This window comes from Terrapene carolina, unplaced genomic scaffold, assembly GCF_002925995.2.
Source record: "Terrapene carolina triunguis isolate 2854851 unplaced genomic scaffold, T_m_triunguis-2.0 Scaffold69, whole genome shotgun sequence".
NCBI lineage: Eukaryota > Metazoa > Chordata > Testudines > Emydidae > Terrapene > Terrapene triunguis.
Window position 1 is genome coordinate 39,792,205 of NW_020664420.1, and position 72,089 is coordinate 39,864,293.

The following is a 72,089-nucleotide window of genomic DNA, read 5'->3' on the forward strand; positions in this document are numbered from 1 at the left end:
TTAAGAAGTAAGACTTTTTATTTAGCACTGGCTAGGAAGCCTTGTGGAAAGGAGAAGGAAAACTGATGAGGTAGAAGAGAAAGAGGGAAGAAGGGAATTGGCTCATCAACTGTCCAATAGCATTTTTATCTGATGAGCTCTATCCACCACTCTTGCCTGTCGTAGTTTGAGAACCACTGGCTCGAAACCTCAGAGAACACTTTCACTTTTGTCATCCTGGAGCGAGACCCAAAGAAACAAATTTGCCTCCACTATTCCATAGCTTGCTATCTGCAGCTGCTGAAACCACTACTGTGCATCAGATTGTGCCATTACCTTTCAAATCCCTGATCACTGTTGTCTATCTTTATTGAGAGAAGTTATTTAGTTTCTCAAAAAATATATGGAAATATGAGGAAATTAAAGTTTTAAAATCAATTAAAAAGTGGCTTGCAAGAAGGATTTTAGAGAAGATTACTTATGTTAATAATTTTGTTGGCTGTAGTAATAATTGAGAGCAGTATTACTGTATTATTTATTCTTCTTTGAGTGCTTGCTCATGTACATTCCATATTAGGTGTGTGTGCTCGCCACATGCACTGGTGCCGGAAGTTTTTCCCTCAGCAGTATCCATAGAGGACTGTCTCTGACGCCCTTTGGAGTGGCTGCCGGCTCCCCCCACCCTCAGTTCCTTCTTGCCTCCAGTGACGGTGCTGGAACATCTGCTGCTTTGGCTAGCATTGATTCCTTCTCTGTTCTTGCTAACTTTGAAATCCTGTAAAATAATTATACATCGTTAGTAGTTTTCTTAGTTACCCTTAGTAGTAGTTCTCCGCCTGTCATGGAAGGTCGAGTTCCTGGTGGCGGTGATGTCAGCAAGACGGGTCTCTGAAATTAAAGCCTTGACCTCAGAACCTCCGTATACAGTCTTCTACAAAGATAAGATTCAGTTGTGGCCCCAGCCAGCCTTCTTGCTAAAGGTGGTCTTCATCTTCCATATTAACCAGGACATTTTCCTCCCGGTGTTCTGTCCCAAACCGCACAAGACCAGTGAGGAGAGGCGTCTTCACACCCTGGAAATCCGGCGGGTCTTGGCTTTCTACTTAGAATGTACCAATCCTTTCTGAAAATCGACTCAACTCTTCATCGCTACAGCGGATAGGGTCATCTGTTGTCCTTGCAGAGGATTTCCAATTGGATTATCTCATGCATAAGGACCTGTTACGACTTGGTGGGGGTTCTGCCGCCACCGATTGTCAGAGCCTACTCAACAAGAGATCAGGTGTCTTCGGCAGGCTTCCTGGCACACATCCCTATCCAGGACATCTGTAAAGCCGCAACGCGGTCCTCTGTTCACACGTTTACCGCTCATTATGCCATCACTCAGCAGGCCAGAGACGACGCTGGGTTCGGCAGAGCTGTGATGCAATCTTCACATCTGTGAACTCCTACTCACCTCCAGGGGTACTCCTTTGGAGTCACCTAATATGGAATGGACATGAACAAGCACTCAAAGAAGAAAAGACAGTTACCTTTTCCGTAACTGGTGTTCTTCGAGATGTGTTGTTCATGTCCATTCCACAACCTGCCCTCCTTCCCCACTGTTGGAGTTTCTGGCAAGAAGGAACTGAAGGTGGGGGGAGCCAGCAGTGCCCCTTGTGCCATGCTGTGTAGGCGCCACTCCAGAGGGCGCCAGAGCTGGTTCCGTACAGATACTGCTGAGGGAAAAACTTCCGGCACTAGTGTATGTGGTGAGCACAAACACCTAATATGGAATGGACATGAGCAACACATCTCAAAGAACACCAGTTACGGAAAAAGTAACTGTCTTCTACTACACCAACCAAGATGCAAGGAAGCAAGAAACTAAATCAGAGCCAGTATATAAATGCCTCCTTACTAACCTCTTCTCCAGTAAGAAACTATCCAAGCAACATAATACCTCAAATAGTGGGACTATAGGGAAGTCTACACTACAGTGCTGCATAAGTGCAGCTATAGCACGTCTGGGTGAAGATGCACTATGCCAAGTTTGTTTGTCTGGAGAAGACAAGACTGAGAGGGGATATGATAACAGTTTTCAAGTACATAAAAGGTTGTTACAAGGAGGAGAGAGAAAAATTGTTCTCCTTAGCTTCTGAGGATAGGAGAAGAAGCAATGGGCTTAATTTGCAGCAAGGGCAGTTTAGGTTGGACATTAGAAAAAACTTCCTAACTGTCAGGGTGGTTAAGCAGTGGAATAAATTGCCTAGGGAAGTTGTGGAATCTCCATCATTGGAGGTTTTTAAGAGCAGATTAGACAAACACCTGTCAGGGATGGTCTAGAGCAGAGGTGGGCAAAATACGGCCCGTGGGCCACATCCGGCCCACGGGACCCTCCTGCCCGGCCCCTGAGGTCCTGTCCCAGGAGGCTACCACCGGCCCCTCCCCTGCTGTTCCCCCTCCCCCGCAGCCTCAGCTCGCTCCACCGCTGGCGCAATGCTCTGGGTGGCGGGGCTGCGAGCCTCTGGGGCAGCGCAGCTGCAAAGCCCGGCCTGACCCGGTGCTCTGTGCTGCGCGATGGCGTGGCTGGCTCCAGCCACTGGTGCTCCAGGCAGCGCGGTAAGGGGGCAGGGAGCGGGAGGGTTGGGGATAGAGGGCAGGGGAGTTCGGGGGGCTGGTCAGGGGGCGGGGGGTGGATAGGGGTCGGGGCGGTCAGAGGGCGGGGAATGGGTTGAATGGGGGCAGGGGTAAGGAATGAGAGGAGGGGTTGGATGGGGTGGCAAGGGGCAGTCAGGGGCAGGGGTTCCGGGGGCAGTCAGGGGACAGGGAGAAGGGATGGTTGGATGGTGCAGTGGTCCCGGGGATGGCAGTCAGGAATGGGGGGGGGTTGGATGAGCCGGTGGGGGGCAGTAAGGGGCAGAGGTTCCGGGGGCGGTCCGGGAACAGGGAGCAGGGGGGTGGATGGGGCAGGGGTCCTGGGGGGGGAGCGTCAGGGAACAGGGGAGGTTGGATGGGGCAGGAGTCCTAGGGAGGGGGCAGATAGGGAGTGGGGGCCGGACCACAACTCCCTCCCCTAACCGGCCCTCCCTACAATTTCCGAAACCCAATGTGGCCCTCAGGCCAAAAAGTTTGCCCGCCCCTGGTCTAGATAATACTTAGTCCTGCTATGAGTGCAGAGGACTGGACTAGATGACCTTTCAAGGTCCTTTACAATCCTACGGTTCTGTGATTCCTGAGGGACTCCACCAACTGACACCTTTCACACCAGCTGGTTCCCCCTGCCTCACTTTCATCAGTGGGGACATGCAGGCAATATTCCCAGCAAATCAAAACCTGGCTTGATTTTGACTGAGAGAAGAGAAGACTAAGACAAACAGCAATACTGTAAGTAAGCTTCCTTTGTGTACATCCCTCTTTTCCTGTTGTACTTAGCAAGAACAATAACTGAAAGTGAATATGGTTAAGATGCAAACCTCAAGAGGAAGTGGCCTTACCTACTGTTTTACTTGGAGCACTTTCTGGCAAAGGAAGAATAAGACAGAACCATTTGGTAATGTCAAATGAAAGTGTGTGGGGATGACCTAATGACCATTTTACAAATTTCATTAGCAGTTGCCTGAGCATCTGTGCACAAGACATTTTTATTTTTATTGATGAATGTCTCTTTACAAATCTGGGACAAAGAGTCTTAGTCACAGCTCCTCTAGATCTTGTTGCATGACTATGAGCTGTTGGCTTTCCTTTCAAACAGTAGATTTATCTTGCACTTTAATTTAATTTATAGCCCATCTCTTCCCTATTCCTTCCAGTCTACTCATCAATCTGCCCTTAAAGCTGCAAGAACTTTAAAATTAAACAGTTTTTTGTTTTTATACATTTACCCCAGACCACCCCTTAAATCTTGTTTCTAATCCACTACCTTCCTTAATAAAATCCATACTAGTTTAAATTAAATATTTTAGAGAACTATGTTTTACCTTCATATGATTGTTTTATTACATTCCAGTATGTGTGTATACTACGTGTTTTACACACATGTGTATGCACTGGAGAATCAGGAATAAAATTATAATCCGAAATAAAATGTTTAATAACAATTTTAACATATGGTTGGAAACTGCAACCCACTGATGATACTGAACAAATACTCTACTGTGAATCCTTCAAAAGACAGCGTATTGCCTTTTTATAAAGAATACTAGGGGATACATTAGGTGATGGAGGATTAAATAATTTGATATCTGAATGGAATGAAGAACATAATCTGGATTTAGATCTGAGGGACTGGAAGGCCATCTGGACAGCTACACAAAAATATCTGTGTGCACTAAGAACATGTAATTGGGCATTATATATTTTTATTATCAAATTTAAATATATCTATTTTATTGTTGTCAATCTAGAATATAGTTCTTTATGTAGCCGGGTGTATGAATTCCCTGTTTGGCATATACGTTTATGGTTGTCATGCCTCCATTTCTTAAATCTTTTTAAGATCAGATTACATCTATACTTAAGGAAGATATTGGGTTTCAGATCTCAGTAGATCCTGTTTTTTGCCCATTAGGTCATTGTAATGTTGCTGGATTATCAACATAGATTTTGAAGTTCAAAAATAGGAGTGATCATATTGCTAAATAATAATTTAAATATCAGAATACATAATCAGTCCAAAGATCCTGAGGGACAATGGGTAATTCAGGAAGTATCGTTTAACATAGAGAAGATGTTAGTGGCTTCATTTATGTATCCAATGAAGATAGGAAAAGGCAGAAAACAAAGTTCAACAATTATTGCATATGATTGTAGTGTTGGTGAAGATTTTGAATGAAAGATTTTATACTGCATTTCTGTCAAATTAACAATCACTTAGGGAGTGTCCATAGGATATAGCTATCCATCATTAATGATCCACAATTTTCAGACATGCAGAGACAGAAAGAAAGATTTACTAGTAATTGTTGTTCTCCAAAAGTATAGCCACTGAAGATCCACACTATATTCCCTGCCCTGTGAGCCAATGAAACCTTTCAAAGTAGTGAATTGGTAAGGTGCACACACGTAACCCTTGAATCCAATATTATGTAACGGAGGACATACATTCCAGCCCCCTAAGCATCTGTTAGCTGCTCTCTACCTCCAGACACTTATTTTATATTTCCAAAGTAGACTGGATCTGCTGATGCAATATATTCAGAAAGGAACAGTTACTAGTAAATAAACTTTCTTTCTCCTTCATGACATTGCTTTTGCAGGTCCTCACTTTAGGGCAGGGGTTCTCAAACTGGGGGTCGGGACCCCTCAGGGGGTCACGAGGTTATTACATGGGGGGTCGCGAGCTGTCAGCCTCCACCCCAAACCCCACTATGCCTCTAGCATTTATAATGTTGTTAAATGTATGTAAAAGTGTTTTTAATTTATTAGGGTTGTCACACTCAGAGGCTTGCTATGTGAAAGGGGTCACCAGTACAAAAGTTTGAGAACCACTGTGTTAGGAGACCAGCAAACAGTGACAGGAATGGAGAGGAGTACTACTGTTTAAATAGGGCATGAAGTACTACTTTCTCAAATCAGGTGTCCTATCTGGCCTCATCAATCAAATAATGTTTTGCAAAAGTATGAATTGAATTCCAAGTTGTCACTGTACAAATGTCAGTTAAGGGCACGTGACAGACAAGCTGCAGAGGCTCTTATCCTTTGACATGTAGAGACTCTGGTGATCAGTGTCTTATAAATGAGAGAGAGAACCATTGATTGATGGTTTAAGTCTTTCTGGTACAACACTAGCTATGCATAACATGTCTGGAGTTTAATCTGGACTGAAATACCTTGACCTTTCTTTTCCCCTCCTCCCCCTCCAAAATGATACACAAAACTTTTTGGAATTCCTAAAGGCTTTGTCCTATGAAAGTAGTAATTAATAACTTTATTTTAACATCCAACATATGTAACCTGGTTTCATCTGGTAGATCACGAGATTTTGGAAAAGTACTTAGTACAGTGGATTCTTGGGAAGAGTCACAAGGCAATTGGGAAACAATCTCTGCAGGCCTGGACCTCTTAGAAGACAGACAGCTAGACATTAAGGAGGCCTGCTGTGTCCTTCCTCTAGAACAAGGTGTGACGGGTTCGTTCACAGAAACCCCCTTAAGACTGTCACTAGATGTGCTGGGATACCACTGAGAACAAACCCCCCTGCCAGAGAAGGCTTCCCTCCATTCCTGTCTTGCTGAGTAAGACACTCCAGTCAACTACAGCACAGATCAAGAGGTTGGGCCACGCCCTCCTGCAGTTCACTGAAACTGAGATCCGCTCAGCTCAGGGGCTTCTTAGTTAACAGAGACTTTCCCAGGACCCAATATTCCGTCTTTCTGGGAGCCTAAACCCCAAATAAATCCATTTTACTCTGAATAAAGCTTATACAGGGTAAACTCATAAATTGTCCGCCCTCTATAACACTGATAGAGAGAGCTGCACAGCTGTTCGCTCCCCCAGGTATTAATTACTTATTCTGGGTCAATTAATAAGCAAAATTGATTTTATTAAGTATAAAAAGTAGGATTTAAGTGGTTCCAAGTAATAACAGACAGAACAAAGTACGTTACCAAGCAAAATAAAACAAAAACACGCAAGTCTAAGCCTAATACATTAAGAAACATTACAGATGAAATCTCACTCCCAGAGGTGTTCCAATAAGCTTCTTTCACAGACTGGACTCCTTCCTAGTCTGGGTCCAGCAATCACTCACACCCCCGTAGTTACTGTCCTTTGTTCCAGTTTCTTTCAGGCATCTCTTGGGGGTGGAGAGGCCATCTCTTGAGCCAGCTGAAGACAAAATGGATGGGGTTTCCATGGCCTTTTATATTCTTTCTCTTGTGGGTGGAGACCCCTTTGTTCTCCTGTGCAAAATCACACCAAAAAGATGGAGTTTGTAGCCACCTGAGCATCACACGTTCATGAATGATTCAGCTTTTTGCAGACCGACACCATTGTTTACATGTTAGTTTGAACGTTCCCAGGAAAGCTCAGATGTGGATTGGCATCTCCCAAAGTCCATTGTCAGTTAATTGTTTCTTGATTGGGCAGTTACTGAGAATAGTCCTTTCTCAAGAAGCTGACCAAATGAGGCTACTTAGAATCAAACACATTGAGAAACAAGTACATAGCCAATATTCATAACTTCAAATACAAAAGTGATACACACATACAGACAGCATAATCATAACCAGCAAACTACAACCTTTCCATAGATACCCCACTTGACCTCCTCTGTACAAGACCTGGTGCAACCAGAGGACCCGGGTTGCAACAATGATCTATTGTCACAGTTCATGTCAATAACATCACACAAGGATCTTTCATTACTGATCTATCTGTATGTCAAGGTAGAGCCTTCAGACTGCAGAATCCATAGGGAGGAAAGTGCTGATGGAATGCAGATCCACAACAGGGTACAAACCATGCTGAGACAGATGGACGAAAAGATTTAGAACCAGATGATTTGTCAGGGCCAGGCTGTGGGAAGCGTTGCGGGCCGAGGGACGTGCTGGCCGCTCTTCCTGCAGCCCCCATTGGCCTGGAGAGGCGAACCGCTGCCAGTGGGAGCCGTGATCGGCCAAACCTGCGGACGCGGCAGGTAAACAAACAGGCCCGGCCCACCAGGGGCTTTCCCTGAACAAGCGGCGGCCCTACTTTGAGAACCACTGCTTTAGAGGATTCAACAGCACAACCTATTGAAGAAGAGGCCAAAGACTTGTAACTTAGACCCCGGGCATCTCCCACAGGAGATCCCCACTTAGGTCCAGGAGCACTCAAGTCTTCCGCCATAAAAAAGGTCTCACATCTATTACTCCTCTCAGGACTGTATTATTATAGATTGTTATTTTGTAATGCCAAAAGAATATCAGGTGCTTCAGAAAATGTAGAAGGATACAGGCTTTATCTAAAAGATCTTAGTCTAAATTTTAGATATGAGTGAATGTAGGCGGTGATATACAGTAGGAAGAAGGCAAAAGAACAAGTTTTTAGAGAAGAAGGATGGTCTTGTGGTTAGTGTACTGGACTAAAATGCAGGAGATCTGGGTTTTATCCCTGGCTTTGCCACAAATGTCCTGTGTGGCCTTGGGCATGTCACTTAAACTCTGTGTGCCTCCGTTTATCATCTGTAAAATGGGGATAATAATCCTTCCCTACCTTATGGAAATGTTAAGATTAGATTTTAATGTTTGTAAGCTGCTCAAATATTTAAGTGATAAACGTACAGGATAGTATAAAATCCTATTACAAATAAATTACAGAAGTACAAGAGTTGTATTTTGTTAGCTGTGTGCACAACTTGTTGGTTCAGTCAACTTTTAAATTAAATATATGAAGAAGATAAAAAATAAGAATAGATATTTTTGACTTGCAAGTTGTGGGCATCATGCAAAAGTTGAGATTTCAGTAGGGATTTAAATGAGCAGAGAATGGTGGCTCCGTTTACAGAAGAAAAGCCTTTTGAGTAACCCTCATTCAATTACTGGAGATACTGGTCTGAAATGGACATTTTTGTATTGCAAAACAAAAACAAAATGAAAATAAAACTTCAAACATACTAAGAATGGTTTAAACCCTATAAACTAATCATATATAAACTCATAGCTGTAGACAAAGATGGAAAAGATATTAGTGAGCAGGGCGGAAAAAAACTTGGGGGGGGGGAATGATTTTTCCCTGATTTATATAGAAGGGTCATTCTGATATTAGTGTGAACTACAATGAGTCTTTACAATATGAGTCATTAAAGTTGTGAATTACCTACAGTGGGAAGGTGGGGCCATGGGGCAGAAAACAGGACAGGATGAGTAGTGAATGCTGTAAAGCAGATACAGCCCCTACCCCCACCTCCACCATACCCTATATACACACCGCAAATGCACTGTGGTGTATACTTGACTGACAAACAGCAAGTTGCTCTTTGAAAGCCACCCATCTTCCCTCCCTGCTCCTATGTGGCCCCTAATGTAGATGGCAGAAGGCTCAGGCAGCAGCCCACCAATCCAAGCTTCTCCTTTCTGCTCCTGAGGCACTCAGCTTAGCTTTGGTTGGCACCAATGGAAACTCTTCAATCTCCAGCAGCCAGTATTCTAGTGAGTGGGAAGGGGAACTGGAGCTACTAAACTGGAAGAGGGAGGAGAAAAGTCAGCAAAAAAAAGTAAGAGTAAGCAAAGAAGTAAACAGAAAGAAAGGGTGAAGGGAGAGAGAACACAGACAGAAAACTGGGGAGATGGTGGTTAAATATTTGGTCATTAATTCATCCTGGGGGGCCAACTAGGTGACCAGACAGCAAATGTGAAAAATCAGGACAGGAGGTAGGGGGTAATAGAAGCCTATATAAGAAAAAGACCGAAAAATCGGGACTGTCCCTATAAAATGGGGACATCTGGTCACCCTAGCCAGCCAACCAAAAAAAAAAAGGGGGGGGGGCTGTGAACCACTGTGAAAATATGTCTGAGGCCTTGGCTACACTTGCGAGTTACAGATAAGGCCACCCACAGCGCCGTACCTCACTCCCCGTCCACACTGGTGTAAGCAGAGTCAGGATGAGCTCTAACCTGACATCTGGTGGTGAATTATGGCGAGTGTGGAAAAGAACTCCAGGGGCTGATCTTATTTGCATAGGCACACCCACCCGCCTGGCATGAGACAACAGCAACTGATAGTGGTTACTTTGTATGGGGTGGGATCCCCAGTTTCTCTGTTATTGGGGCAGGAGGAATAAAGTGTTGTTACCCTGATTATGTGAATCAAGGACAATGAAACTGTTTTATGACAGAGGATCTCACCATCACCTAAGTAGCACTCGCTAGACAAGGGACATGGGTTCCACAACCCAGTGAATTAAGAGAGGATGGGAATAGGTATTTGTCTTTGATGGTATGGACCCATTTTGAGGGCCTGAAACACCAATTGCACTACATCCTCTCTCCACTGTTGAATGTCAGAATTACTTTGATTCCATTAGGAGTCTAGTTATAGGCTGCTGAGCTGAATTCACTTTGGGCCAATAGTGCACCAGCACTGGGGCTCCCCTACTATGAACTGAAATCATTAAAAGCTGAAATCACAAAAGAGCTAAAGTTACTAAGAGCTGAGATCACTGAGTGCTGTGTTAACTAGTGGGGGAGCTTGAAGCTATATTGCTAAGCGGCTGGCGGAGCAGTTTGCGGAGACGGCTGGAGGAGCAGCGAGTGCCACGGAGCCTTGCGGGGATGGTTGGAGTGGCCCAAGGATTGGCAGGCGGAGCTGTTTGCGGGGACGGCTGGAGTGGCTCACAGGTCGGTGAGCGGAGCCATTTGCGGGGACGGCTGGACCGACTCACAGGTCGGTGAGCGGAGCGGAGCAGCTCGTAGAGCAGAGCAGTTTGTGGGATGGCAGGAAGTGGACTGGCTCATGGTGAAGGCTGCGGCGGAACCCCACGGAGAGACGGCCAGTCGGCCTCGGATCACGTAAGGTGCCCCTTACCACCCTGCGTGCCCCCCTTTTACTCTGGGGCTGCACTGACCAGGGACAGAGACTTTGGGGGTTGTTGGACTTTTGGGACTTTGGGTGGTTGCTGGACCCAAGAGACTTTGGGGGTGTTGGACTTTGGGGACTCTGGGTGATTTTTGGGTTGCTAGATTCAAGAACCAAAGGGAAAGGACACGGCCCAATTTGAGTCTTTTGCTCATGGTTTGTGTTAGGAATCCTGTTTGTGGTGTTTTTTCCAATTTAATGTTGATGTCATTTACCTCATGTTATTAAACATTTTCTGCTACACTCAGACTCTGTGCTTGCGAGAGGGGAAGTATTGCCTCTTAGAGGTGCCCAGGGGGTGGTATGTAATTGTCCCAGGTCACTGGGTGGGGGCTCGAGCCGGTTTTGCATTGCGTTATTGAAACAGAACCCCTAGATACAGAACCTGGCCCTTGTTGCTGCCAACTTAGATGGGCAGAAGGGTTACACTGGCAAGGCACGTACAGCGCTGTTTCTCCGCGGCTACGGCGCTGCTTGTACTCCACCTCCCCGAGAAGAATAAAGAGTATTGCGCTGCTGCTGCTGCACTGTGGCACCAGTGTGGCCGCCCAATGCGCTCTGATTGGCCTCCAGAAGTATTCGGCAGTATCCCACAATGCCTGTTCTAGCCACTCTGGTCATCAGTTCGAACTCTACTGCCCTGGCCTCTTGTGACCAACCATCAAACCCGCCCTTTATATTCCCCGGGAATTTTTAAAATCCCCTTCCTGTTTGCTCAGCCAGGTGTGGAGTGCTATCAGCGAATCTTTCCAGGTGACCATGCCTCCATGCGCCAAGCGAGCCCCAGCATGGAGCAATGGCAAGTTGCTGGACCTCATCAGTGTTTGGGGGAGGAAGCTGTCCAGTCCCAGTTGCGCTCCAGACGTAGGAATTACGATACCTTCGGGCAGATATCAAGGGCCATGATGGAAAGGGCCATGACCGGGACGCACTGCAGTGCAGGATTAAAGTGAAGGAGCTCTGGACTGCCTACCGCAAAGCCCGCGAGGCAAACGGCCGCTCGGGTGCCCCTTCCCCCCGCAACCTGCCGATTCTACAAAGAGCTGGATGCGATACTTGGGGGTGACCCCACCTCCACTCCGAGCACCACCATGGACACTTCGGAGCGGGGGGAGGAGGAGGAAAGCGGGAGTGAGGGTGATGGGGTGGGGGGAGACACCCCGGAATCCCTGGAGGCATGCAGCCAGGAGCTCTTCTCGAGCCAGGAGGAAGGTAGCCAGTCGCAACGGCCGGTACTTGGTGGAGGACAAACAGAAGAGCAGGTTCCCGGTAAGCGGCTTTTATTTTTGGGAAGGAAATTTTTCGGGAGAGGAGGGTTAGGGCTGCATGCATGCCTAGATGCGGAATAGCGCATTGATGTGGTCTATCACATCGCGGTAATCGGCCTCGGTAATCTCTTCGAAAGTCTCATCCAGGATGTGGGCAATGCGCTTGCGCAGGTTTCTTGGGAGAGCCACCATGGTCCTTGTCCCAGTCAGGCTAACGTGTCCACGCCACTGTGCCGTGAGGGGCAGGGGGACCATTGCTGCACACAGGCAAGCTGCATATGGGCCAGGGTGGAAGCTGCATTGCAGTAGAAGACCCTCCTTTGCTTCCCAGGTCACCCTCAGCAGCGAGATATCTTCCAGGATGAACTCCTGTGGAAAATGTTGGGACAGTGTTCAGTGTAGGTGCCCCCTGCAGATCTTTGCTCTCCCCAAGGCACAGAAACCCAGAGGACAGTACAGCCCTGAAACAATCAGTCCCCCTTATTCACCATTTTGGGGCTCTTTGGGATGGGAAAATTATGCTATTGTGTAGACTGTGTGTGCCCGCCTTAAGTGCGGGGGAATCATTACTCTGTCTGGTATAAATAATGCTGCCTCTGTTAAGTGTTGCATTTTGCCTTTACAGATGCAACTTTGAGATCTCAGCAGTCCGTGTTATCACCGGCTGAGAGACTGCAAAAACTCCGGAAGAGACCGTGAAAAAGCAAAGAAGATATGCTGCACGAAGTGATGCATCAATCTCTTACAGAGAATCAAAAAGCGCAGGGAGAGCAAAAGCAGGATCCGCAAGGAAAACGCAGCGCACCGGAAGCCAAGCACGGATTGGCTGATAAGCATCATGGAGTGCCAAGCGGACTCTATCCAGGCGCTCGTAGCCATGCAGGCGGAGCTCTCCCGCGCCCCCCCCCCACAGCCCTTATCCCAAAACTCTTTCCCTTGTGCCCCCATGTCACCTCCAACCCACTTTCCCCAACATCCGGGTTCTTACCGCCACCAGCTGCCTCCAACACCTGTATCTTCACCAACCAGCCCTGAGAACTACGACTCTTACCCTCTGCACTCAACCCCCATCACCAGGCAGTATAGCCATCCTGAAGTGCAGCACTCATTGCGCAGCACTCCAGACAGGACATACGCAAATCTGTGATTGTACCGTTCCCCACCCCACCCCCTTGCCCTTTCTAATTCCCAAACAGTTGTGTTTCTTTCAATAAATGAATTTTCTTTTCAATAAATGGATTTTTTGGCTTTGAAAACATTCTTTATCATTGCATAAAGTAAAAGATACCTTAGCCCAGGAAAGAAACAGGCACTGCAAATCAGCTTAGCAAACACAGATTCCTACTAACATTGTAACCACTGCACTTCACTCCCGTGCAGGGCACCAGACATTACTGCTGGTTTTCAGCCTCAAATTGCTCCCTCAAGCCATCCGTAATCCTTGCAGCCCTGTGCTGGGCCCCTCTAATAGCCCTGCTCTCTGGCTGTGCAAATTCAGCCTCCAGGTGTTGAACATCAGCGGTCCATGCCTGACTGAATCTTTCACCCTTCCCTTCACAAATATTATGGAGGGTACAGCACGTGGATATAACCGTGGGGATGCTGTTTTCGGCCAAGACCAGCTTCCCATACAGAGATCGCCAGCAGCCCTTTAAACGGCCAAAAGCACACTCCACAGTCATTCGGCACCGGCTCAGCCTGTAGTTGAACCGTTCCTTGCTGCTGTCAAGGCTCCCTGTATAGGGTTTCATGAGCCACGACATTAACGGGTAAGGGGGGTCTCCAAGGATCACGATGGGCATTTCGACTTCCCCTACCGTGATCTTCCGCTCTGGGAAAAAAGTCCCGGCCTGCAGCTTCCTGAACAGGCCAGTGTTCCGAAAGATGCGTGCGTCATGCACCTTTCCAGACCAGCCTGCGTTAATGTCAATGAAACACCCATGGTGATCCACAAGCGCCTGGAGAACCATAGAGAAATACCCCTTCCGATTAACGTACTCGGATGCTAGGTGGGGTGGTGCCAGAATAGGAATATGCGTCCCATCTATCGCCCCTCCATAGTTAGGGAAACCCATTTGTGCAAAGCCATTCCACAATGTCCTGCATGTTACCCAGAGTCACGGTTCTTCTGAGTAGGATGCGATTAATGGCCTTGCAAACTTGCATCAACACCATTCCAACGGTCAACTTTCCCACTCCAAACTGGTTCGCGACCGATCGGTAGCTGTCTGGAGTTGCCAGCTTCCAGATTGCAATAGCCACTCGCTTCTCCACCGGCAGGGCAGCTCTCAATCTCATGTCCTTGCGTCGCAGGGTGGGGGCGAGCTCCTCACACAGTCCCATGAAAGTGGCTTTTCTCATCCAAAAGTTCTGCAGTCACTGCTTGTCATCCCAGACTTGCATGACGATGTGATCCCACCACTCAGTGCTTGTTTCCCGAGCCCAAAAGCGGCGTTCCACGGTGCTGAGCATGTCCGTGAATGCCACAAGCAAGTTCGTGTCATATGCATTATGCAACTCGCTATCATCGTTGGACTCCTCACTGTCACTTTGGATCTTAAGGAATAGCTCGACTGCCAAACGTGACGTGCTGGCGAGACTCGTCAGCATACTCCTCAGCAGTTCGGGCTCCATTTCCCGCAGACCGAAACGGAACACAGATCGTGCTGCACAGAAACCGTTGAAAGATGGCGCCAAATGTGGACAGAAACACAGGGATTGCTGGGATGCGAAGCGATGCATCACGGGGCGTTGGGACAGGACCCAGAATGCCCTGCACCCCCCGCCCCCTTCCCACAACCCACGGCGCCAGAATGGGAAGAGGTGCTCTGTGGGATAGCTGCCCATAATGTACCGCTCCCAATGCCGCTGCAAGTGCTGCAAATGTGGCCATGACAATGCGCTGTCAGCTGTCAGTGTGGACAGACTGCAGCGCTTTCTCTACTCAGCTGTACGAAGGCAGGTTTAACTCACAGCGCTGTACATCTGCAAGTGTAGCCATACCCTGACATGAATCTCAGAATTGAGGAGCACTAGTTTGGAATGTGTATATTACAGGCTTACTTTTTTTTTGCTAATTGTTGACTGTAAATTAATTTCTAAAATGATTGCAATGAGACTAAAGAGAGTAGTGACTCAGCTCAATTATCCACTCAGCTCAAGTTGGATTTATTAAAGGGAGAATGGTGGCATTTAATTTACAAACTCTGTATCCGATAGTGTGGGACTGTAGTGTGAGTTTGACCACGAAGCACTCAAAGTCATTAACTGCTGAAGAAAATTCTTTCAATAGGGCCACTTAAATCTATCTTTATACTTTTAGAAGGTTTGACTTTAGAAATGCTTTTCTAAAAAGGGCTAGAACACTGTACTCAGTTTCTACAGTAGCTATTTCCTCATTTCCAAACATTTATATTTTAACCTTAAATGCACATTTTCTGATTTTCACACATTTGACTTTATAATTGTAACATTTTAATAATGCTGTTGCAAATTATTGATTTATAACTTTAGGTCTATCTTGAAATTTTCTCTAAAAATATCCTTAGCTTTTTCTTTTAAAAGAAAAACTCGCAAAGGGCCAGAGTATAATCTCTGAATGGATACGTTCCAGTTTTTTTATGCCACCAAACACAAAAGCAGCTACCAGTTCATCAGCAGTGGGTTTTGTTGTTGTTTTTATGTACCAATGGCTGGTCCCTCCTTCCATGACATACATGCTCTTGTGAGACAGTCACAGCAAACAGCTACCAGGGAGAGAAATCCTTCAAAAATTAATTAAAATAAATCAAAAACTGAGGAGCAAAGGGAATAAGGTGCTGAACTCTTCATAGCTAGTGTGGAGACAGCTGTTTGCCCTGAGGAAGAGTCAGGGGAACTTGTCTGACAAATTCATCTCCTTATCCAGTCTCTGGCCTAAAGGTATGGTTCTACAAACCAGTAAATCAAACAAGCTTAGGCAAGATTAAAGCCTCCTCACATGATTTCAGACCTACAAGTATGGCTTCAGAAACCAGCAGGCCAAGAACTTCTTATCAGGCCACCAGCAGAGATTCAGATGTTTTCCCCCCAAGGTAAACCTTCCCACCTTGGGACATGCTAAAATGTTTGGGTCCACCATCCTACAATCTTGCTAAAGCACTCAGTAATGTTTTTTTTGTTTGTTTTTTTTAGTGGCAATCACCTTGATAGCCTACGAACCCCTCAAAATGCATTCTGGTTTGCAGAGAAGGTGGAAGATAAATTATCTGAGTAGGAAAACTAACTTCTGTGAGCTAGTAAGAATAAAGGAAAACTGTGATTGAGTACATAGCCTGAGATATTTTGTCAATTGTATGTGAAGAATTATCCTCTAGAGAACGTAGAGCCGCATGAAACTACTAGACAATTTAAAGCAGAGAACCCGGCTTTTGGGGGAAGATTCTTAGATAAAGGGCTCAGAAAGGATGCTTTCTCTGACACTCTAAAAGGCCTAAAAATTAGGCTGCAGACCATGTCTACCTAAGATTCTCAGTTCCTTCATTAAGAGCTCTTTAGTTCCTAATGCTTAGAAGGTCTCCAGAGCTTCAGAGTTCCTTGAACCAGAGCTATTTGCTTTAGAGAGGTTACTGACTCCAATCCATACACTATGATCTTATAAGCTCTGTAAAACTTCTGAAGAACTTTATAACACTTACAAAAACCTCATAGAGTTCTCAGAACTCTAATTTTTCCGAGCAGCTACATTCAAAATATTAGCCCCAAACTTTTTTTAAAATAGCTATGTGTACTGGTAATTAATGTTGGTAATTAATGAATAAAACAAATGTGGAGATATTAATCTTGTATCTCAAAAATGCCTTGTCTAATTAGTTTCAAACTTTGAGAAGAAGTTTTTCTCTGGCTGGAAACTACATATGGAAATTTTATAGAGAAAGGAGTAATATTTCAACAAATTAGAAGAAGGGGTCAAAATCAGCCTTATAATGGGAAATTTCATACAATTTTAACTATGGAGATGCTACTGCTGGATCGATAATTCTGCTATAAACTGGGGGCCCATCAGCTAGAAACATACAGGAGGAGAAAGGCCTGGGTGTATTAGTCAATCAGAGGATGACTGTAAGCCACCAACATAATGCAGTCATAAAAAAGCAAAAGTGATCCTAGAATGTATCAGGTGAGATATTTACAGTAGAGAGGGAAGTATTAATGCCATTGTACAAGGCACAGGTAAGACTTCATCTGGAATGCTGTGTACAATTCTGGTCACCCATGTTCAAGAGAGAGGAATTCAAACTGGACCAGGTGCAGAAAAGGGCTGCTAGGGTGATCAGGGAAATGGGGAGGCTGTTTTACGAGAGGAGGATAAAAGAGCTGGCTTGTTTCACCTAGCAAAATGAAGGCTGAGAGGGGAGATGATTGCTCTCTATAAATACATCTGGGTGATAAACATTAGGGAGGGTGAAGTGCTATTTAAGCTAAAAGAAAACATTGGCGCAAGAACAAATGGATACAAACTGGCCATGAATAACTTTAGGCTGAAAATTAAAAGATGGTTTCTAACCATCAGAGGAAAGAGGTTCTTCCAACTGAAGTAGTGTGGGCAAACAATCTAACTAGTTTTAAAATAGAATTTGATAAATTCATGAACGGGGTTACCTGTTATATAGCAGGGAACTGTACAGAGTGACCCAGGAGATCCCTTCCAGTCCTATGTTTCTATAAAAATGATAGCCCTTAGCTCCAGATTGTTTTGCAGATTTTACGTTCCTATATATATAAAAAAATTATCTCTGCGGTTAACAGCTGTCTGTCTGTCTGAATATGATCTCTTTCAAACTACTTTGTGACTTTCACCCAATACCACTATTTCTATCAGTTATTTTTCTAACACATTATCTATAGTCAGGAAGGTGAGTGGCTCCCTCTGGAGCTACTGCCTACTGTTTTACAGATTGGTTGTAAAGGTCTTTGTGTGAACAGCACTGTAATAACCTCTTCAGAGATACACAAACAACTTATTTGATGCTGTCAGCCTTTGCTTGTCTGGGGTCCAGGGTATATGAATGTATGCTGGACATCAGATTGTAGATCCTTAATACTTTTTGTTCTTCTGTGTCTTGTGTTCTGAAATGAACATGTTGTGTAGAAAGACTGTGAGGTTTTGTGTCTGGGCTGTTTGTCGCTGTGGGTTCGAGACTGGTCCCTGGAATTCTTCTCTTCTGAAAGCACTGTTTATTGGTGGTTACTTCCCCCCACCCTTCATCTCAGGATGAGGGCCGCAGTGGCCTAATAGATAAGGCAATGGCTTTCTAAGTCAAAGATTGTGGGTTCAAGTCCCATCAGGGGTGGAAAGACTCCTTTTTGGGAGGGGAGGGATAGCTCAGTGATTTGAGCATTGGCTTGCTTAAACCCAGCATTGTGAGTTCAATCCTTAAGGGGGCCATTTAGGGATCGGGGGCAAAAATCTGTCTGGGGATTGGTCCTGCTTTGAGCAGGGGGTTGGACTAGATGACCTTCTGAGGTCCCTTCTAGCTCTGATATTCTATGAAGAATTGTATTCAGTGCTGTTATAGCCATGTTTGTCCCAGGATATTAGAAAGACAAGGTGGGGGAGGTAATATTTTTTATTGGACCAACTTCTGTTGGTGTGAGAAATAAGCTTTCGAGCTTTGAAGAAGAGTTCTATGTAAACTCAAAAGCTTGTCTCTCACACCAACAGAAGTTGGTCCAGTAAATGATATAACCCCACCCACCTTGTCTCCCTAATATTGAAGAATTATCTTTAAGGGACTGAGTGAAATCCTGGTCCCATTGCAGTCAAAAGGAGCTTTGCCATTTTTCACACCATGCAAGATCCTTCTTTCATTATTTTTTTCAGAGGGGGTGGGGTGGGGTTGTTTTTTGTCAGAAGTCATGTCTTGAAGGACAAAAAGGGTGTGTTTCATTTGTGTTAGCTCAATCAAGTTAGCTTAACACAATTGAAAAGCCCCATTAAGATGCAGGCTAACACATCTGAAGACATGTGGTTGCCTAGGGGGGAGGCTAGGCTACAACATGGCCAGCTAACATGCCTTCAGATATGTCAGTGCAGGGCTGCCGGGGGGGCAATTTGCCGCAGGCCCCCCACGAGAATATAGTATTCTATAGTATTGCAACTTTTTTTTATGGACGGGGCCCCCGAAATTGCTTTGCCCCAGGCCCCCTGAATCCTCTGGGCGGCCCTGTGTCAGTGTGCATCTTAATGGGGCTTTTTAATCATGTTAAGATATTGAGCTAAGAAGAGTCCAGCACACATCCTTTTTGTCTGTTAAGACAAGGCCAGAGAGCCCTGGACATTTGAATAGGGACTGAACACTGAGCTTTTCATTCTGGTGCCACTTTTATTCTTATTCTCATGCCAGCCCTCTTCCTCCTCCTAAGAGCAACTGCTAGCTGTAACAACTCTGCCATGGTTAGCAGCTGCTATGCTTGAGTGCAGCCCCTTTTCAATACTTCCAGCTGCGCTGTTATTGTAGACCTACTCCTTCAGTGATAGTTGTGTCCAGAAGCCCTGTCAAAAATATTCTGACATGCAGCTGTGATATTGCGGGCAAATGTATTTAACAAAGAAAGGCTAAATAAAACAGAAAATAAAAAAATACAGCTTTCCAAAGACCTCAGTTCACTGACTATTGGATTTGAACAGCAAATTCCATACTGCTGCTGAGCTGCTGCCTTGCTTCATCTTTCATGGTTGAATTTTTATAATGTGACATTGATACTGTTTTTAATAATGCAAACTAAACCTCATAGGGCCAAATTCTACCCACAGTTACCCAGTCTCCTTTACTTTATGCATTTTAAAGAAGGTTCCAATCCTGCACATACTCAGGTGACAAGTATTGGAGCCTTAGGCCTGATCCTGCAATTTACTGTGTACAGGTGCATTACTGCCTCCATGCACAGCCCCACTGAAGTCAATGGGTGCAGCAATGTGCTTTCACTATAAATTGCAGATCGGGGCCTAAGATTGTAAGATCCCAGGGCAGGGGATCTGTCGCAGTTTATATGTCTGTAAAGAGTCATTCACACCTATGATCCTATATAAATAATAGCAGGAATAATTGGACCTTATTTTAATGTAGTGTTTTTAATCATTTGCTTTTTTCCCCCAACAGAATCGTCCCTCCAGTCTGACTCCGTAAAAAACTCCAGAAGCTTTCTTCAGTTAAATGAGATAGTATTAATAAATAATGAGGAACTTCTGCCATGTCATATAATGGATCAGCATTGGAAGTTCTATGTGGAATGTGAGAATTTTGGATTTTAAGAACTCTTCTGATTTATAACAGTTTTTCTTCATCATCAGTTAAGAGTAAAACTGACTTTTTAGAATTAAATTGCCTTGTTACTAGCATTTAAATAGCTTCTTTAGCCTGGTAGTATGAATGTAAATCAGATATACTAAAATATTACCCGGTATCTGGATTTAATACAAGAAACTTAATTTGCAGCAGCTGAAGATAATTGTCAATGCTGAACTTATGTTTTGTTTTACTATTGAGACAAGGAAGTGTAGAGGTGAACAAAGTCCTTTTATAAGTCATACTCAGTCCTAGCATAGGTGGGTGCAACTCCATTGACTTCAGTGGCATTATACCTGCTTATACAAGGGCTGAATATTTCCTCACTTGTCCAGATAAAAGCAACACTGACAGTCAATTTGCAACTAACTTTAGAGGCAGTCTGCTTGAGCACATGCCACCCTAAATGACTGCAAAGGTCCATGTACCAATATAAGCAATTTTGTTAAGCAAAAATTAAGATAAGCAACTTTTAAAATAGCCAATTGCTTTGCTTTGCTTTACATGACCTAGAAATGTATTAACATTTCTAGAAGGTGGGGAAAGGGATGGGAGCAGGTTGGGTAAAAGCAAAATTTTATCCATTTGAAGTTCTCAGATGTGGGGTTTCTCTGATTACCAGATGTCTCCAATCTGAAATGACAGTGGAAGCACGAGTGCATGGCAGAAAGTGCAACAAGGTCATTTACTAGTAAAATAATATATTTTTTTTTTATCTAACAGCAACTTCCAAATTTGCCCCAGCCTCCTGAGGATTTGTATTTGTTTTAATTTTAAAACATCTAAGTCTTCCCCATTTAGGGTGACCAGATCACTGACATGCATGAAATATCGGGATGCGGGGGGAGGCGAGGGGGGGGGGGGGAGGGAAAAAAAAAAAGCCATTTTGCATGTGCCAGGGGAATTAGCAGGCCCCGGGCACATGCGGCGCGTCCCGCCGCCCCGCGGAGAAGGAGCCGCTGGAGCGCAGCCGAGCGGGAGAGGCGCGGGGCTCCGGACCCCAGCAGCGGCGGGGGAGAGCGGCTCAGGGTCGCGTGAGTGGCCACGTAAAGTTTATTGGCTGGGGGGGGACCCCGGCCGGCTCCTCGCCCCTGTAGGGGGGTAGTGTCTCCACCCCACGCCAGCATGTCCTCCCGGCCACCACAGGCCAGGTAAGGAGCCGAGTCCCCCCCTCCCCCCTCGTCCTGGCTCCTCAGCTGAGCGGCATTCCTTCTCCCTCCCAGGCTTGCAACTGTAATGCCGGCGCAAGCCTGGAGGGAGGGGGTGGTGGCCGGCTTCCAGTTTCTGGAGCTGGAAGCACCAGGCGGGCAGGCAAGGGGGCTGCTCCCCCAGGAGCGAGACGGGGGGGGGCTCAGCTGAGGAGCCAGAACGAGGGGGGGGGACTCGGCTCCTTACCACCCCCCTACAGGGGCGAGGACCGGCCGGGGTCCACCCCGAGCCGATAAACTTTACATGGCCACTTGTGCGGCCCCGAGCCACTCTCCCCTGCCGCTGCCGGGGTCCAGAGCCCCCCCGTCTCCCTCTTGGGGGAGCAGCCCCCTTGCCCGCCCGGTGCCCGTACTCACCAGCCCCGGGAACTGGAAGCCGGCCACCACCCCCTCCCTCCCAGGCTTGCCGCCATTACAGCGGCAAGCCTGGGAGGGAGGAGGAATGCCACGTGCTTAGGGAAGAGGCGGGGCCAGGGCGGGGATTTCGGGAGGGAGCCAATGGGGGAAGGAGGGGGCGGAGTTGGGGTGGGGGGTGGGGCGAGAGCCCTTCCGGGAGGGCAAAATTGCTTGTTTGTCCAGTGTCCCGACCGCACATCGGTCGGGACGCGGGACAAACAAGCAAATATCGGGACAGTCCCGATAAAATCGGGACGTCTGGTCACCCTATCCCCATTTATACAACATTTGACTATTATCACGAGAGTGATATGCATTCAAATAGCATTCTTGCTCTTTCACTCCCTGGATTACAAGAAATAGAAAAGTTGCAAAGGTAACACCCAATACTGTTAATTCCAGAGAATGGGACAGAGTGAGAGACTCATGCCAAAACATGGCAGCCTGTAATGGTTATTGGGGTGTGAATTATTGTCTTGAAGGGGAGTTGAATACTGCCTTAGGCAAAAGGAGACTATCGGGGCAAGAACTTGATACAGGAGAAGGAGAGGGATGCTTCTAATGGGAAGTGTGTTAATACCGTGCCCTGTCATGCATTAGTAGTCATTGATTGATAAGGCCTTAAAGATTGAAAAAATACAAACTGTCATGAAGCCAAAAAGTTAAAGGCTTTTGAGTGGTAGGTATTTAATAAAGGTCAATTTCCACACAGAAAAGAGAGAAACCGTTTTTCTTAGCTGCTACAATAGAAGAATAGAAAGCAAAATCAGTTTAAAGTAAATGGTTATTCAAATATAGTTCCTGTCTTGTTTGGAGGAGGCTACCATCTTATTTAAAAAATGACCTTTGACTATCAGACCTACTGTACTGCTTGTCAGTTTATTTTGAATGTTTTCCTTGTTATAAATAAAATTGTTAACAAAAACTGTAAAGTCTTGACAGTAACACTTTATTTTAGTCAGTATAATAATAATATAATATAATTATAATATAATAACATTGCACATGATCAAAGTGCAGATTGAGAGGTGGTGACAAAAATATTGGATCACATGCTGATTCATAGGTGAGGGGAAAAGGAGGCAAAGTATTTGTAAACTGCTGTTTTTTTTACTGATTCTGTATGTGAACGTAAAAAAGCTTAATTTTCTTTGATTTTTTTTAATCAGTGTTCACATGTGCACTTTAAGCAAGTAATAGAGTTAAGGTGTTAGCTTGACAGCAAGAAATTAATCTGGCCTAACTACCAATTAATAAAATTAGTAAACCTAGTTTTCTACTTTCCAAATCCATACTCTTTTCATAACTTAAAGAAATAGGACATGAGAAGGGTGGTGTCTTTGTAAATGCTTTACTTTTCATTCCAACTATGGTTTTACATTAAAATTTAAGCCTTTACAATCACATGCTAAAGAAGCACAGTTGGTCCTGGACACTGTGCAATACATGCAGGATCACCAGACCTCTGTTCTAGTGGAAATCTAATGTGGTGCATTACACCCTAGGTGACAGACAGTAGTGGCTAGTCCTCCTGACCCTTCTGCTTTCAGCAGCTGGCTGACTTGTCTTATTTAGTAAATGACTTCTCCTCTCCTATGCTCTGAATGAATGTACATCTCATGCTATGCAGAGCAGAGGAGCCAAGAAGGAGAATTCAAAGAGGAGGAATCAGCTGATACCCCCGTCACTATTAATATTTCATGTAAGGAAAAAAGGAGAGATTTCAGGGGCCAGGAAGAGTCAAGGAGGCAAAGGGGAGATGAAAATAAGTGAGGAAGAAAGCAAAGGGGATTGACAAAAGAATAAGGAGGGAGAGACAGGAACATAAGAAAGCAGCTGGGGACCAGACAATAAAATATAGAATAATAGATTTTAAGGACAGAAGGGGACTACTACGATTGTCTGACCTCCTGAATAACACAGGCCATAGGTTATGGAAGAACTACATAGGGAAGGGAAGTAAGGGAGAAGTGACAATGGAACAAGAAACAAAAAGGACAGAATAAAATTCAACCAGTGCAGAGGGCTAGCACAAGTGTTATATAGGAAGTGGTGCACTGGCCCTCTGCACAGGGGTGTATTTTACCCAGAATGAACAGAGCAAATCAAGAGACATGGGATAGTAAAGGCCAGATTTTAAAGGGTATTTATGTGGTTAACAATGCAGATAGATGCCTAGTGGGATTTTCAAAAGCATCTGAGCACCTAAATCCTATAGGTATTAGGAATCTAGACACTTTTGAAAATCCCACCAGGCATGTCTCTGCATCTTTAGACACCTAAACACCTTTAGAAATTGCTCTAAGAGCTCAAGTTTTACCGCAAAAGTACAGTTTGAATGAGCAACAGAGCTAGGAAGGGAGAGTGAATTTTGAATGAGACAAAGATACAAATGTCACGCTGTCTGCAGTGGCTCATGACCATGAGTGCCAACCTCAGGGCAGACTGTCAAAAAGCAGGGCAGAAACCCCAACTGGTTGTAAGTTCTATAATTAGATTTCACCCACCCAGTAACAAATGTGAACTCCTAAAGCACTACAACAGTCTTACCATGGAGTTACAGACAGTCCCCTTGGGCATTCCAGTCTATCTTGCCACCCACGCAAGTGGATTATGTGATAGATGATCACTTTACACCAAAAATCACAATAATATTCGGGTTACTGGTCCCAAAGGATTAGTCACTTACCCCAGGTCAATTGTACTCAGATCTCAAACCAAAGACAACACCTGTAATGAATCCTGTAATTAACTAACTAAATATTTATTAACTACAAAAAGAAATGAGAATTATTTACAAGGTTAAAACAGGAAACATAAACCCACAAATGAGTTACAGTCTTAGATTTAAAAAGGTGATATAAACTTCTATAATAAGCAACTCTATATGTCCTTTAGAGCTGACCTATGCCAAGCAGCATGAGGATCTCTTGTGTATGTTTAGAAGTCTTTGCCCCTCAGAATTCAGACAGCAGAAAGAAACCAAGTTTCTCCTTGTCAGGGATTTTTTTTATCCCCTTCACCCCAGAATCCAAGCTTATGGGATGAGATCATGCACAGGTCTCCCCTTCCTGGAGGGAGTTAGGAATGCAGTAAACAAGGTCTGTCTGTGTCCTTTGGTGATACACAATGCCTCATTTGCCTTCAGTGGGCCATCTTGTGTACAGGATAAGCCCTTTACCTTAATTAATGCTTCTTTTCCTGTTTGGTGAGTTACACAATTACAGAGGTTTACAATGCAAACACTCAGTATAACTTTAGACCCAGGTGGGCACATATCCGGCCCATCAGACCTTTTGATCCGGCCCTTGAGCTCCATTGCCCAGCTCTGGTGCTCCAGCCGGGAAGTGGGGTTGGGGGCTTGCCCTGCTCTGGCGCTCCAGCTGGGGAGCGAGGTAGAGGGCTTGCCCTGCTCCACCCACCTGGCGCTCCCATGTGTTAAGGACTTGCGTGATGGGTGTGAGGGCACGTATGTTATTCTGGCTGCACAGCCCAAATGTGCCTCAGGCGCCATCAGAGCCTGGAATGTGCAAGCCCACGTGCCTGCTACTTGTTGGCTTAGGTGACGCTGATGTTTTAGTAGTGTTCATTTTCCATTGTTGAGGATAAAACAAAGAGTAGTTGACATGGGAGTGCTCAGTGGCAGTTTTCAAAGTTATGGGCTGTCGGGACCTACATGGGAGGAGATTTCTCTGAGCAGGGGGCTGGTGAATCTCAATGAGTTCCAATGACTGGACGCTGACCCCCGACAAATCCAGGCTAGAGAGAAAGGGCATGGAAAGGGGGTAAGTTTGGTTTAATTATTGTAATACATTGTTATGATGGTATATTTATAATAGTAAGTAAGGTTTTATGTTTATTTCCACTAAAACGTATTTTTATTATATGAAGTTTATTTGAATATCTCTGAATTGTTAATTTCATGAGCATTCATGGCCGCCATACAATTTCCATACCCAGATGTGGCCCTCGGGCCAAAAAGTTTGCCCGACCCTGCTCCCCAGCAGGAGCACTGGGCAGGCGGCTCCCTGGCTGGAGCGCTGGAGCAGGGCAAGCCCCCGACCCCGCTTCCCAGCAGAAGTGCTGGATGGGCGCAATGGGGCAAGCCCTCCACCCTGCTCCCTGGCTGGAGTGCCGGAGCGGGACAATGGAGCTCGAGGGCCGGATCAAAAGGTCTGACAGCCACATGCGGCGCGCGGACTGTAGTTTGCCCACCCCTGCTTTAGACCATGAGTAAGGTTGAGATTTTATCATGGTTATTTTTAGTAAAAGTCAGGGACAGGATGCAGCCAATTTACAAAAATTCATGGAAGCCTGCGACCTGTCTGTTACTTTTACAATAAATAATGGGGGAGGGTTGATGGGGGGGATGACTGACGCCCGAGCCCCACGGTGGCTGAAAGCTGTGGGGCCTGCTGCATAGGGCTGAAGGTGAAGGGAAAATGTCACAGAGGTCTCTGAAAGTCACAGAATCTGTAGCTTCTGTGACTTCCATTACAAAATCTTATCCTTTGCCAGGGGATATAGATAGTATAAGTAGGATTAATACATGCAGCATCCTACAATCATTCCATTAAGTCTAAACACTAAACACATTCTTATAACATTAATTTTTATTTTAACTATACTATCCCACAGGTAAGCCAGACTGGTGCCCAGGTATGTATTTGTCAGTGTTTTGTGAGGCCTTGGGCCTAGTTTGCCAGCATCACAAGAAGGAACCATGATTGTTTTTGAGAATCGGTGGGCCCAGTTACATTTTCCAGAAAAAGGGAAACAGACAGAGAGAGACAGGAAGAGAAGAGAAAGATGAGAGAATACATTGAAGGGAGCAAGCAAACATTAGATATGAAATGGAATAGTAAAGAAATGAGAAAACAAACAACAGGGACTTGGTTCTGTGCTGAGTTACATCTCTTGCAAACCCAGTCGCTTGGGTTACATAGGGTGCAAATCACTGCAGATTTTGGCTCTGTAAATGTTTAGTTGAGTATTTTTACGATTATGTCACAGAGTTGTGTGGTTTTTTCACCCTGATTTTCAAGTCCTAATTTGAGACAGAAGGAAAAACTTAACGATTAAACAATTGAAAGAAATTAAGGGAAGAAAAAATAGAAACAAAAAGGCAGGAGTGATTGATGCCATTTTGCCTTCTTCTTGGAGTGAGGTAGGCTGTCCAGCAGCCAGTCAGCTAGTAATAAACATCCAGATCCCATATAGTCCAGTTTAAATTCCTGTTCCTCATCTACTCATTATTAAATGGACTCAGGGTCCAAGCATCTCAGATTACCTCTTTTTTACCCAAGTTTATTGGCTGGAATATACAGAGGTGCTTAGGTTGACTACTTGCTCAGAAAACATCCATATGTGTATATTAACAATAGCCCCACTAGCAGTTTCTTATTTTTAAGAGCAAAGTATAAATAATTTCAGCAAATGTCCCTCAGCTTTATCTGGAAAGTAGTGTCTCCCTCCTTTTTTATTTCAGCAGTGGAGAACTGAGTTATTAAATTTAAAAAGAAATCCAGTGAGACTGTTGGTGGAGAGGAAGGGACATGGAGGATACAATAAGAGAAGAGATCTTTATTTATGCTACCACAGAGTTGTTCAGGGCCTTGGAAACAAGGATAAGAACTGTCATCTGTTTTCTCATACTTAAATTGTAAGCTCCTTGTGGGAGAGGCAGCGTTTCCCAAACCGTTAGCACAATGAGGTCCTGGTTTATGACTTGGCATTCAGGTAATACAGATAATAATAAATTTGATACAGTGGATTTAAGGAAGGCAGTGCAGCAATTGAAAGAGGGGACTGTATGCAAGGGGTTCTAAAGCTTTTTTTATTTTTTTTTATTTGTATTTTTTGTATGCTGAGTTTTTGGCCTTGGAAAAGTTTCACTGATTATACATGTATAGTTTAACAGGTGTAACCACCTATGTGGGTGCTCTTATTCTAGTATAAGTGTACCTTTTCCGATTTACGTCAGAAGGCATTTAAACTGCATATACTGTCCTGTCTAGACAAAGCATTTGTCTCAACAGTATATTGTGCCAGTGAGTTCCACGTGTCCTTTAGATGTTGTAAAAAAAAGTTATTTTATTAATTTAAAATGTGTTGCATTTAAGTGTTGTTAGTTGTCTCCTGGCTCAAAGACTAACATTTCCTGGGGACTGATTCATGGCCCTTATTTTTTCATTACAGATTAGATCGGGTGAGTAACTCCTTCCCCCAGTCATACCCGTTCTTTTCATAAGTAAATTCCCTACTCGCTGTTGCATACAAACTGGGGCCCTGTAGTCGCATGTTATCCTCAGAACAGTTGTAAGACTTGCTCTGCTGAGAGAAAACTGACAGGAAATTAGGCAAGAGAAGCCCACGAAAGCTTATGCTCTAATAAATTTGTTAGTCTCTAAGGTGCCACAAGTACTCCTCCTCCTTTCCCATGGTTTCAAGTAATGAACAACTACGTGGAATAAAATATTTAAACAAGCCACTTTTTCCATCAAGGAAAATATCGGAATAAAGACAGAATAACTAAGTGTAACTAAAAACCGTGGGCGAGCTACATCTTTTTATTATTATTATTATTTCACTTTTGCCCAAATTCATACTTAGAGCTGGGGCCTGTCCATAAATTATATGATGGGGGTGGGTGGGTCCTTAAATTTTGTTTTGTTTCAGTGTTACAAACAAACCCGCCGACGGGAGGGGGCAATTTCCCAGGGGTCCGAGCGATTTAAAAGGGCCCGCGAGCCCCGGACCCTTTTAAATCGTCAGGGCGGGCCGCAGGGCTCCTAGGCGCGCCCTCCCGAGTCCCAGCGCCCGCCGCGGGCTGCAGGGCAGCTCTGCGGGCCGCCCGAGGCTCCGTGCACCCCGCCGGACAGCGCTGGGGCAGGAGGGGCCCTGGGCGGCCGGAGGGAGGAGCCGGCCCGGCTGCGGCAACGATCTCTGCAACTTTGTATCCAGGAGAGAAACTCTGCATCCATGTGAGTGAGCGGTGGGGGGCGCCGGGCTGGGAGCAGAGCGGGGGAGCCGAGGTCGGGGCGTAGAAACGGACACGGGACTTCGGGGAGCGGGGTCGGAGGAACCGGGCTGCGAAGGGAAAAGGGGGGCAGAGGTAGGCAGGGTGGCGGGGGGCAGGGCCGGGTACAGGACTAGAGACCGGACTCAGGATCCAGCAGCCGCTGGTCCAACATCTGCAGCAAAGGCGCTGGCCAGGCTTTGTCTGGGGTCCGCCAGGGAAGGGAAGGGCAGTGTGGGCTGGGGGAGGGGAGGGTGTTTCGGTGTCAGCGCTGGGCTGGTGGTAGTGTGTGTGTGTGGGGGGGGGGGGTTTGAGGTTATTTTGATTTGGGGCTGTTGGCTGTTCTTTGGGGTCATGCCTCTGATCACAGGGGATTATCTCTGGTATTTGGAGATGGTTTTGGGGGTGATGGGATGATTGGCGGTCAGGGCTGGTAGCTGGGGGTGGGGATGTGTTGCTGTTGGGACTGTTGTAAAGGGAACAGTGATGGAGTCTCACCAGAGTCACTAATAATAATCCTGGTGGATGCTCCATCACTGACCATTTTTAAATCAAGATCTGCTGTGGGAATTATTTTGGAGAGGTTCCTGGGCCTTTGTTATGGAGGAGGTCAGACTCTCTAGATGATCACAATGGTCCCTTCTGGCCTTGGAATCTATGAATAAGAATGTAACACTCCAAAGAGAGCTTCAACCAACTGGTGCATAAGTAACATGTCAAAGAGGGACATTCAAGCCTTGGGGGATTATCCTGAGAATGTTCATACATCCACAGCTGTGGGTTTATAAAGCCCATGAGTGCACAGTAGGTAAATGTAATAATTATTTAGGTCACTGGTTAATGTTGGGACTCTCCCTCTCCCATATATTAGTCCTTTGTTTGTTTCAGCCAGACTTTTAGTTGGGATTTTCCTTCATGTTCTGCATGGGAAATTGGCAGAGGGAGATTATCTGGAACACAATGAATTTGGCTTGGAGATTAAATGACTTGCCTAAGGAAATCCAATGAATCAGTGGCACAGAGAGAGACCCCAGGGTGCTGCTCTAACCTTTAGGCAACATGATATTAAGTGTCCCCTAAATTTAGGCATAAAGGGCTATATTTTTAAAGGAAACAGTTTGGCCTCCTTTTCAGATTGTTGCACACAATCATTTACATATGTGAATTGTGTGCCACAAATGCAGAGGGTTGGGGTTCTTTTAGCTGTAGGCTTTAGGAACAGGAACAGCTTGACTGCTTTTCAGTGTATTTATTGTCATGTCTTGGAAGTTCATACATATTTCTGGGAAGAATTTTTATACAGAGATGAAGGATGGTCCTGGGGGTACAGCAATAGGAGCTTTGAGTTCAATTCTCTGTCCTAGACTTCCTGCCTCCCACAGCTGGAGTGTGCAGTGGGGGCTGTGTAGGGCTGCCTATGATGGCACAATGCAGTGCCTATGGCAGGGGAATTCTCTGGCTGCTTGTGGACTGGTTTGGGTGGGGGCAGAATGCCACTTAATCTCTCTGGGTCTCAATTTCCTATCTGTAAAATGGTGAGAGCAATCCTTCTTTTGTTTTATCTTGTCTGTTTAGATTGTAGTCTCTGTAGGGCAGGGAACTGTCTCCATGAGTGTCCCTGAACAATAGGGCCCTGATCTTACAGGTGCTACTGTAATACAAATGCATAAATAACAGCTGTAATGGTTTCCCGCTGGGACCTGAGTTATGGTGTCTGCATGCTCAAGTACCTTAGGATACATTCCTAGTTTTTGGACCAGTTGTCTGGAAATACCTTTTTTTTTTTTTTTTTTTTTTTTTTTTTTTGTTGGTTTTTTTTTTTTTTTTTTTTTTTTAAGGGGGGGGGGCAGATCTCACCTGGTTACTAGGGCATTAGGTTACTCCTGGCTGGAGAAGCAAGGGGGAAGAATTCTTCAGTGTTGAGACATTGCACTGTAGGTTCCAGACAGAGGGATCTGAGAAACAAATTCTGAAGCAGCTCTGGAGTTTGCACCAGTCCCAGGTGGATGGGAAAGGCAGCTGGATGGATACCCATGGGAAAGAGCTGAAAGTTAAGATCTCTGAGGTTGGTAAATGTGTATTAGAGAAAATGATCCACAGAAACACAGACAGTAGATGAAGGGCCAAAATCCATGTGCTGTGTATGTAAAATCCTGACAACAACTTTTCACAGGCCCAAAGTCCAGAGCTTGACCAGAGTCTTAAGACCTAGCAAACAGTGAACAATATTAGCTAAGAGAAGCAGAACAACCAAGAGACAACCTTCTTTTTTACTAAGATAAGCATGGTCAGCAAACCTTCAGATGGGGAGCAGTAATTGGCACTCTTATCTGAAGCTGCAAACAGACCAAAGGATTGAAAGGGGCCCTGTGTCTGTGTCTATGTCCACTCCTCTGCAGGAAAAGATAGCCATGCCCTCCCCACATACCAACCTTGAGTTCATGGAAAGGTTCAAACATCTCAGTATGAGATATGACATCCTCCCTCCTCATTGGTGCATCCTCCTCTCTCCCAGATGCCAGTGTCTGCCTTTAGAAACACAATGAGCAACCCAAAAAAAACAATTTCTATTGCCATGTACTTTTCAATGTCTTTTTGCTTTAACCCCCAGGAATGTACCTGTTGGACAATCAGAGGAGCTACCTCATTCCTATGGACCCCAAATCAGAATTCAACATATATATTTTATACTTCTACACTTTACACATTGTTTAAAGGAAAACACATATTGTTAGTACATAGGTTACATGTTAACTTGAAACCATGGGCGGAGACATTATGTAATCTTTAAAGTATTGGCTTACTGTGCTTCTCTTGTCTTGCTGCTCGACCTATCCAGGGGCTCGGGACCTCCTACCCGGTCATTTCCCTCCACCCATAAAGGTTCCATATAATCCATTGTAATCAATTGCTTGGCAGTATCTCTGAGCCTAATAAGCAACGTGACACTCTGCCAGTGCTGTGCATAATAAACCCAGGTGCTTGATTCTACACGGTGTCCATTTTGTTCCTTCAGCAGGAGACTGTAAGGAAGTGAAGGTTCCCCTGGGCTCAACTGTAGGGGATTCCGTGCCCATCCTTTCTAGGGGGCCCATTGACTGTTCTGCCCATTGCTGTTGGCAGTCCTGGTTACAAAGTGTATGTGGGAGGGTGGGGGAGAGGCAGGGCACTTGAAAGTCACCAAAAAAATGTGTCCAGAATTTATGGGACAGCTCCTTACCCTATGTGAGTCCTCACCTCAGTTTCGGTAAGACTTGGTTAGCCAAACCTCGTGTTTCCACACACAAAATGGTTGCTTTCCCCAGTCAACACTTCAAGTTGTCATAACTTTCAGGATCCCCCTAGGGCTTATCTGGAGAGGAAACAGCCTGTGTTAGTGGAGAATTGATGCCAATTCACATTATCTCAGTGACTGTCAGCATCATAAACCCTGTGCAAAAGCGAATCCTTTTAAAAATAAAGTAGCCGCCCTGTAGGGAGGCAGTGTGGTTCCCCGGTGCCCCAAAGAGGGACGAGCTCCGCCAGACACCAGAGTGGGCAGAGCCAGAGCACTCCAAGCCTGCCCCCACAGGGTCAGAGGCCGGACAGCAAGTATAAGCTCAACCCCAGACCTCACTCAGGAGGTAGCCACTGGAGATGCCAGACACCTCTGGCCCAGCTCCCGCTGGGGAGACTCCAGCAATGGACCCGGAGACTGGCCTGACCTGCCGACACTCAATGCGGACCAGCATGTGTGAGAGGTGCTAAGCCTACCCCTTGCCAGCTACCTCAAGGATCCAATGGTGATTGAGCCCCCCTCCCTAGGACACCACCTTGACTCAGGTACCTCTAGAGGGGGAGTTGGGAAGTAGCCTGGGGGCAGACCCGAGTAAGATGTCAGTGTGTTGCAGCCAGGATCCCTACTGACACAGCAGCGGGCTTGTGGCTGTTGCTAGGGCCCTGGGCTGGGATGCAGTGGAGTGGAAGAGCCTGTGTCCCCCTCTCCCAGGCCGCTTGAAGCCTGGGTGTGCTATTTACCTGTGGTTGCTCAGCCCCTGCCTGAGGGCCTGAGCTGTGACTCTCTACTGCCCTGCCCTGACCAGGGCCGGGCTTGTTATCTGTTAATTGTTACCTGTGTGTGCTCAACCCCCTCCCTGAGCTTGAGCCAGGACTCCTGCACCCCGACTGATTCCCCAAGGGGCCGTACAAGGACTAAGGGAGGCAGCATGGTTCCCTGCTGGGACGCACCCTCTCTATAAGCCCGCTATAACATTTCTAAGCAGATCTACTCCCAGATTTAGGTCACAAACATGAAGAGAAAGGCGTTACTTGAGCTGTATATAGATTCACCGCTGCAGGGTTTTGTGCTCTGGCAGCTGGGATAGAGACTCGAGGCTGTGAATGAGTAACCCGGTTTAAAAGGCAATAGTTTAGCACTGAACTTCCTCCCACCCCCCACCTTCATCACTTCCCTGATTGCCAAAGTAATGGGGGACGGGGGTCCTTTCCTCCAGGGCTCGGGCGTGGGGTGATGGGTGCAGGGGATTCCCCTTTCTGGCTCGCCACGGCTGAGACCAAAAGGTGACCAGCGTCGAGGCACAGTTACCCCCAGACTATGTGCAAAGCGTTCGCTGGCTGCAAAGGCGACCCCGCCGCCAGGGAGCCAAGCCCCAGCGGCACGGCTCGGGACAGGGGAGAGTTCCCGGGGCTCGGGGAGGGGCGCGGCCTGTCCGGGCACAGCTGGATTGCGGGCCGCTCCAGCCAGGGCTGGCTCCAGGCACCAGCTTCTCAAGCAGGTGCTTGGGGCGGCCGTTCCGGACAGGGGCGGCAGTTCCAGGTATTCGGCGGCAATTCGGCGGACGGTCCCTCATTCCGCCTGGGAGCGAAGGACCTCCAGCCGAATTGCCCCCGCAGATCGCGATCGCGTCTTTTTTTAGATCGCGATCGCGACTTTTTTTTTTTTTTTTTTTTTTTTTGGTTTTGGCTGCTTGGGGCGGCCAAAACCCTGGAGCCGGCCCTGGCTCCAGCTGTTACTGAAATGTCCCAGCGCTTCTGCTTGCCGGACAGGCTGAGGAAGGCGGAGGCGCCCCTCCTTTCCCGTCACCTCAGTCCGCCCCGCAGCTAGCGCGGGAGAGCCCGGCGCGCCTCCCCCAAGCCGCAGCAGCAGCCCCGCTGTCTTCCGCCTGCTGCTAACATCTGCTGCGGCCGCAGCCTGGGCTCCTGCGCTCTGGCCCGGGAACTTCCCACCCCCCAGCCAGGCTCAGAGCCGCTCGCTGCCGGGAAGGCGGGGTCACCGTCCCTCGGCTGCTCCGGCTCCGCTGTAACTTTACGCGCCTGGTTCCCCCCGGGAGGGGAAGCGGGAGCCCGGCCTGCCCCAGCCGTGGGGAGCACCTCGGGGCTGCGAAGCGAACGGGCTTTCCCCTGCGGGGCGGCCTCGCCCGCCAGCTACACACCGTTTGCGAGGCGGGACTCGGCGCCCCAAACTTTCGCACAGGCTCGCCCCGCTGGGCGCGCCGCGGCTCGGAGCTGGCGGGCTCGTGACGGATCGTGTCCAAAGCTGCCGAGCCGAGAGGCGGCAGCAGCAACTTCTGCCGCCCACCCCTGGGCCCCGGCTGGCGGCGGGGGAGGACTGAGCGGAGGAGGGGCGCGCTGGGGCTCGGTCCGGGTATTCGCCACTGCGAGCGCTGGCTGCCCCCTGGGGACTCCGGCTGGCCCGGCGCGGCGCGGGACCAGCAAAGGTCGCCGGTGAAAGGAAGCCCGGACTAGAGGGACCCCGCGGGGAGGCCCCAAAGCCATGGGGTGCTGCGCTCAGCCAAATGGCCGCAAAGGTAAAGCGGGACTGGTTTGTCCGTGTGCAAGCCCGCTGCTACCGGGCCAGGGACAGGGCACTTCAGAGTCCTCGTTGTGCTCCGAGAAGCCTTAGTGAGTATTCAGGGGCTGGTGTAAACCCGGCTCGGGCCCGGGGAGTAATAGATCTAATGAAGTGAACAACACACACCAATCACATGCCTTTCTGGGGAAGCGGCTGGCACAGAATTATCATCCACGTCAGTGTGAACTAATACTTCCTTGGGAGCTGCTGCTACGCTCATTGATACCGACTGCGGGGGCCGGTGCCCTGTTGGTCTAGGCAAGAGGTTCTCAACCCGGGTATGCAGAAGTGGGGGGAGGAGGGGAGAGGGGGTGGTACAGCAACTCATCTAGATAGCTGCCTAGTTTTACAACAGGCTACATACAAAGCACTAATGAAGTCAGTACAAACTAAAATTTCATACAATGACTTGTTTATACTGCTCTATATACTATATGCTGAAATGTAAGTCCAATATTTATATTTCAATCGATTTATTTTATAATTGTATGTTAAAAATGAGAAAGGAAGCAATTTTTTCAGTAACAGGGTGCTGTATTTGTATTTTTATGTGAGGTGAAACTTGGGGTATGCAAGAGAAATCAGACTCCTGAAAGGGGTACAGTAGTCTGGAAAGGTTGAGAACCACTGCTGTCTACATTTTTGGGCACAATATGTACAGTTCATGGCCAAATGTTGCAAAAACAATTGCATAACTTAGGCTCCACAGTCTGTATCTGTGCTGAATGCGCCTTGAAAACTTATTAATAAATGTAATTAATAATGAATATTCTGTGCCAGGTGTTGCACCGGAATGGCATGGAACTTTTGTTTGTTTGCTTTATTAGCCACACATTTGTAATTGTAACTTGTCATCTGGAGAAGATGTATGTACATATTTACAGGATAGCTTGTAGGAATTATACTGCTGCTTGTGCTTCAGCTCTATGCACCACATCTGTCACTCCATTGAAATAAATGAAACCAGGAATGGACAGGGTAAATGTGGGGGGGGGGGTAGGGAAGGGAGGGTGCATGTGGGCCTGATTCTGCTCTCATCTGCATCAGTTTCACACCAGTGCAATGTCACTGACTACTCCTATCTCATGTAGGTGCAAGCGGGAGGAGGATCAGAGCAGTGAATTCAAAATCGTAGGTCTTTTTTGTAGTTAGTGAAAGATATCAAGAGTTTTCCTTCAAGATGGAGATGCCATGTTCTTGTCAGTGGTGTATTGCTGGAGATTTCTGACAGGAATACTGGATGTTTTTTTTAAATTAATTTGAGGAGAACTGTTAGGCTCGTAAAAATGAAGAACTGGTTTTACTGGCTGTGGTCAGGCATTCCGATTACTCCAAACTCATTCTGCTAATGCACTTCCAGTCTGACCTGCAGCACTCATGTCTTACTGTTCCAGTCCTAGGCCTTTTTATGAGCAGCAACAGTTAATCATGCCAAATTCTAAGTGGTATTGTAATGGGGAACCAAAATTTACTAAGGAGTTGGCTGAGCCATTCAAATTTGTTTTTTATCAATAGATTTTAGGTCTCTGCAGATGAAAGGCTAGTGCATTAATCTATAGTAGCACTTAGCTTCCTAGTATATTTATTCTTGTTAAACTCAAGACCAGTTTTTCCTAGTAGAGGTAAAAAATGTTAAGTGCCAATCTAGCCAGAAGAACATTTTCCCCCTTGAGAAAAGGAGTTAGTTAGTGAACTCTTCTTTTTCTATGCTGCAAACCTGATCACCTTATCCCACAGAAAAACACATGAATTGGGCCATGGAGCATAAAATTACCCATGACGTTCCACATAATAGGCCAGATCCTTGGCTGATGTATATCACCATTGTTTCATTTACTTTCATGAAGTAACACTGATTTACACCAGTTGAGGATCTGGTCCACAGAGGTTTCCCTAAATTATTCCAGAGGCTGGGGTTTGCCCTCCTGTGTAATGAACAGAGGGTTCTACACATATATCATGAGGTCTGTGCATAGGCGCTGAGCCTTCAGCCTGGCTCTGTAGCCCCATGATCCCTTTAGGATTCTAGGTAGCACAGCTTTATTGGAACCATGCTGCGGGAGCTTCTTCCATCAGCAGCTACTGATAGCCCCTTCCCCCCGCCCATGAATGGCGATTTCAAGGTCTAGAGAGAGACAGTGAAAAAATTCTTTCAGCTTCAAGCTACATTAACTGTTTTACAGATTCCCATGAGTCTTGGAGAACGCAATACATGCCCAGCCTCTCTCCACTTGAGGATCTCTGACTTTGTAGAGAGGAGGAGGGGGAAGAAAAAATGGCAACATGGGTCTCAGAGTAGGGGTGTTGGAACTAGCGGTGCTGGGGGTGTGGTAGCACCACCTAGCTTGAAGTGGCTTCCATCATGTACAGGGTTTACAGTTTTGTTCAATGACTTTCAGCACCTCCACCATAAAAATCGTTCCAATGCTGCTGTCTCAGAGGATGATTAGGCCCCTTGTAATTGTAAATCAAGAGTGAAAACACTGAGATGAGAATTATTATTGCAGATTATTTTAAAGAGAAAATAGGCCAACATTTTCAAAAGCACTTGAGTGATTTAGAAGCTTCAGTCCAATTGAAAAGCAGTGGGACTTACACTTCTAAGTTTATTAAGTGCTTTAGAAAATTTGACCCTTGATGTGCTGGGTATTGTGCAAGACAAAACAATAAGACCATCCCTGCTGCAAGGAGTTTTCCATCCAAAAACAGATGCATAAAAGAAGATGCACTGGAAGACCCAGTTAACTTAGTGTAGGTTTGTAATGGTTTCTCCCCTCTTATATAGTGCTGGGGTAGAGTGTAGATAGTGTGTGTATATATGTCATATGGTTTTGCACAAATTACGATATTGCCTTTCTGATCACAATAGCACCTCTGAGGTTGAAATATATTTTTTTCAAAACACATATGAATCAAAACTTCAAAAACTGAACATCTGAGCAAAATTTCTCGCTGCTTGTACCTGCAACTGATCTGAAGAAACAAAGCCTGTTTCTCTTCCCACTTATACAGGAACTGCTTACTAGTGGAACTCCATTGACTTAGAGGGAGTTACTTTTGTTTTATACCAGTGTTTCTGAAAGTAGAATTAGGCCCAATGTCTTTCAAAGTAACTGGTGTCTAATTAAAAAAAAAATTTCTTTACCTGCAGTTCTCCAAAACTGTATTTTTCAAGTTTACCACATTGAGCTAAATCACTTCAGGTACCATCAGGGGCAGATACTATGTTCCATTGTATAATGTAACAAGAAAATGAGTGACAGCATAACGTGCTAAGCCTCAGTGTATTAAGTGGTACATTTGAACAACAGGCTGATATCAAAATTTTCAGATGCAAATGTTCTTTTACATAGTTCTCCTGCTATCAGGAGAAATTCTGAGCAAGTGTCAAACTCAGGTCATTGTGGGTATTTAGAAGATGTCAACAGTTAAAGACAGCATGAATTGTGTGAAATTACTGCTAAGAATGGGTAGTAGAGGATTTGCTACAGTGAAATCATGAAACCAAGCTGTTTAAATTATGAACTAAATATAAGCAGCTAAAGGGATGTGCTTATTACATAACACTTCCACGGTTACTGTACTTTGTAATTAACATTTTAATTTACTTTTTTTTTCTTTGTAGGGAGGAATGTTCCCCCTGGTCCTCACATATACGTGGCTGCACACTCGATTGAAACATAGTTAAAGAGGATACTAAAGCTTGGAACACTGTTTGTGGGTTCTAGGAGGATGGAGGAAAAGAACTACTCTTGTGTATCCAGTCAGTCATGGTGTCCCTTGAGCAAAGCTTTCTAGAACACTTTCCCAAGGAAAGAAGATAAAGCAAAGTTCAAAAGGTAGGTTTAGACTGAACGTTGATTTGAGCAATGTTGTTGACTCAGCAGGTATAAGTTGGAGTGGTGAGGATTTCAACACGTATGCGGAATAATAGCCCTGAAGTATCTGATCCACAGGTAAGGTTCAGACCAAAGAGTCCATAAGGAACTCAGTAGTAATGTGAGCTGCTTCATGCTGACAGAGAACTTGGGGGGTAACTAGCTGAGGGTGGCTGGTGACTCACTATGTTTCCCCTTCCATTGCAGCTTAGCAGGGAAGCATCATCCTCTCTTCTTCTAATGCCCTCTGCAAACACTCCCCAGTTCTGGCCATGTTAGCCTAATTTTCACCTTCATGTCCCATGGAAAGCACATCAGGTGCTCTCACATCAGGTTATGTTTAGTTAGGAGTCCAAATATGGATTTAGATGCTTAACTCTTAGGCAACTATCTCTTTACTTATCCTTAGGCCATATACTTATTTTTCCCCCTCCTGCTAGGTTCCGCATTTCTGGCCCCCAGCTGGCATGACACAGTAATTTGGGGAAGAAATTTGCCTACTGAATCTTGGGTATTGCACCTGAGAGGTCCCAAACAAATAACATCACAGGGGACCGGACCTAAACTTTGCTTGAGGGGAAGGATGGTCTGGTGGTTAGAGCAGTATCCTAGGACTCAGGAGACCTACATTCATTTCCCTGCTCTTCCACAGACTTCCTGTGTGACCTTGGGCAAGTCACTTAGTTTCTCTGTGCCTCAGTTCCCATCAGTAAAATAGTGATAATAGTTCTTCCCTCCCTCACAAGGTGTTGTGAGGATAAATATATTCAAAAGCATCAGGCAATCAGATACTATGGTGATTTGGGCCATATAAATACCTAAGACGGATGGAAAAGAACATACAGGAAGTTTAAAGAACATGCAGACAGCTAGGACTGAGAGACAGACAGACAAGTAAAATAGTTAACATTGGGTGCATCTGGTACTGTAGGAAAAGAGAAATAAGTCTGTGAATCACAGACAGTGAACGAACCTATGCTTACTGCTGATATAAAGTGTTAGCATGTAGAGCTAGAACTAAGTCACGTATGGCACCCATAAGAGACAACCACAGTTAATCTTAGATAAATTAGCAATTTCCCTGTGTCCTTTCTCAAAGGTAAGATTTAAACTAATCGAAAGTAAGGTCAGAAAGTCCAGTCCAACTACTGGAGTGTTCCACTAGACTCCAAATACTGCTGAATGGTTAGAAGCAAAAGCAGAAATAAGATGCCTCTTCTCTGCTTTGTATGTGTTTCTGGAGAGCTATGGCACATGGGAGATTTTACAATTTGTTCCTTAAGGCACCATACAACTGTTAAACCTGCAAGAGCTTAAAACTGGGCAAGGATAATGAATGGATCATTCAAGCATGCCCCAGTCTAAAACTAAGGCACTACAACAGGCCACGTTTGACATATGGAGCCCCACAGGTAGAGGCCCGACAAACAGCATGTAAATAGTAGACATATGTCCCTCCATTGAAGCTCTCCGCCAATCACAGAAAGCATATGCAGTGCATTAGAAGAACTGAATAAGAAGATGGATGATACACTACAAAGCAGGTGACAATAGGACCAGATACTACTTTTTAGACAGCTACTATCATGGGGAAAACTCAAGTTGGTAAACCAGAAAAATCAAGCAACTCTTATTTTATTTATTTAGATTTAACACCAATACAAAAATACTCATACAGAAGCTCCGAGGCCACTAATAATAATTATACTTGCAATGACCACTCAGGAGCATTAAACGCTAATATACAAATAAATTAACTCCGCCAGCTAGCAGCATTAAATAATCAAATGGAGATAAACATGTTCCTCAGCGAACCAATTAAAAAAAAAAACACTTGGAAAAGCCAATCACCACCTCTCCCTTCCATTCCAGGAACATATTCTCATCCTTCCTCTATCAAATAGTTTAATTTGGAGGGAGCAGAAAGAGACCCAGAGGCAAGAATCTGCCTTATTCTGCAGTACTGTTAATGGAAATAAGTCAACAGATTGCATTGTTGGGGGAACAAGTGTGTATTAAGCAACCTGAGATTGCTGGATCTGCTAACTGTGGTCAGAAGGGAGAGTTCATGACATTTGTTGAAGTGTGGGTGCCTGGGGCTTGGTCATAGAGTTATTATTTAGATTATAGTAGTACCCAAAATGTATTAGGCTTTTCCAAACAAAGACCAACAGAAGGTAGAGGAATGAGATGCCACATACAAAGGATCAGGGTGACCTTGGGTACAGCTTATTAGTTGCAAGTCAGTGTTTAAATTCATTTAATTTTAATGTTAAACATATTGAGGCACCTGCCCTCGTCAACTTCCTCATCTCCACCTCCCTTCCACACCATTCCCTTGCTTCAGTTCCAGTGTCCTAACTCTTGTCCTCCTCCTCCTCATGTTTCCTTCTCCTCACTTAAATGAGCAGTTCACTCACATGAGCCCAGTTCCTGCAGAACATCTGCAGAAAGGCTTCTCTGTAAGGGAAGAAGGATGATGTGGTGGAATTGGCACCTACCCTCCTCTTCTTTTGTGACTTAAAGCCTGGATACCTGGCCTGCCTCCCCTTCTTTCACAGAAATGGAGACTGAATTGCACCATGGTAATGTTCTTAGAGGATGGTGAATTTCAGATAGTGATGAGGAGAGAATTCTGCCGTACAGAGGGTTCAGGTTTTCCAAGAGTCCAGATTTCTGCAGCAGCTTGTATTACATGCTGCTCCACCATTGGCCAGAATAACCACTCTGAACCAGATATAAGATTGGATATGTGGATGGAGAGATGAGTCTGAAAGAGAGATACAGCAACCAGCTATCAATCTGGCATGCCACCAAAACCAGAGTTACCTCACGTGTGACCACACCTGCCAAGATCAGTGGGACCTCCAGATTGCTGGTAATAAAAGCCAAAAGCAAGTTTATGTAGATGGTGACATGAGGGAAGTAGTTCCTGGATTTTGTGTTCTGTATTTCAAGTACTTAGAACTCAGGCTCTAACTTAGGTGCAAGAGACAGTGTGGAAGCTTCCACAGGAAAGACTGGCAGAGTGCAGGGCAAGAGTCTTGGGGGGGCGGGGGGTTACTTGACCTACCAATCTCCAGCTGAGAACCACCTCCTCCCCTGGCCTGCAGTCCTGTTGCAACCCACTTCCCCCTATTGCTAGTTCAGGAAGCAGCTAGACGCAGCTGCTTGTGTGGGAAATAGGCAAGAAACAGTACTGAGCACAGAATGGCCTAATGCAGGAAGGAGTTACCCAGAAGAGGTAGGAGGCGGTCCTCTGTTCTTGTGTACAGTCAATGTATCTACAAGTTGGTGGTGCGTGAAAAGGTCATTGGCATCTCTCTAATTTTCACAAGGAGCCTCGGATTTGCTGTTACTTTGTGTACACACAGTTTATGGTAACAATGTAATAATAGGCAGGAGCTGAAGTAAAACATTACAATCTCCCAACAACACAAATGCTCCCTATGTAAATCGTTAGTCTTAATCAAATGAAATCATGCCTATGTCTGGGTCTTCAGATATAGTCTATGGGCTTGTGGTGTGGCTATGTTTACTATCCTCCTCTGGTTATTTAAGTCCATAAATGTGTATAGTTCATTTGAAGCCCAATTTAAGCCTTTCTTGCCCTGCAACCCAGCTGAAATAGCAATGCTGTCACTGAGCTGGTCAAGACAATCTGCGGCCCAAGGCAAAACTTCAGTGTGCTGCCCCTCCTAGAACAGACGTTCGGGGTGGGAGGATATGTTGAGCCATCTGTTGGTTCGGTGGTGCCTAGTTTGTCTATAGCTAGAGTGACCCGTGCAAAGCCCTTCTGTTCTTGATTAATGCTGAAATGCACCTGCAATCTTGGCTCTGCAATTCCAGGCTCTGTTGCTGCCCTTAGCAATGTCAAGACAGGTTTCAGAGTAGCAGCCGTGTTAATCTGTATCCGCAAAAATAACAGGAGTACTTGTGGCACCTTAGAGACTAACAAATTTATTAGAGCATAAGCTTTCGTGGGCTACAACCCACTTCTTCGGATGCATAAGATTGGATATGTGTCAAGACAGTGAGCCTCATTCAGAACTTGTGCACCAGTTTTATGCCACTTAACTCCACTGACCTCCCAGGAGTTATTCTCCAGTTACAATGTTGGGAGGTCAGAAGCCAATCTAGTGCTCCTAATTGCCAGAGCCCTCACAAGTAGCTCCAAGAACTTAGATACCATTGTGATAGGCCCTATGCATTGATTAGATAGCTAGCGTACAAAGAATGCATGAAAAAGGAAGAAAATAAGGTAGTGATATTTTTCCTGAGTAGCCTATAAACAGAAACCAAACTTAAAATCTCTACAGAGAGATAACTCTAACCACAATAGGGACACCCATTATCTTCTAGTTGCCATGAAATGTTCCTAGATATCATGTAATAACTCCATGCAGTACAGTGGAATTTCCATCTCACATAGCAGGATCTCGTAGTATAGTGTATGCTAGCTTATAAGGTTTCTCATGCACTGTAGTCAATAACACTATCTTCTGTTCACAAACTATGCGCCAAATTCTTTTCAGATATATGGTTCCCTTAACTTAATTAAGAGCTGGATGCTTGCTGCAGAACATAGTTATTCCACCTGGATTTTATCTGGGATACCAGGATTAACACACACATTCTTTAAAATGTCAAGTGGGACTTTTACTGGCCACCAATGGCCAAGACGTAAGGTTTATGGTTCCTCTGAATTAACAGATGTCAGCGGAACCCCTGGCCCCTCCCAGCTGAACCCCTTCCAGCGATACCTATGTTCTAATTTTAGTTTGATTTTCCAAATCATCAGCTGCGCACTCTAGACTAGAGATTTGCTGTCAGGCAAAACAGCTATAATTGACCTCTGTGGTCTGCAAGTGGGCGCTCAGAGTCGATAGCATTTAGTTATACACCCTGGACTCAATTCTGCTCTCAGTTACACTAGTGAAGCCCAGCTGCATGGGGGCAGAATTTGCCCCCCCCCCCCCAATGCTTATGAGTGGATTCATTTTTTGTTAAATGTGTACTTGGAAGAATCTTGAGCTGCGTTCATGGCTCTATGAATGGGGAACGCTCAATATCCTTTCGATCAGCAGTGTCCAACGTTTGTAGCATGACAGTAGAACTTATTACTTCAAAGAAGTCAAGAGACCACAATCCACCCTTAGGGGTGACAGATTCTCTGCCTTGTTTCACTCCCTTTGTGCCTCTCAGGCTGAGGAACAGCAGGGGAGGGACAGTAGCTGTTCAGAGTGCTCCCACCTCCCATCAGGATCCTGGCTGTAGTGGAAACAGTGGGAGGCACTCGGAGAGATGAGACCCCCGAATGCATTCAAATACTTCCATTTAGAAATCACAGGGCATGGCTCTGGGAACACACGCTGAACTCCTAGTCAAATACACATTTTCTTCTTAATCCAATTGTCTCTGAAGGCCATGATTTAGAGCCTGGAGGATACAACAGATTTCATCTCTGATAAGCTGCAGATACGCACGTGTCAAACAAAAACATCTTCAGATGAACTGCCCTGGATTTGAACATTCTAACCATAAAATGTCAGTGTGTCTGGGGAGGGGCAACCAAGACTGTTCGGTGTTATCAGAGCTGTCTGCTCTCGGTGGGCAGTGGGGTGGAGAATCCCACTAGGTTTGTCAAGGGGGCAGGATTGAGCCTGTGACGGGTTGGATCACAGAAACCCCCTTGGGAGCTGCCACCCGATGTGCCAAGACTACCCCTGCTTCTGTTTTCCCTGCCAGCTTAGGGCTCCAGCACCCTGTCTTGCTGAGCCAGCCACTCCTGTCTGGCTCCAACACAGACTCAGGGTCTGAATCACTTGTCCCAAAACTGCAAGTTTACCCAAAAACAGCTCACAGGAGTGTGCTTGTCTTTAGCACTCAGATGCCCAACTCCCAATGGGGTCTAAACCCAGATAAATCCGTTTTACCCTGCATAAAGCTTATGCAGGGCAAACTCATAAATTGTTCGCCCTCTATAACACTGATAGAGAGATATGCACAGCTGTTTGCTCCCCCAGGTATTAATACATACTCTGAGTAAATTACTAAATAAAAAGTGATTTTATTAAATACAGACAGTAGGATTTAAGTGGTTCAAAGTAGTAACAGACAGAACAAAGTAAGTCACAAGCAAAATAAAATAAAATGCGCAAATCTATGCCCAATCAAACTAAATACAGATAATTTCCTCACCAGTTCCAGAATGCTCCCTTTTACAGGCTAATCTCCCTTTAGCCTGGGTCCAGCAATCTCTCACACCCCTGTAGTTACTGTCTTTTGTTTCAGTTTCCTTCAAGCATCCTGGGGGGTTGGAGAGGTTCCTTCTTTAGCCAGCTGAAGACAAAATGGAGGGGTCTCCCCCAGGTTTAAATAGACTCTCTCTTGTGGGAGGAGACCCCCCTCCTCCCTCCTATGCAAAGTCCAGCTCCAAGATGGAGTTTTGGAGTCACCTGGGCAAGTCACATGCCCCTGCATGACTCAGTCTTTACAGGCCGACGCCATTGTCCACATGGTATCTTGCATGTCTCCAGGAAGACTTCTTATGTGGATCGGAGCATTCCAAGATGCATTGTTCCCCAAGTGTTTCCCGATCAGGTACTTAACCTGGCAAATTCCTTCCTAAAGAAGCTGACCAAATGCCTCACCAAGCTTACTTAGAAATCAAGCAAGCATATAGCCCATATTCTTAACCTCAAGTAGAAAATGGTATATATGTACAAAGGATTAATAGATATAGTAGACCATGTCACAGGCAGCACAAAACATATTTCAGTTATATCATACATACATTTGTAAACACCCACCCATAAAGCCTTATGGGGTACGCTGTCACAGAGCCCCCTACAGAAAGTGTAGGGGAGCTGTTCCCCTAGAGCCAGTGGATCATCTAATATCCATATAAGATCTTGGGGGAGAGCCACACAGAAGTCCTGTGCTGCCACTCCAGATCCAGAGCCCCTGTCCTCCTACTGGGTTGCTGACATTGGAAACTCCCCCACCCATTGCTGCTTTGAGAACTCCTTTGGAAGTGTATGTGATGTGGGGAGGAGGCGGTTTTATTTCCCAGCATAAAAGGCGACTGAGGCTGTTTTAGCTGGATTTGTTGTTGCTGGGTTGAGGGAATGATGTGTTCCGTTGGCCCTCCCTTTCTAGATTCTTCCCCACAAGCAGTGCTCTGGATCCATGGAGGGTCCTTCCACAGGGTCCAAAGGATCGGAGCAAGGCTTCAGTGAAAGTTGTTGACTCCCGCTCTCGCAGAATGGGAGAGATCAGCATACAGAGAGTCCTCTCTGTGCTTTGATCTTTGAAGATCCTATTGTGACAGAATCTGACTGGCCACCCACAAAGGGATATTTGGAGAAGCTTGCGGGGTAGGCTGTGCTAGGCACATGGTACTGTATTTAAAGAGCTGTGACTCGGTTGAGTCACTGCAGTGATTATCATACTTTAACTTTATTTAGCATATTTCTCCAGAAGAATCTCAAGAGCAGGTTTCTGTTTACACTGTGCAGTGCCTTGTCTGGGGTTTCTCAAGTTAGTGGGTTGGTCTATAGACTAGTTTGCTAGATGGGGCTCTGTATCTCTCAGTAGGATTTCAACACCTTCTGCATTGTTGTATTAACTCTTAGCTCAGTAAAATAATCATTGTTTGTCCTGCCTCCATGGCTCTGTCTACACTGTTTTTTTGGGGTTTTTTTGTCCCAATGTAACTACATGAGTGCAAACTCACAGTATAGATGCACTGCACTGCTATAAGTCAGGGGGGTCACTCTGTGTGACTTACCCAGGTGAATTACTGGGGTAAGATGTACAGGTGTAAGCCCTGTTTTGCACTGGTGTGCAAATAGCTGGGGTTTGCTCAGGTCTAACTACATCAGTGTTGCTACAGTGGTGCCGACTTCTGTAGTCTGCCCAAGTTGGTGACTGCCGAGGAACAATCACTGCTAAGGAAGGACATGATCCTGTTCTTGGACTGGATTTACAGCAGTGAAATTCCACTGACTTCGTTGGAGCAGCTCCTGATTTACTCCAGCATGAGATGTGTCTGGCTAGTATCCTACAGACAAAAAAAGGGGGGTGGCTTGGGGGTGCTAGATTGTGAGTTTAAGGTGTGTCCTTCCTTGTGGGGGTTATGATGCAGCTGCACTGCAGGGGGAGCCCCTAGGGAACTGCAAAATTCCTCCACAGCCTCTGGAGGAGTGCATGGTGGAGCGGCAGTCCACCACCAATTTGAAGGGCATAGTGTGTATCCAGCTCAACATCGATGTCTGTACTGAGAGGAGCAGGCTCCACCTTCTTTGGGTTGGCTACAGCCACTTGGGTTAGCCTGGAGCATCCCTACATTCAGGGAGTGCAAGGACAGTAACTGTAGTTGACCCCTGTTGTAACAACACAAGGAAGAGAGAGGCTCCTCCGGTCTCTCTCTCTCCTCCCTTACCCACTTACACAAGGCGATCACAAACTGCCCAGATTATTTGTGGTTGTCATATTTATAAAGCTGCTCAAACCTGTGTCTTGCAAAAAACCCACAGGAACAGAGGAGGATGCAGCTGTGAATCCATCTAGACTGGTCTATAAGTGGCCAAACCCACATGCAGAAAATAGCATAATAGGTCATGTGAAATAAGATGCCTGTTGGTGGTTTCTGCTCTGAAAATCTGGCAGTTAGTGGTCAGCACATACCTTGAAACACGCTGGTTCATATGCCCTTTCCATACTTGTATCCTGTCTCATGTAACTGTGGATGTTCTCATTAGCCAGATAAATACCTAAGCCTACAAAGCTGCTGAGCTCTTGGCCTCTATGATACAACATATAATGATCCTGTCACAAGGTTAGAAAGTGTTTCCTCAATCAGTTTTAAATGTGTTGCTTATCAGTTTTATGGTGTTCTTGCATTATGTGGAAAGGTAAATTTACCTTTTCTCATTACTATCTACACTGCTAGCAAGTCCCCGCTCTAACTTAGACAGGCTGGATAGTCAGTGCAGAGTAGTGAGGGCTACAAGATGTAATAAGCCTTCACTGAGTCCTTAAGGACTATCCTTAGGCAGGTAGATGAATTACTACACCTACCAGGTGGCATAACCTTGGCGGGACCCAATAAGATGGAGCCTTCAAAAGAAGGTGGTGACTCCCACCTCCTTTCCTACCATAACAATCCTACATAAGGGGGGAAAAAATATTGACCCTGCATGCAATACATAAGGAAAATGGAACTTAATAAGAGGAATGGTATAAGCACCTGAGATGTTATTAGGCACAGCCAGAGATTGGATTAGATAATGAGAGGCCCAGGAGAAGGGTAAACTTGGGCATTTCTATTCTATTCTGTATAGATTCTTATACCACTCTCATCATCATAGGATCTGAGCACCTTCCAGTAGCGCATTAAGTGTCATGACTAAGACTACAATTTTGTCACGGGGGTCGTGGAAGTCATGGAATCCGTGACTTCGAAAGACCTCCGTGACTTGAGCTGCAGGGTCCTCCCTCAGCAGCAGGGAGCTGTGAGGTATACCTACCATCTGAGGCAGTGGGGCCCCCAAGCTCCAAGCCACCATGGACAGTGGGGGTAGCCCACAGCTCCCTGCCACTGCAAACAGCAGAGGGGGTACCCCGCAGCTCCCTGCCCCGCTGCGGATGGCAGAGGGACCCTTGCAGCTCCCTGCTGCCGCTGGGGGCAGGGGGATCCTGCAGCTCTGAGCTGTGGGTGGAGGGGGGCTAATGGCTTCATGCCCAGGTTTATCCCATTGCTGTAAACCAGATGGGAAGTGATGAAAGTGTGTCTAACTGAGGCCAGCTCATCATCCACCAGGATGGGACAGGGTCTCCTAGCCAACAGGAGATGGTAGAAAGCATTTCTCGCAGATGCTGCTATGTGAGAGCTTAATGTCAGCGAAGAATCCAACAGCACTCTTAAGCTATTGACTGAATTGACCAATTGGGTGTGTGTGCCTTCAGTCAAAGGAGTCTGCACCTTGGCTGCAAACTCTTAAAAGTGCTTTCCTCTGCCCACCAGCAGGGCTCAGCTTCAGCCAGTTGTTCTTCATCCATGAGCTGATCTCATCCAAGCATTGGGCCATCTTGGTGGTAGTGGTGTGGTCATATATGGTGGAGAATAGGTAGAGTTGTCTCATCTTCATATTGTTGGCACTTGAGTCCATGTAGTCTGACCAGTTCATCACTGGCCATGGGTAGATGCTGACTAGGACCAGAGAGAGAATTTATCCTTGTGGAACCCCATAAATGAAGAGTCTAGTCATGGAGGTTCAATTTCCTATCACTATTCTTTGAATGCACCCCTCCAGGAAGGACTCAGACGATTTCAGTGCATTAACCTGGACCCCTGCCACCTCTCTGAGGCAGGATAGCAGTATCTCAGGTCAAGAATGTTGAATGCTGCAGAGATGTCCAGGAGGATGAGAATGGATGTCTGCCCTCTAGCCATTGTCAGGAGAAGATTATCCATCAGTGCCACTAAAACTGTTTTTGTCCCAGATCCTGGCCTGAATCCAGATTGTGCCAGGTCTAAGATATTGACTTCAGTCAGGAGAGTTTGTAGTTGGCCTTTGACTAGCATCTCTATGAGCTAGCTCAGGAATGGAAGATTTGAGATACTGGGTGGTAGTTGGCTAGAACTAATGCATTTGGGTTGGTTTCTTCAGTGTTGATAACACTACTGCATGTTTGAAGGAACAGTTCCTTAATTGAATTAGACCTTACCTTAGACCTTAGTCCATCCCATGCTTTGCTGCACATTGGACTCTGGTATTAAGTGGTGGTTTGCATTTATTCCGGAGACTGGGCTCTGTGCTTTCAAACAAGTACCTTCAGCATGTATAGCCCTCCCTAATTGGCTTTCAAATGACAAATACCAAAGGCGTCTTGCTGCCACGACCACTGCCCCCACATTATTCTCACTACCACTATAACCACCACCCCATAACAAATCCTAATACAAACAATACTGTATACTCTAATAAAACCCAATGGCCAAGGCCCTTACACCTTAGTAATCCCTATGGGATGGTGCCAATACTGCAGCAGCAATTTAAAACATTTACAAAGGCCAACCATATAATAAAAAATTAAAGCAACTAAAAAAGGCCACAGGTCTTATTATTAAAGCACAGTTAACCCAAGTACATGCTGGGGTTAGTAAATTACATGTTATTTCTGCCCTTAGCTCAATAACCCAAAAGCTGTTAACAAAAATAGTATTCAATATCACTAAGGCCAAAAAAAAAATTGCAGTGGAATCTAGCATGTTTTTTTTAAAAGAAGGGATTGTTCTGGATGACCAGCTTATGGCCATTCAAAGTAATGTCCAGCATCAGGCGTGGCCTACTGCCCTTACAGTGCTTCAGAAATGCCATCTAATTTGTGGCTATAGAAACGTACCTAAAAGATTTTCTGGATGGAAGTGCAGACGTTCGCAGTGCTCCTTCCAAGCATACGGGCCGGTTAAAAGGGTGTGGGCTTCTACATACCAAATCCTGCCGGGTCCATAAAAAAATGCACATGGAATTAAATAATTCACCAAAACATTAAAAAAATAAACTACCTAGTATGCCTAATCAATTTATAATCAATGCTCCTAAAATAACACCTAACATTTAAATAAAAATAAAAAATCAATGGACACTCTGGCCATTAAAACCCCCACAACTTCAGTGTGTACATAAACTAAAGCCCGAAAAAGTTGTCACTGTTCATAACAACGTTTGTTAAAAAAATATAAAACAAAAAACTACTCTAACAGAACACCTGCTTTTCCAAGCTAATAGTAGCTTTGTGTATATTAAGGCCACCACTTTGCAAGACATACATTTTAATCTCACCACTGCTGCAGGAAACAATATCATTTATTGGCCTGCAAATAAAATTCTACAAACAGCCCTTAGGTTCCAAATACCCTTTAATTGGACTGTCTTTGCACCTAATCATTCCAATATTTGCCTTTACTCCTACCAAAGGTTCAAAAAATGTCTAAATTACAAGGGCAAATTCATATGCTCCAAAATATATATCAAATTAAAAACTATGCTTTTCTTACAGCCTATAAAGTGTCTATATACTAAATATAATGTATTGTGTTCTGTGACTAAAGTTGTACAGCAACCCCATTATATTATTACAATAAAAATGTTAATGCTTTTATTGTTGTTGTTTAGTTTAAAGTTAAGTTATTGTTATTGTAAAAAATGTACTAATAGCACCTTCCATGTTCATACTAACCATGCTTTGTCATTGTATTTAATTAAACCCCCAAAAGTTATACTGTACCATGTAAGCTAAAGTCAAAAATACAAAGTTTAATAAAAATAAAAGTTTAAAATTAATAGTTGTGCTAAACGCACAAAATTGGGGAGTGTGGAAGTTGGGAAAAGAGCAGACATCTTAGTCTTCCAGGCAGAGCAAGAGTCAGGCTAACTAACAGCTAATAACACGAGACTTCCAAGCAGGGCCAGGGTGAGTGGAAAAGAACTGTAAAAGATGCTGGTTTTCAACCTTGTGTTAAATAAAAATAAAATGCAAAGTGTAGCAAAAATTGCTTAAAAAAAGGAATATGTATAAACAAAATGCTGTTGTTGATCATTACTGTATGTCACAAAAGGTATAAATGCCTGCCTTAATTGTTTATCTGACGGAGACCTGCCTTGGGAGTGGAACCCCTGCCCATGAGTACTCTCCCCTTGCAAGTGTTAAAAAAAATAAAGCTGCCTCTGGCATGTTGCAACCAACCTCAAAGTAAGAACTTGTTTTTCTCCCACAGCCCTAATATTGTGTAATAAGTGCATCTGAATTATTTGCACCCTCAATAAATGTCACTTGGACTGAATATATGGTTGCACCTGCAGAGCAGGTACATGGATATCTAAGTGACTAATCGTACCCACTTATAATTGTGTCCACAATTTTATCCTTCGCAGTTTTTTGCATTTGTAAAATCATGAGTGCAAAAACAGAGTCTAGTTAAGCCTGGGCTGAAAATGTGCACCAAAGGACCCATTTTGCCCTCACATAAACTCACACTGAATTTAATGGGAGGTTTGCTCCTATAATTGAAATCCAGATTAGAGGCACAAAGGGATGGACACTTGGGTTCAGCTATACTGGTGCAGGAACTGACCTGAGGAGGGAGGAAATAGTGGCTGTAAGCCCTCTACACACCAGGCCCCAATCCTGGAGCTAACTGGAGGTTGTTTTGGACTCTAGGATAATGTAGAGCAGCTCTAAGGCTAAGTTGCTACAGAATTATAGGACATTAGGAGTTGTTACACCAGCTCCTTTCACCCACCCACCTCTAGCCTGCCTATGACATGGAGTGCTGGGGATAGAAGTATAGAGACAGTTACACTGGCTTTATGCCACCTATGGATTCCCCTAATCCTGAGGCCAGATATTGTGTTCAAAAGCTATTCTAAAATCATCTTATTTCATTGTAGGTACCTATATAGTTATTAGTGTATTAATCAACCCATTCTGAGGCTGAGGTGCTCCTAATCTTGTAGCAGTTTTGTAAACCAAGAATAGAAGAGTACTTCCTCTGCACATTTCCTGAAGAAGGCTTTGCCACAGCAGTTTGCAGTGTAGCCTTTTCTGACTGTTCAGTTCCATATATTTCAAATTCAACAAAACATATGACCATAAGGTAGCAAAGCTGTCTTCTGCCCTTTCCCTTCCTATTAACCACACACCCATACAGCGGTAGCGAAACAGTTCCTTTTAGGGAGAAAACATTGCAGACTGCTCTATGCATGAGCAGTTCCATTAAGAGGGAAAATGGAGTTATAACTAAGACCGCACCTGGATGCAGACTCCTGACTCATTTTAATCCAGTAATAGACACAATGCTCTTCACACTCTGCTGCTGAAAGCAAAAAACACATGGAGAAAGGATCATTGTTTCACTTTCATTGCAATAAAACCTAAGTTTGAAATCTGTTACATAGCAGATGGCTTTTAATATGCTGTTGCACATCCAAGACCTTGGCAGTTCCTTTGCAGCAGTCTCCCAGAGCTCCAGGAGGCAGAAGGGTGCATTGTGTGCTCCCCTCCATTGCTGCCAGGGCTATGACCCAGTCTCACCGCCACTTCCTTTGCAGCAGTTGCTGCCACCATGCAGGAGCAGCCCTTACCCCTCAAGGGAGGGCAAGGTCTTCTGTGCCAGGATCAGCCATACCTGGAGGTGATGGGGGGAAGTGCCTTTCCCCTCCTCCCCCCTTGTACACCCACACATTGGCCAGCCCCAATGCTATCGATAAAGAGGATGCTCTGTCTGATTTTTAAAGCACTGGTTTTAATTCTTTATTTTTAATTTTAAAAAGCAATATTTAAAATATCTGAACGAAATCAATATCCACTATTAACTGACCTGTAGAGAAATAACTATATGGTTCTGATCCTGCTTCCACTGAATTCAATAGGATTTTAGCTAAGGGGCTAAATTCAGCCCCACCCCCTAGTAGCACAGAGATGAAAAGTGCACTTCTGCAACACCCCCAGGGACTGCTGCTGGTTTCTTCCTTGGGGGAGCACAAGTGGAGATGAAAGGGAGTTGGCAAATCAACCATGTCATACAGACACCCTTACTCAGGGTGAATAGTATCTTACTCTGCAAAGTGTTCCATTGACTTCACTGGGCTAATTCAGCATGAAGAATGGGTTGGTGCAAACAAGGCTGGCAAAATCTAGCCCTGAACTAACATGCTTATGATTTGCTGCTACTAAGTGAGGTTTAATATAAGAAAATAATAAAGAGTTTTCCATGCCCTATCTTTCTGCTATCATTGTTATTAAGCTGTAGCCAAATCAATGCAGTTTTGTTTCTGGCAGAAGCTGGAATTATCTTTATTGTAGCCTTCCATGATTAAAATCTCACTATATTGCTATCTTCCTACAGAATGAAGAGATATAAGTGTCCCTTCAAGTATCCCATGAGACAAAAGATCCTGATCTTGTTTTTAGCAGTGTGGCTGTTTGCACTTCTGAAACTCCTCAATGTTGAAAGACTCTTATTCCCTCAAAAAGGTATTTATTTAGTTGAGCACTTCTTAAGCACTTCTTCTTATGTTAAAAACAAATACTCCCATCTTAGAAACGACTTCCAGTATGAAATTAACTGTTCGTGTATATACGAACAAGAACCCAGTGAAATTGGCAAGAGTTTAGAGATAAGAAGAAAAGACATCATTGATTTAGAAGATGAAGACGTTATAGCTATGACCCGCGATTGTCAGGTGTATCGTACACTTAGAGGATACCACCTAAAGCCTGTTTCCTTGGAGGAGGAAAGTTTCCCATTAGCCTACTCTTTGGTTGTTCACAAAGATGCAATAATGGTTGAAAGACTCATACACACAATATACAGCCGTCAAAATATTTACTGCATCCATTATGACCAAAAGTCTGCTAATACTTTCAAATGTGCTATGGACAATTTAGCTAAGTGCTTCCCCAATGTTTTCATTGCATCTAAATTGGAGACCGTGGAATATGCACACATTTCTAGGCTCCAAGCAGATTTTAATTGTTTGTCTGACTTGATGAGGTCGTCGGTTCCATGGAAGTATGTTATTAATTTGTGTGGTCAAGACTTTCCTTTGAGGTCAAACTTTGAATTGGTATCTGATTTGAAGAAACTCAATGGAGGAAACATGCTGGAGACTGTAAAGCCAAGTAGCAGCAAAAGGGAACGATTCACATATCATTATGAACTTAAGAGTGTGCCTTATAAATACATGCAGATGCCTGTAAAAACCAACATTTCGAAAGATCCACCACCTCATAACATTGAGGTTTTTGTAGGCAGTGCCTATTTTGTTTTAAGTCGGGCATTCATCCAATATACCTTTGAAAAATCTCTTCCTAAAGATTTTTTTGAATGGTCCAAGGATACTTATTCTCCAGATGAACATTTCTGGGCAACCCTTGCACGTGTGCCTGGAATTCCTGGGGAGATTTCAAGGTCAGCTCACGATGTAACAGACCTGCAAAGCAAGACTCGCCTGGTGAAATGGAATTACCTGGAGGACCACTTGTATCCTCCTTGTACTGGTACCCATATTCGCAGTGTGTGCATCTATGGAGCTGCAGAATTAAGGTGGCTTATAAATTATGGACACTGGTTTGCCAATAAATTTGACTCCAAAGTGGACCCTGTTTTAATAAAATGCTTGGCAGAAAAACTTGCCAAACAACAGAAGGAATGGGTTGATTTGTCTTCCGAAAGCTCCTTCATGCACAGAAGTTCTGCAGATGTTTCACTATAGCAGTACACTACACTCAGTAGTCAGTGTTATCCAGAGTCTGACGCTCCATTGCCTTGGGGTGTAAAATGCTACCAAATCAGAATGCTCCTTCTGCACAAGTGTAAAGGACTACACAAGGTGCAATGGAGAATCAGAATGCAATGGAGAGTCAGCCCCCAGATGTGATGTTATATGTCATGCCCTTTAAGGATCATTGTATAATTCACCAAAACAACACTGTGTCCTTAATATCTTTCAAGGTGATTCTTATAAAAATCAGCTCCACTTTTGAATGTTTTTTGGGGGGGCTGTGGCACTATTTGTGGTAATGGAATGCTTCAAATTGAGCCTGCCTGTGCAATAGCTAGGATAATTCCTCATGTCTGTTCTCCTTATTCCCCTCTTCTTCTTTAAAAGATTTGAAACATAGGAAGGAAGATGTCCAGGTATGCTACCTCAGGAAAGCTGGAAGGAAAAAACCCGAAACTAAAATGAGTCTAAAGAGAAAGTCTGATGACCACTGAGCCATAGGGCTGATCCTGTGATCCCTCCACTCCCAGTCAGTGGGAGATGATGGTGCTTAGCCATTTGCAGGATTGGACCCATAACAATGATTTTTGCAATGTGAATATGATTGGATGATATAAGAGAAGAGAGATCCTGGAACCTTGCCCACTGCATTGGAAGTACCAGTGTTCTCACCTAGCTGTCTGTCTCTGTATTTAGTTTTCCCCTCTATTAATGTTATGCTTCCATACACTTTTCTGTACCTGTGAATTTTGTGATGGTTGATAGAGGCAGCATTACACATGGCAGTTCTTTTGAAGTCTGTATGTATTCACCGGAAATGACAGCTTTCAGAGCTCTACCTAACAGAAATCAGTGCCAGAAAATGTATTATTCTAGTTCAGTTGCCATCTCTTCCATTAGAAACATCCTCCTGCAAAAGCACAGTCATTCAGGTCAGGGACACCATTTTAGGATGGTGCACTGGGTCTATGTAGATACAGTAGGTAACACATGCAGCTTTTAATTAGCATTCAGCAGTTTGGTGTTACATTAAAATACAAAGTATTGACAAGTCCAGATTTTGTCCTAGCCACAGGCCCAGATCCTGAGTTGGGGCTGAGGTGCACTCAGTGCAGCTCAGGAGGGGGCTGTGCAGAAGTGGCTTTATGCCACCTTTGTGCTTCCCTGGTCCTGGGCTGATCTGTGCCAGGCCAGGCTCCCACTTCAACTTAGAACCCACTTGCTTCAAATTGCTCTGGCTGCCAGTGCCCCCAAAGGCTATCTTAGTAGCCGTGGATCTTGGGGCATGATGGAGCCCTCGCCATCCCCCTTCTCTCAGCTATGCCCCCTACACTGGGGGCCAGGAGAGGTGGTGGTGTAGGAGTTTCTACAGCAGCTGTTGTAACCCCCAAGTCCCGCTATGCAGGGGGAAGTCATCTGAGCCCTGGATCTGTGACCAGAATAGCTTTGTACTGTCCCAATACAGCCCAGGATCTGGCTCGCAGTGTTCAATAACAGTATTGCTCTTGTCTTTATCTATCCATAAACTGCTGCAGTAATACCATGCCCTGTTGTCTCATTTACAGACAGGACCAGAACTACCCTTGATGCACAGTACTCATGGAAAGTGTTTAGCTGATTACATAAAATTGTGACTCAAACTGACAGGATTGAGAACATACTTAATTTGAGCAAGTTATTCAGTCTTAGCTTTAGCACATAGGGCAGCCATGGACTAGTCACTAGTGGTTTAAGAATGGCACTGAGGGTCAGGAGTCATGGGCTTTCCTCCCAAATCTGCCACCAACTTGCTGTGTAAAGTCACTTAACTTCTGTGCCTCAATTGCCCCGTCTGTAACATGGGAATAATGCTGTTCAACCACCTTTGTAAAGCACTTAGAGATCTATGGCTGACGAGTCTATTGTGGTTAAAACGATAGATTATAACAACTTCTTCTCACCAAAGCTATTTATGAAGTCTCTATAAATGCATGGAACACAAATTCCCTTGCTGTTCTCACATAAATAGTAATATATTTTAAAAACTAAATGCAATTTAGGCTGGTAGCCTGCCATTACTCCTTTGGTGCTGTTCTGGTTTATCATGATAATATGGTGTATGGGGACTTTCTAGAATGGGAAGTATTGATCGTATTTACAGAGTTGTGCATTACCATGTTCACACTTGGGAACTCCAGAATACATTGAATTATGCTGTTATATAAAAGGCTGTTAGGGTGTCAGAGGGTCAAACTTAGGCCTTGTCTACACAAGACAACTTGCACCAGTTTAACTAAATCAGTTTAAAAACACATCTTAAGTTAAGCCACTATGAGTCTGTGTGAACAAGGCCTTATATACTTCCTAGACCATGGAAAATAAGGGAATGTAGAAGTGATGCTGTCTGCTGAGTTAGTGTCCCTGGGCCCCCATCACGCTACACGTTAGTGTGAAATATTTGTTTGAAGTGAAGTACAAGGTGTGCCCAGTCACAGCACTGCGAATTGTAAATACCCTGATGAATAGCTGTTCTTTTTGATGATATAATCCAAAGCTCTTCTACCTTGTGGCATGACGGTCTACAAAATGTTTTCAAATACAGTCTATCCCCAAAATTTAAGATTATTTTTCCCCCTCACTTGTAAAATTTAACATTGGCTATACATAGATGTATAACACACACACAGTATGTATGTATACATGCAATGTAGAGACCGATGGCATAGTTCTGCGATAAATTATGAACAAAAAATCACAATCATTATGCATCTTTGAGGTCATCACCTGCCCCTGCCTCTCATCCATCCCTCTCTCTCTCTCTCTGTTGGGACTTGTTTGAAATGACTGGTATGACCCACCTGTGGCTTTGCCATTCATGAGAAATGTGGCCATACCAAACATATGCTGAGATAAGTATACAATTTAGCGTGGGCAGAAACTTAGCATACAAACAATCAGGTATTCTACTTCAATGGGGAATTTTTGCTTATTGAGGCCAGAAACTTCCCCCACACCCTCCACAAAAGCCTTCTATATAAGTTCTTGTCCATAGCATTTTCAAATGGAAAATATATTTGCATTATTAGATGGCCTCCCATACTTCCATCCCATTAAATACAAGGTACCTGTTCATGATCCCATTACACCTCCTGTGCACAGCTCCAGTAGCACAAAGCAGGTGGAAAAGCAGTTTATCTGGCCAGCTGGGGATTTTCCCAGAGAAGGCAACATGGCAGAGATATTACCAGCAGAAAGAGGGCATGAACACTGCAGAACATTGCTGCGGTTCCTGGCTGCCAGAGTAGCCTTTGCAGACAACACAACTTAGAGCAATGCTCAAGTTGCTACTTGGACCTTCCAAGCTGTGCTGTGGCAGAAGAATTAGTCCCCGGGATCAGGCCAAAGATATTTTTAGTGGCTGGAAATGGGGGAGGTTGACAAAAGTGGTAACTATGTTCTAAGAAGCATTTTTTAAGGAAGAGGAAAAAATGACCAGTTTAGGAGACCAAGCAAACCTTCTTGGTAGAGGGCAGTACTTGCCGAGTGCCTCGTTGACTTTGTTCAGGATTTGCCAGAGATTTCATCAAAGGACATTATTGTGAATGCCACAATAAAGCTGATTTGAATGTGACAACATCTAAAATTGTATTGTCTCCTCTCTCTACTATAGTTATGATTCGTATACACAATAATTAAAGTACACATTAATTCACTTGAGAAATATGCATATTTGGTAGGTGTGGTCATCTGTCCATCCCCAACTCCTCTGTGTCTCTATCATACACACAGTTAATCAGAGGCAGCTATTTATTTAGTAACTGCTCCTTTTAACGGTAGAGCAGTTGAATAAGTATGATACATATGAGAGTCCGAAACAAGACCCTGCATCCAGACACCCTAAATCCTGGGCAAGTTTGGATCCAAAATTTGCAGCCCAAGCTCATCTCTGTTGTTTCATAGCATTATTGCTCAGCAACTACAACTCAAGGTATTTACACATTCTTTATCCACTGTTACCCTGCACTGTCTCCATCTCAGAGTTAAGAATGTGAAAATCCATGGATTGATGATATAAAAGAAGATACACATCACTGGTGAGTCAACGGTGCCCTGCTACTGACAACCCCCAAATGAGTATGCAGTAGTATGGACTCTCCTCCTAGCTAGTTGCTGAACCTGCGTGCAACAACTCCTCCTCTCTGCTAAACCAGTGATCTAACCCTACCTCCCAGCTGCCAAACCTGTTCACAGTCACACCCTTTACCGGTGCTCAGATCCAACCCCAACTTACCAAATCCACCCATGAGACTCACCCCACAAAAGACTCCCTGAAATTGAGAGGTCAGAGAAACAGGGGAAAATGTGAAGGAAAAAACAAAAAAAATCACAGAAAATAGAGAATTTCATGGCTTTGGTGGGAATTTACTTGGCTCATTGAAAGGGGATTTCTGGAGCTTGGCAGACAAATGAATCTGCAGGTCACTTTGGCCCCAGTCCTACAATGACTGAGGCACGTACTTAACTTTAAGTAGAATGGAACTTCTCACGTACTTAAAAGTTAAGCACATAACTCTTTGCAGGATTAGTGTCTCCCAGAGCCCAAATGTTGGTGTCATGGAAGTCCATGGCAAAACTCTCATTAATGCCAATGGAAGCAAGCTTTGGTACTAAGGGTCCCAAGCTGATTAATTTCCAATGAAGTCAATGGAAAGATTGATATTGACAGCAAGGGGAATTAGATTGGGCCTTTAAAAGTTTAGCCAGCAGATTGATCAATTTTGAAAAATAGTCACAGACAACACTTGTGTAACTTGTCATGCTTATAAATGGATTGGGGTGAGAGCGGGAGGGAGATTGCCAATTTGAATGTGTGGTTCTCACTGTTCATATTTTCTTTCATGTTGGAATAAAAGGATTTTAAAAGGAAGATTAGGAAATATAGAAAATGATCATACAGTCTATATTTGCAATCAAAAAAAAGTCTCGGTTGAGAATTTCTATGACTGCTGTATCATTAGCTTGTGTCATTTAAATCAGAATGTGGACCCATGAGAAAAGCAAAATGCAGGAGATGAAAATGGTGAGTAGATGGTATCTTACTGTGAATTAGCAGTGTGACCTTGATTGTTAAGTACAGGGATAGCATTTGTTGATGTTTTTGTAGAATTTAAATAGCTCTTGAAGGTAATGATTTTTGTTTATGTGAAAATGATGGTTTCCTTTTTTTTTTCAGAATAATGTAGTTAATGTGTATTTTATTCTAGTATCTACTGAAAATATTCCTTTGCTTTTTGTATTTCAAGTGAATAATTTTACACTCCTTTCTAAAGCTTTCCAAAAACGTTTGATTTCAATTGGAGACACCTTTTTGCAGACACTGCTGCTATGTTTGTTTCCTCAAATCAATTTTTCCATTCAGTTGTATTTTACAGGATTGCACTTTATATTGCTCTCGATGAAAGATCAAGTGGGCTTTGAGATCGCTCCTTTAATGAATGGCAGTAAGTGGATGCAGTATTCATAGTCTTAAATACGCATTCCCTTTGCAGAGGTCAATCCATCAATAATACATGCTGGAAATGTTATGCTGTACAATCATCTCAGAGGCATTGCAAGGGATAGGTCAAAAGACAAGGAGTGTATTTTATGACAGTGTAACCACTCACGCTTTAATGGGTTAATGAGTTTATAACAGTTACTTAGTCACTGAGGCCAAATCCTGAGCAGTCAAAGGGACTGAGTTGCAGATGCTCAGTGCCACTTAGGATTGGGCCCTGCTCCCATTCAAGTTAATAGCAAAAGTTCAACAGAAGAAGGATCAGGCCCTACGATGGAGCACATGTATACACACGCGACTACAATCTGACTAACTGAACATCATGCATCTTCCTCAGCCTGTCCCTTGTTCTTCATCTCAAGCCACTGGTATGAGGTATAAGGCCGAATCCTGCTCCAGCTTTCTCAGATGGATGGTCCCACTGCAGTCAGTGGGATTATTGTGGAAGTAAGACAAGTAGAGTTTGGCCCACGGATAGTATTTCTACAGATATGATTTTTTTCTAAGACCAGTGACTTCCATGAGAATTTTTCCTCTGGCTGTCAATGGGATTGGGATTTGGCCATTCATTTACAAAGAGTATAAAAGTCTTCAAAAACATTCCAGTGTGCGACAATGTTTTTCATAGTACAGTACAGATGAGATGGGTAGTGTACCTGCGGACCTATGAATGCACAACAGAATACTATTCCAGTAGCTGGTCAGCACTAAACAGAAATAAAAAACAAATTGGATGAAAAATGTGTTGCCTTTTCCTTTAGTCCGAAGTTCATGAAATAACAGAGCCTGATCCTGCACTACATACTCAGGCAAACATCCCAGGGAAGGTAATGGGATTTTGCCTTAGTTTGCAAGGCCGTACACTCAATTTGATGGTATTTCTCTGTCTGTCTGTCAATAACTTTTGAATGCTGCATCTGATCAATTCCAAAATTTCAGGGAACATTCTAGGCATCAGTGGCCAGAACCCTATTGAGTTGGGGGGCAAATGGAAAACCAAAGGGGAGAACATAGGTGACACACGGAACTCTTGGCATAAGTTCAGCAAAGTCACAGCTTCATGCACCTCTGTGATTGTCTATAGATCACACACAGGCTGGTGGCACCTATTAACACCTTCCAGCATAACAGAATCCCTTCTCTTCTCTGCTTTTCCTCCCAATACAGTTTAACATGTAGCCACCCTGAATAACTCATCTCCCAGAAAAACAATAACGAGTGAAGAGAGGGAGATGAAAGAGTGCACACAGCCCCTGGCATGGGGGGGAGGAAATAGGAGACCCTGGTATGGAGAAGGGAGGAAATAAGGGGTTACAGAACCCTAGTGTGTGTTGGGGGGTGAAATTAAGGAAATCTGATATGGGGGACAGGGCAAAGAGCCCTTAGCATGGAGGTGAAGAATGGTGGATCCTAGTATGGGGGGAGGGAGGGGAATGGGAGTGAGAGAGACTTTGCTGTGGAAAAGGAGATAATGGGCCCCACAGAACCCTCACCATGAGGAGGGGAGAATGGGGCACCCTGGTATGGGAGGTGAGAGGGATGCAGGTAAACAGAACCCCTGGCAGGGGGGAGATTGGGGGAATTACAGGGAGTCTCTGCAATAGAGCGGGATGGGAGAGTGGCACACAGTGGAGGAGAATGGAGGGATGCAAGAACCCCCTGGTGTGTGCAATGATCTTGGTCTACACAAGCTACCAAGTGTGCGGCCCCTGAGTTACCTGAGAATGTACTGTAGGGGTTGGCGCATAGGTCAGATCAAAACAAATGTTATAGGATGGGCTGCCTTGAGAGGGAAGAGCAGGAGCATCTGACCTTTGGAAAGTTCAGGTGACCACAAAGAAGATGTAATAAGAGTTAGTAACTCACAGGGCTTTGGAACGTGCTTGCTGGAACTAGAGGGGCCTTGTATTGTCCTGCTTCACCCTAGCTGTGAGGACAAGCAAGCCTGAAGTGAGCAAGCAGAGCACTGCCAGAGGTGAGCAGTTAGGACAGCAGAAGTGTCTGAGGTGGGACAGAAGATGCCCTTTCCATTGCCTCTCATTCTGGTTCAGTGCCTCTCCTTTCTGGGCCAAATGCTGTTTTCCTTACTCATGTGAGTAGAGTTTGGCCTGGTGAGGTGCAACTGCTTCTCCTGGGTAAGAAGGGAAGACTGGACCACTAAAGTAAGAGTCAGTGCCTCTGCCAACAGAGCTACAAGAGAGCCCTGGCTGGATTCAAAGCATCCCTCCCTCCTTCCCAAAACCCTTGTCAGAGGGTGGCCTCCTCTGAGAGAAGAGGAGAGTGACTGCTGCCCATTCTAAAGGAGTTGCCCCACCAACTATGCGTATGCAAACAGCATCCCTTTTGCCTATGGAGGGACTCCAGGCGTGTGTCTCTGAGTCAGTCTAAGTTCCTTGAGGGCGGGACTGTGTTTTTTTGATTATACAGCAGCAAGGACACTGATAAAACTCAATGAACAAGTATGGCAAAGGTGGTGAGGACAAACGTTATGAATCATTGATGTATAAATATTTCTCTCTGAAAAGGCCTTACCCAAAAGGTCCTATAGGGTCTTTCTACAGTAACCACATCTTGGTTGTTAAGATGATTGTTGGTTCAACACTTAGTTGGGTTGAGATTCACACACAGAAGCCAGCACCAGGCCCAGTGGCTATAAGTGAGCTTGTCTGTTGCTATTATTATTTATATTGCCATAGCACCTAGGAGCCCCAGTCACAGAGCTGGACTCCATTGCATGAGGGGCTGTACAAACACAGAACAAAGGGTAAGTCTGAACTACGGCTGAGAGTAAGCTCCCAGCCTGGGCAGACAGACTGTGGTAACGGGACTCGTGCTAGAAATAGCAGTGTGGATGTTGTGTCTCTGGTGGAGATTCAGGCTAGCCACCCGAGCTCAGACCCAGGGGATGGACAAGCTGTAGAGCCCAAGCTGCTGCCCGGGTCACACTGCTAATTTTAGTGCACTTGCTCAAGCCCTGCTAGCATGAGTCTGTCTACCCACTGTGAGAGACTGGGTCAGTGCAGAGACCCAGCTGCAGTGTAGACATGCCCAATGAGGTCTAGGAAGTTTCTCAGATGAGATATGCAGGATCCAGACAGTGTGCCCAGGGCAGAACAGAGAGAAAGCTTGTTTTCTGACTACAGAACTGGACATAGAAATATCTTAGCTGGGATGTCTGCAAGTGGAATTGCCTCTGTGCAGCTTATCATCTCTGCTCGAGGGAAACAGGACTTGGGTACAATTTTGAAAACAAAAGTGGATTTGAAGAAAGTTGCCAAAAGCTGCATCTATTTCTCTTCCCCTAGGAATCAGACCTACTGCAAAGCCTTAAGAATCTGCTCCTGCTTGGCAAAGGTGCCAACAATAATAATGAGAAGAAGATTACAATATTTGGGTCAGAGAGGGCAGGAAAACACACAAGCATCTGAGAGAACTGTAATCTTCATTCAGAATTTCCTTGGGCAAGGCAGTTCACTGGTTTTTATTGGAGTTTTCTGTGTTGCTTATTTAAAGCTAATTTAAAGAAGTGAAAATGTGAGAAAGAGGTGACAGATTTTCACTCTTCATCTAATGCAGTCTCTTGACAGGAACCCAAACACATTTGAGTTTATTTTTAAAGAATCCTCCGTGGGCTACAATTAGAGACTGCATGTCAGAAAGTATCCTGTAATAGTGAAATTTCATTAAATGCAGCAGCATTTCTGTTATTTCACCTTTTCTCTGTGTTCTGCCTCAGTTTGTTCTCCAGGATGGAATGACTTTTGCTTGAAGTAATGAAAGGGAGAACAGAACGTAGAGAGAGACATGCAGGTAGCATTATCATCACTATAAAATGGTGTAAAATAAGGACACAAACAACTAGCTCACAGAGGTTCAGTGAGCTTTATTTGTCCATAAACATAATGGGAATTTCAAATCTCACAGTCGGAAACAGACAAGGTCCAAATATATGAACACTGAATCACTGGTTACTCTGGGAAGCAAGATGAAAAATGTCAGAGGTCTGCATTTTTCTCTAACACGTGGAGATGGAGATTCACGGGGGCTTTCAAATAGAAAGGCTCTTCCTACAAGGATGCAGAATGGTATCACTGAAACCATGAGATGTTTCTTTTATGAAGTTAGCATTATGTTTGCTTTTCTTCATGAGAATATTTCTTGTCATTTTACTACAGCAGTCCCAGCTCATTAGGAACTTTAGAAATATTCATATTGATTAATAAAAATGAATGTTATCATTTACTCTAAGCCATCTTGAAGTCCAGAACATATAAGCCTCTTCCTGGGCATTAGCAAAACAATAGACTAGCACTGGGTCTGTATGAACTAGGGGAAAAAATTAAAAGCAAATTGTCATGGGGTGAATAGACCCTCATGCTACTCCAGCCACTAAGGGGTTAACAGGGAGACTAGCTGTCTCCTCAGCTGACACTAATTGCTGGGGAGATCAAAAGGCTGCAGACTAGAGGACAGCTGTGGGTGTCAGAAGCTGAGGGGTGATTGAGGAGAGACTTTTTCAGTCACAGACTGGTAAGCAGCTGCCCAGGAAGTTGGCTTTCCAGAGTGGGAGAATTGAAATGTGAGTCTGGGAAAAGCCTCCAGGAGAGATGAGGTAGGAAGCAGCAAGGGATTGGGAAGAACTTGTTCTAGTGGCTATGTACAGGGTCCCTGGACTGTAGTGAGTAGGTCTGGGTTCCACTACCTTCTGCAGCCATAGAGATGGTAAGGACTTTGGAGCAAGGGTGTCAGGGCTATGTGGGGCTCTGGGACTGTTGACCCCCTCTGTTGGAGACACTAGGCTCCTGGCTCACCAGACTCTTTAGTGAGACTATTAATGACCTAGTTAGGGTCATAACAGGAAACTACCAAATATAGAACTAAATGATTATTGGTGAGATAGGGAAACTGAGCCACACTTGCTGCAAAATCCTGCACAGCTTGAGAGGGTGCCAGTTGGTTAAGGCAGCCAGACAATTAGCCACCCATTACATCTTGCTTTTAATTTTTTTTTTCTAGTTCATACAGACCCAGTGCTACTCTATTGTTTTGTGAATGCCCAGGAAGTGCCTTATATGTTCTGGACTTGTGTTTTAACAAGTAGAAAAGTGTGGATTTTTATTCAGTCCTATGACAGTTGTAAGGCCCCCTTGATTCATCAGTCTAGCCAAAGCTAGGGTTGCCAACTTTTATAAACACACAAACCTGAACAGCCTTGCCCTGCCCCTGCCCCTTCTCTGAGGCCCTGCCCCCACTCACTCTATTCCTCCTCCCTCTGTTGCTTGCTTGCCCCACCTTCACTCACTTCCCCTGAGCTGGGGTTGGGGTGTGGGAGGAGGTGAGGGCTCCAGGTGAGTGTGCAGGCTCTGGGATGGGGCCAGAAATGAGGGGTTCAGAGTCCAGGAGGAGGCTCTGGGCTGGGGCAGGTGGTTGGGCTGTAGGAGGGGGTGAGGGCTCTAGCTGGGGGTGTGGGCTCAGGGCTGGGGCTGAGGGTGTTGGGGTGCAGGAGGGGGTGAGGGGGGTGGGCTCCAGTCTGGCGGCGCTTACCTCAAGTGGCTGCTCTCGGAGGTGACCGGCATGCCCAACTCCTAGGTGCAGGGGCCAGGGAGGTCTCCACATGCTGCCTTGCTTGCAGGCACAGCTCCCATTGGCTGTGTTCCTGGCCAATGGGAGCTGCAGAGGCAGCGCGCCGAGACCCCGTGGCCACCCCTGCACCAAGGAGCCAGAAGGATGTGCTAGCTGCTTCTGGGAGCCGCATGGAGCCAGGGCAGGTAGGGAGCCTGCCTGCCTGCCTTAGCCCCACTGCGTCACTGACTGGACTTTTAGTGGCCTATTAAAATCTCCTGGATTGCTTTCAGTAGCCACCAGGCAATTGAGGTTGATTCTGGCAGACTCCTGGCCAATCCAGGAGGGTTGGCAACCCTAGCCAGAGCACTTAGATTTGTGCTTAATTCTCATTCAGGTGACATTAATGGGACTTATGCATGTGCTTGGATGCACTGGAGCCTGAATTTGTGTGCCAAATGGCCATTGCATGCACTGCTAGAAAATGGTACACAGTTTGCTCCATTATATTTCAAGGAAAAGTTATTCTCTTTGCTCACAAACCATGCTTATTCCCCCACTCTGTTTTCTCATTTTCATCACGAAGGCTTAGGAGCCAGAATGTGAAGGAGGCAGAGGGATGTTTGACATGTCAAGAAATAGTGCCAGTAAAATTCAGTAGAAGGAGGTGAATTTTGTAAACCACAAATAAAGTTGGAGAGAGAGATGGGGGTGGAAGGAGAGAAGGGAAACCAAAATTAGTTTAGCATAAATGTCATTCCAATTAATTTAAAAAATGTCTAGTGCCTGATTGAATATCAACAAAGCAGGAGTAAAATACGTACTGTTACTGGGCCGCAGGACAGTGCTTTCTCTAACTAGAGTGTGTGATTTGAAACTTCATGGTCACTTTCAACAAGGCTGTGGAGGATAGAAACAGGGAGCTTCCTATGTTCTTTACAAAACAGTGGATTGTACCTGGTGAAACCATAAGCACATCCAGAGCTTTAGTTTGTTGCCAGTGCTCACAATCGGTAAGATACCAGAGAGATAAAGCTTCTAGCAACTCATGCAAATGGTCAAACACCCTTCCCCAACAACTGAACAGTATTTATGCCAGCCAACTGTTGGGTCTGTTTCATCTTCTTAGGACTCAACAGCATGGTATAGCTTTCAAAACCAGTCTCAGTCCTTTAGCTCTGTTAAGTGTATTATCTTGAGTATTTTTATTGGTGAAAGTTACAATGATCTGCAATTTGCTTGTATGAGCCATTATTTCATGTTGGGGGTTTAAATGAAAGTGTCTTTTTAAAACCCCCACACATATACTTCCTAAACTGGCCCAGTGTCCCTTATGTGAAACCCAGACATAAGGTTTGCCCATCTTCTGATGTTACAAAGCCACCGGCGCTACCTGGGTTGCTCCGTCATTTTAAAACTGAGTAGCCTTTGCATCCTGCCCCACAATGGCTGTGAAGTTTTACATTCACCTACAGTGAGGAACTTCAAAAATCTGAACAGCAGGGAGTCCAGATATCCAAGCAAATATTACATAGGGTGATAGGTTGAAAAAAGTCTTCAGCTGGTGTGAAGTGAGTGGTGGTCTCAGTCCCATTCCTGGACAGGTGTTTATACCATAGAACGACTGTTCCCACAACTGGCACTAATTGGTACTATTGCCAGCTATACCAGTGGCATAGAGACTGATCTAGTCCATGCCCAACTAGAGCCGATCCCCTCTGGTGAGACGCCATTTGCAATCTATGCTGTAACTGGATAAAAAGGCCTCATTCTCCAGCGCTCAGGAAATAACTCCCTGGGTAACAGTATCAGAGTCTCAGGGCTACTGGTGTTGCCAAAGATGGCAAACTGCATCAGTTAGCTCCAGCATGCAGACCTGGAGAAGGGAAGAAAATACAAGGTACCTCAGTGACTTCCACTGAAGAGAAGCAATAATTGGCTCAGCCCAATGAAGGATTTCCTTCAGCTCACTGGGCAGAGTTGCTAATTACAAACTACAGAGGCTTTGGCTACTATAAGCAAATGACTGTGTGTGGTACAGAGGGCCATCTGTGGTTCACTATTCCATGTGAACAACTCTTGTCAGGCCTGACATACTCATTACACCTAACATGCGGTTGCTATAATCTGTATCTAAAAAGTATCATGTAATCCAGGATTGGAAAACAAAACTCACTGATCATTGATATTTTTGTGCAATGTATGTAGGGGATGTGTGCAAAGAGTTATGGATATGTGCTAGAACAGTGGTAGGCAACCTATGGCACGTGCGCCGAAGGCGGCATGCGAGCTAATTTTCAGTGGCACTCACACTGCCCGGGTCCTGGTCACCAGTTCGGGGGGCTCTGCATTTTAATTTAATTTTAAATGAAGCTTCTTAAACATTACATACAACAATAGTTTAGTTATATATTATAGACTTATAGAAAGAGACCTTCTAAAAAAGTTAATGTATTACTGGCACGTGAAATGAATAAATGAAGACTTGGCACACCACTTCTGAAAGATTGCCGACCCCTGTGCTAGAATTATGCTCTTAAAATGTGTCTGGCAAGCAATGCATCAGCCCAGTCTGCCGGAGACAAAGAAATGTGTATTTGCTTAGCTGACCAGCCTGGTTGTCAGGCAGAGACAATGAAGGCATGTTTACATAAAAGGTAATCAAAGCCCTCAACCTAGCAGGTGGGGGAAATGGCTTCTTAGCTATAAAAACAGGGGTCTGAACCTCAACTGATAGTAGACATTACTGTATTATAAAAATGTATCAAGCATAGGTGCTGACTTCCCCTGTTTTCTGTGGGTGCTCGACCTCCTCTGCCCCCACTCCACCCCTTTCATGAGGCCCTGCCCTGCCTCTTCCTACCCCTTCCCTGCCCCCATTCCAGCCGGTTCCCCAAAGTCCCTACCCCAACTCCGCCCCCTCCCTGCCCCATTCCAACTCCTTCCCCAAATCCCCACCCCATGTTCCCGCTCCTCCCCTCCTCCGAGCATGCAAGCAGCTGTTTGGCGGCGGCCGGGCAGGAAATGCTGGGAGATAGGGGGAGGAGCAGGGATGTGGCATGCTCGGGGGGGAGAAGGAGGTGGGGTGGGAGGGAGGGGAGCTTGCATGCTAGTGGTGGGTACAGAGCACCCACTAATTTTTCCCCATGGGTGCTCCGGAGCACCCATGGAGTCGGTGCCTATGGTATCAAATAAGGTCTTGTCTGAAAGCTAATGACACCCTAGTGGCTAATATCATTGTGAAATGTATGTATGAAAAACTATAGGAGGAAATACGGATAGTTAATGATATTATGCTTTAAAGTCTGTGGCCAAACACAGGGAGAAAACGGTTTTCTGACAGACAGGAGGGAAGGCAGCTATCTACCAGTCTCTAATGCAATTAAGCAAGGTGTGTCCAAAACCAATGGAAGCCCCATTTACATACCAATCAGCAGGGGGATGGGAAGCCCACAGGAAGGGAAGAACAGCATGAGATCATCCTGAATCTGAGAACAAAACAGTAAGTTTGGGAAGATATAAGGAAAGAGCAGAAACCATCTTGGCATCCATCATTTGAGGGACTAAAGAGGCCAGAGCTCTTGAGATCTCAGAAAGATGGGCCTTTCAACCAAGAGGGTTGAAGTCTTTGGAAATTGAGGATAAGTGAGAAACCTGCTTAGGCAAAGATTGTAACTGGCTGAAATTAAGTTTTAGTCTTAGAAGCATATTCCTACTTCTTCTGTTTGTGTTTGTGATGGGGGTGCACTTGCCCTGCACTGGATGGGGAAGGGTTAACTCCTCAGTATGGGCTGAAGAAGCCATGCCCTCACACCCTTACTGGAGTTCTTACCTACAGACATACGAGAGGGACCAGAGTCACCGGGAACTGTGTATGCCAAGGAAAGTGGAGCCCCTGATTGTGCCCTGACTACTGTTCCAAGAGACATGGTAGGAAGTGGCTCAGGGGGGACTAGCCATAGTCCTGTGGGAAGTTGGCATGTTTCAATCAGAGCCTTGCTTATTCTGTGGCGGAACACTCTGTCACTGCTAGGACCCAATAGAGCAGAGCAGAGTGGGCCCAGGTGGCAGCCATGCCTCCCCAGGTGGCAGCCATGCCTCCCCAGGTGGCAGCCATGTTGATTCTGGCCCTTAGGCCCCACAGCCCTGAGCGTGAGGGCAGCCATGTTGATTCTGGCCACCAGACCACATAGCCCTGAGCACAAGGGCTGCTCGGAGGACAGAGTGCACATGCCCCACACTGGACGGGGTTCCCCCACTCTGTCACAGTAACCCTTTCTAACCTTTATTCCTTCTACTTGTTATCACTTAACCTATGTTTTTTGCTAAATAAACTTGTTTTTACAATAAAGCAACTCAGTGCTGTGCTTGAAGGAAGAGTGTATTTACCCCAGTTAAGTTACTAAGCTGCAATGTGCTTTTGTCTAGTTAAAGATGCAAACAAACCCTATTATTTTTGAGTGTTCCAGGAAAGGGCTGGACATTTCAGGGCAGATTGTTTGGGGAAGCTTCAGGACTGGGAGTGTATTGGGGTCACCTCTGCGAGTAGTAATCAAGGTAACCAGGATGGGGCTGTTGTGGTGTAACAAGCAAACCTCTAGGGGCAGTGTACTGAACTAGAGCTGCACAGTACATGCCCTGAGGGAACTGCAGGGCTGTTTGGTGTCTGGGCTGTGAGCCACACCAGTAGAGCTTTTAAGGCACCTGGGGCAGGGGTGACACAATCTTTTACTGGTCTGGATGGCACCCCAGAATGTGACAGCAGCCCATATAGAAAGCAAGTTCAGCCCTGGAATGGGGGACTTGTTAGTTTAATTCTGAGAATATATGGCCACCAGCTCAACACAGCCCCCCCCCCCCCTCATAATTTTGTATTTCTTGTCTGATTTTTTTTCCACTTATTTTTTTCAGTGTTAGTATTCATTGATGAATTAATAAAGACAATACTATGTGTCCTTAACTCCTCTGAGTGTCAGTTTTCATCCTAAAATGCACTTTCATACCCCCCCCCCCCCCAAACTTGAACATGCTATGGTTTCAGACTGTGTGGACCTGATCCTGTAGCCTTTACTCACAGTCCAATTGGTCTCAATTGGGCAGATACGGCTACAGGGATAGCTGCACCTCTGATCCCTTTCTGGTCTCTGAATGCACCTTCCCCCAGGTCTTAGACCTTGTGCCTTTACCTCTCCTGGGATGTAATTCTGCACTTCTCCCACTCTGAGACTGAGCTCTGAGCTACAGTACCCTCTGTATCAACCATTCTTACCCAGCAGGTCTGAATGGATTCAGCACTTGTGGTTCTTCCTTTTGGCAGTCTATGACCAGTGCTGACTACAGTGACGGGACAGCCTTCATAAATCCAAGTATGTATGTACCACAGTGGGAACAAAACATGAGGAAAATGCTTTTTAAAACAGTCCACACCCATGTATCTTACCAGTCAAACTTGCATCCCCGATGGAATCTAGGCAGGCCTCTCTTTGTCAGACATCCCAGCAGGTGTCTGTGTGACTGTAGTTTCCTGGAATAACGCCTCCTACAACTGCTTTCCTCCTCTCCTAGCATCCCTCTTTCAACTGCGATAATCCTTTTGAGCTTCTGTTTCCAGGTTTCTTCCTGTCCAGCACATTCTCTTAACAACCCCCAAGTGTTTTACTGAGGAGTAGCTTATCTTGAGCCATTGTTTACCTTCCTGCTTGTCTTTCCTGACAACCGTGTGCCCCCTCCATTGCTAAACAAATATATTCACGCAGTAAACCTCCTCAGTAGCCATGGCAACATACAATATTCTAAAGTATTATAGAGCTGATCTGATTCTGTCACATGGGCTATAATGTGATGTAAAGGTGGGCTGGGTTGGGTCCACTAGCAAGAGTTCTACACTAAGGTTCAGAACCAACTCTCCTTAATATGGAGGTGTGTGGCCTCCATTTTCTAGCACTCAAAAGTGCTAAGCAGTATGAGCTGGGCCCTAATCTCTGCTTGTTCACACTTCTTTACTGAAGATGAGGGTGACTTAAATCTGCTCCATGTTGCAAAAGTTTGGGCAGCTCTATATGTTCTTGGTATGTTGCCAAATCAGCAAACAGTAGGTCAAAGTTTAGATGTTCCTGGTAAACCATTTACAATAAACAGGGCCGGCTCCAGGCACCAGCACACCAAGCTGGTGCTTGGGGCGGCACCTGGAGGGGGGCGGCGTGGCACTCCGGCCCGAGAGCTCGCCGCCCTCCCC

At 45.2% G+C, this 72,089-nt stretch overlaps 2 protein-coding genes across 2 annotated transcripts in view; both read left to right on the plus strand.

Annotated features, from left to right (window-relative positions):
* The window catches only part of ANKRD31 (ankyrin repeat domain 31), a 115,310-nt gene extending 95,234 nt beyond the window's left edge, over positions 1–20,076 (plus strand). The window contains 2 exon segments of the mRNA XM_026649268.1: positions 1–43; positions 19,925–20,076. The exon segment at positions 1–43 is cut by the window's left edge and continues 114 nt beyond it. Of these exon segments, the coding sequence (XP_026505053.1) occupies positions 1–43; positions 19,925–20,076 (195 nt within the window).
* A 13,961-nt stretch (positions 20,077–34,037) lies between these two features.
* On the plus strand, positions 34,038–60,360 carry GCNT4 (glucosaminyl (N-acetyl) transferase 4). The gene is made up of 3 exons (XM_024194131.3): positions 34,038–34,539; positions 38,209–38,422; positions 53,379–60,360. Exon 3 carries the CDS (start codon positions 53,380–53,382, stop codon positions 54,745–54,747), a length of 1,368 nt encoding a protein of 455 aa, XP_024049899.1. The 5' UTR covers positions 34,038–34,539; positions 38,209–38,422; position 53,379; the 3' UTR covers positions 54,748–60,360.
* The last annotated feature ends 11,729 nt before the right edge of the window (positions 60,361–72,089 follow it).

Excerpts from the sequence above, each read along its gene's own strand:
- GCNT4 (XM_024194131.3), top strand. The coding sequence starts at position 53,380 with ATGAAGAGATATAAGTGTCCCTTCAAGTATCCCATGAGACAAAAGATC.